Here is a 72,089-nt window from a genome sequence, read left to right as displayed (position 1 = left end):
GCAAGGGACCTGGGTCAAATTTAGTAGGATCTCCTTCAATACCCAAAGGTATTGGATGGCGAGGATCCAAACTCTTTGACCCCCTCATAAGTTAACTACGATTAATACTATAACCCGGCAATTTAGGACTGTATCCCTGCTGACTCAGACTACTTAGTCGAGGGTAACGTCACCCCCAAAAGAGGGGCCTACCATAATTTGCATTAATAACTTAATTCATTATCTTTCAATAATCCGACCCTTTAGGATTGTATCCTTGCTGACTCAAACTACTGGGTTGAGGGTAACGTCGCCTTTAAAAGAGGGGCCTACTACAATAACTAAGATAATCTCTTAAACAAGTGCAAAAGTGCGAAAATAATCAAAGGTTATACTAATACACGAGTCGGATCCAAGTGATTCATCTAGTCTATCTGTTTTTATTTTTATTTTTCAGCATTTAGTTAGTTTTATTTTCTTAGTTTAAAAATATTTTCTAACATTTTGATTTGATTAGACGTTGAGGATAAACCGGTACTAAAAGCTCTTGTGTCCTTGGACGACCTCGGTATCTTACCAACACTATACTACGTCCATGATGGGTGCACTTGCCCATATGTGTGTTTAGTGTTAGTAAATATCGTGTTTTATAAATTTAAAACTTCGCTAAAAAGTGTAAAAAGGGCTTAAAATATATACCAAAAATATATAACACCTCGCACACATCAAGTTTTTGGCGCCGCTGCCGGGGACACAAGGATTTTGAGAAAGTTAGGAATCAACGGCCTAATCATTTTTTTATTTTCTTTTTAAATTTTTTAGGATTTTCTTAGTTTTTCAGCTTCTGCAGAGCTCAGCACGGGTCGTGCCTGCTGAACACGCCCCCGTGCTCAATGATTGGAACTGGCAATCTTGTTTTAAGTCAGATAGTAAGCTGAACACGGGGCCGTGCTCACTCAACACGCCCCCGTGCCCAAGATTCAGTTACTGAAAACAGAACCGTTAGACCCCGGCGGTTGGTAATTTCTGACACAAACATGAGTGATGGTAATTCTTTTTACTTTCGGCACTCTTATGGTACGTGGTGTCAATTATGTGGAGGCAAACATAAAGAATTAGAGTGTTACTTTCTAAATTATAAGCCCCACTATATAGACCCACTTCAAAAGACAGAGATTCCTGGGATCTTCACTCATACTATCCTAGGTAAGTTCTAAAAGAAGGTTCCAAAGAACCCTCTTGTCTTTTCCACTTCCATTCATTGCCTTCTCTTTCAATTTTTCATAACATCTCCTCCACTAAAGCTTGGAAACTCCATGATTCCAGCGTTTGGTGTGAAGTTTGTAAGGTTATTATCCAAGGGATCTTACTCAAAGTAAGTTATATAACTTTGTTTTAAATTATCTGTGCTTAAAACTCGAATAAAAACCATAAAAATAATTTAAAACCCCAAGATTCCTTGATCTCAAAACCTGCAGACAACTGGACACGGGGCCGTGCTCAGCGAGCACGGGGCCGTGTCCGAGGTTCTGTTTCATAAAAATTGAACTCTCTTCGGTCTATTTCCCAGAAATGGCAAGCAGAACTAGCGGAGCATCTTCATCAAGAAATAACCGACAGAGGAGGAGATTATCAACGGCAGAAGACTCTCTTGTAAACTATGTTTACGCCCTAAGAGAGGCTATTATGAAATAACGGGGGTGGAAGAAGCATTGGTCGACCGTATCAACCATCTAACGGTGGGACTGGAGGGATGTCTCCGAGAGGTAAACCTCTTGCACAAGAGGTTAAACCTCCTCGCCTCTCCTCCCTTGGTTCCTATAATAACCCAAAGGGCGTGGAACGTGGTCCCCGAAGTCATCATACCCGCCGAGTGGTACGCCATACACCCGGAACCTCCGCAAGGGATAGTGCAAGGAGTCCCGGTGGTTGTTCCCCCTCCTCCACAAGATGTTGAGGAAAATGAAGCCGCCTTCTGTCACACCCCCAAAATCCCACACGCGGAGTACCACCGCTTGGAGGCGTGACACGACCAGGATCAAGCCACCAATCATATTGAACAAGCACATAATAGTTAAAGTAGTTCAAAAACCCAAATCAATACGATTGATGTTCAAACCAAACTTTGTTTAAGTAGCGGAAGCATATTAATGAAAACCCAAAATAAGTTATAAGTTCAAATATTGTTCATGATCCGTATCCCACAACGACCTGCTCCTCCCTGTGCAAGCTCCATAATGTACCTAAGGTCCTGCAAGGCATGCAGCAGATAATCAACAACTAGTTGAGCGAGTTCACAGAAAGTAAGTTCATAACAGTAATGCGTAAGTTCATCTAGTGGGGGCTTCCCATGCATGTATGTACTAATGGTGGGGGTTTCCCGTGCCTTGTATATATATTACTAGTGGGGGATTCCCACGTTTATCTTTACTAATGGGGGCTTCCCAATATTGGTACTTACTAGACTATTTGCAACCATGTGTTCTTCTTAATCCGAGAACAGGAATACGTACAAGGTCACGCAGGATTTACGTGAGTGCCCTTCCCCGAGGACAGTGGTACGCGTGGGGTTTACGTAGGATTTACGTAAGTGTCCTTCCGACCCGGAAGACAGTAGTGGGTGTTAGGTTACGTAGGATTTACGTAAGTGTCCTCCCGACCCGGGAGACAATGGTAGATACTAGTTTACGTAGGTTTTACGTAAGTGTCCTGACTATCCTGAGGACGATGGTCTATAGTCTAGTGATTGCGTAAGTACGAGTAATCATTCCATTTCAAACATTCCAACCCAATTCCCAACCCGGGAATCCCATGCCTTGGCTGTGTGAACTCACCTTGGGTTGCTCGGCAGATACACAAAGGAGAGGGTTCTTGAACTAATAGTGGTCAACCACGTCCTAACAGGGTTACCACACAAGTCAGGTTTTGACTTCAAGTTATGCACGTATAAGTCATGGCAAACACATATTTATCATGGCAACACGTAATCAGTCAAATACACTTTAACAGTTAATAACGTACGCAAGATTTGGACTCGCACAAGCCCAACATCCTTGTGCGGTCCACCCGATGAAATTCACTAGTTCCCGGCCCAGATAACATGACAATTCAATAACATATCGGCCCAATAAGGTTAAACAGTCCAGTAATAAGGTGCCCGTGCTCACAGTCTCGAGTCGCAACAAGAATGATCTCGAGTTGTCATGGTCCGGTCTCGAGTCGCAACAGGACTCGCAACCATGGTCTCGGCTCGTGCTGCTGTGTGTCGGTGTGAGGTCTCGAGTCGCAACGGGACTCGCAACCATGGTCTCGGCTCGTGCTGCTGTGTGTCGGTGTGAGGTCTCGAGTCGCAACGGGACTCGCAACCATGGTCTCGGCTCGTGCTGCTGTGTGTCGGTGTGAGGTCTCGAGTCGCAACGGGACTCGCAACGCCGGTCTCGGGTTATCATGCTCAGGTCGAGATCACACGGTCTCGACTCGCAACCGTGTTAAGTCTATCAATTTGTAACAGATTTCCATAATCATTAACAACAATCATTCCGTAATTTCAGCAAACAGATTTAGCAGTTTCACAATTTAGATCAATCAACAACTTATTCAGGAAATCAAATATGTTCATCTACATTCATATCATCTCAAGAACATCTATTTGCCAACATGCAGAACATATAATCGGATTCATGTGATTAATCGAATTATGAACGATCATGCAACCTAAGTCATAACCCCTTATCATAATATCACAACCGGTTAACAACATGCATTCGAATAAGAGCAATGACCATAGCAGTAGCCTTCAATCCGGTTATCATGCATTCATAAAATCGTACAACCTATGAACCAAGTTACTAGCATGCATAACACTAATATAATCATATACAATCAAAACAATCTCAACATCATCTAATAAAAATTAACCGATTTAAATCATCAACATCACCAAGCATGAAATCGGTAAACATATACTAACCGGGTTAGAGGATCGAAACAAGTGAGGTCTCGAGTGAACAAGGGTGATCCGAACAAGGAATAATCTTCGATCCTAAGGGTTGTTGCCGTCGAGTTCCAAAGCACACGAGAGAGGGAGAGAAGTAGCGACTAGGGTTTTTTTGGGTGTGAAGTGTTTTGCCAAAATAATTGAGGAGTCTACCCCCCCTTCCCTAATGTTATTCGTGCAAAGAGAGTGGGCCGGCCCTTCACGGGCTGCCCTTGGTCCGTGAAAACCATTAGGCCCAATGGCCTTGTGCGATCGGGTTGTGCGTTGTGCGTTTGGTTCACGTATCATGCACACATAGCATTCATATAACATATCATGTATTCATTCAAATAATATAGTTCACGTAAGCATATAACGTTACACAAGATAAGTCTAAAGTACGAGTTGTCACATTATCCCCAACTAAAAAGAAATTTCGTCCCGAAATTTGGCAAGCACTTACTGAGGAAGCTAGGTAAGTTATATTGTTCACTGATTTTCCTGGGGTGTCACATCCTCCCCCCGTTGATTTGGAATTTCGTCCCGAAATTCCGCAGTAGTAGCTTCAGCCTCAGTAGTGGTTGCATTGGTTCCGAATAACTGGGGGTACTTTTCTGTCATCCTGTCTTCGCGTTCCCAGGTGTACTCTAGGCCACGTTTGGAGTTCCAACGAACTCGAACAAGAGGGATTCTCTTGTTTTTGAGGACCTTCACATCCCGGTCCGTGATTTCTACAGGTTCCTCGACGAACTGCAACCGCTCGTCGATAGTGAGCTCTTTCAATGGAATTATTAGGGTCTCATCTGACAAGCATTTCTTCAGATTCGACACGTGGAAAACATTGTGAACTGCCCCGAGTTCAGCTGGTAGGTTTAGCTTGTAGGCCACTTTGCCAATCTTCTCTATGATTTCGAATGGTCCGACGTATCGCGGATTTAGTTTGCCCCGTTTGCCAAAACGAACCACACCCTTCCAGGGTGAGACTTTAAGTAAAACCCGGTCCCCGACCTGAAATTCCAATGGCTTTCTACGCTTGTCGGCGTAGGCTTTCTGACGGTCGCGTGCTGCCGCCATGCGTTGTCGTATCTGTGCAATCTTTTCTGTGGCGTCCACTACAATTTCTGGACCCGTAATCTGACTATCCCCCACCTCTGCCCAACAGAGAGGTGACCGGCATTTACGCCTGTACAATGCCTCGAATGGAGCGGCTTGTATGCTGGTGTGATAACTGTTATTGTATGAGAACTCCACCAAAGGGAGGTGCTTTTCCCAGCCGTTGCCGAAATCAATAACGCATGCCCGAAGCATGTCTTCAAGAGTTTGAATCGTTCGCTCAGACTGCCCATCTGTCTGAGGATGATATGCTGTGCTCATGTCTAACCGTGCGCCAAAGGATTTGTGCATCGCTTGCCATAGTTCTGATGTGAATCGTGCATCCCGATCCGAAATGATTGAAGTGGGCACCCCGTGCCTCGAGACAACTTCCTTGAGATAGACGTCTGCAAGAGTGGAAAACTTATCCGTTTCCTTTATAGCCAGGAAGTGTGCAGACTTGGTGAGTCGATCCACGATCCCCCATATGGTATCATTCCCACGCTGGGATCTAGGTAGGCCTGTAACGAAATCCATGGAAATTTCTTCCCATTTCCATTGCGGTATCTTAGGCTGCTGAAGTAGGCCCGCTTGTTTCTGGTATTCAACCTTGACTCTCGCACAGGTCAAGCACTTGCCGACATAAGTAGCGATGTGGGCCTTCATGCTAGGCCACCAATAAGTAGTTCTGATGTCGTGGTACATTTTGTCCGACCCTGGATGTACCGAATAGCGAGACTTGTGAGCTTCATCCATTACAAGTTCGCGTAGACCGCCATAAAGTGGGACCCAAATACGCCCCGTTACATAGTAGGCGCCGTCTGCCTTCTGTTCTAATCGTTGTCGTGAGCCGCGTAAGGCTTCCGCCTTGACGTTTTCGGGTTTCAATGCTTCTACCTGAGCATCTCGTATCTGTGCAGGAAGGCTAGACTGAATCGTAAGCTGTAGCGCTCGCACGCGCCAAGGTAAAGTGTCTTTCCGACTGAGAGCGTCAGCCACAACATTGGCCTTGCCTGGATGGTACTTGATAGCGCATTCGTAATCGTTCAGTAGTTCGACCCATCTTCGTTGACGCATGTTCAAATCCTTTTGCTTAAGAATATGCTCGAGACTCCTGTGATCGGTGTAAATCGTGCACCTGGTACCGTACAGGTAGTGTCGCCATATCTTAAGCGCGAAAACAACAGCTCCCAGCTCTAAATCGTGCGTCGTGTAATTCCGTTCATGAACCTTGAGTTGACGTGAAGCGTAAGCAATAACCTTATCCCGTTGCATCAATACACATCCAAGACCCTGGATGGATGCATCACAATATACTACGAAATCGTCCGTGCCCTCTGGCAATGAGAGGATAGGTGCACTGCAAAGTCTATCCTTTAAGTGCTGGAAAGCAGTCTCCTGGGGCTCTCCCCAGCGAGAGGTGACACCCTTCTGTGTCAGTAATGTAAGCGGCTGAGCAATCTTTGAAAAGTCTTTAATAAACCGTCTGTAGTAACCCGCCAAACCCAAGAATTGGCGTATTTCCGTTGGCGTACGTGGTGCAGGCCAGTTTCTGATTGAGTCTACCTTGGATGGATCAACATGGATCCCATCCTTGTTCACTACGTGGCCTAGAAAGTGGACTTCACGAAGCCAGAAGTCGCATTTCGAGAACTTAGCGTACAACTGTTCCTTCCGTAGGAGTTCCAAAATAAGGCGTAAGTGCTGCTCGTGCTCCTCCTGACTCTTGGAGTAGATCAGGATGTCGTCGATGAAAACAATGACGAACTTGTCAAGATAGGGTTTGCACACCCTGTTCATAAGGTCCATAAATACGGCAGGCGCGTTCGTTAACCCAAATGGCATGACAAGAAACTCGTAGTGACCGTAACGAGTTCTGAAGGCTGTCTTGGAGACGTCCTCCTCCCGGACTCTCAGCTGATGGTAACCAGACCTCAAGTCTATCTTGGAGTAATAACACGACCCTTGCAACTGGTCGAATAAGTCGTCTATGCGTGGAAGAGGATAACGGTTCTTCACCATTACCTTGTTCAGTTCCCGGTAGTCGATGCACATTCTGAACGTACCGTCTTTCTTTCTCATGAATAACACTGGAGCTCCCCAAGGCGAAGAGCTTGGACGAATGAAGCCCTTTTCCAAGAGCTCTTGTAGCTGCTTTGACAGTTCCTCCAATTCTGATGGAGCCAGACGATATGGTGCGCGAGCTATGGGTGCTGCTCCTGGAGCGAGCTCGATTTGAAATTCGACCTGACGGTGAGGCGGTAATCCAGGTAAATCTTCAGGAAACACCTGAGGGTAATCGCGTACAACTGGAATATCCTCCAATTTCTTTTCCTTTGCTGATGCGTCTGTAACGAGTGCCAGAATGGCAGTGTGCCCCTTTCGTAAACATTTCTGCGCCTTTAGGAAAGAGATGATGCCAACCACAGCACCACTCTTGTCGCCTTGAACTTCGAGAGGTTCTTGACCAGAACGTGGAATACGAATGATCTTCTCACTGCATAAGATCTCTGCCTGATGTTGGGATAACCAATCCATCCCTATGACGATATCGAAACTTCCCAAGACTATGGGAATAAGGTCGATGGGGAAAACTTGACCGGCTAAGACAATACTACAACCCCTGACTATCTGCGTAGCTTCTAAACTCTTACCATTAGCTAGTTCTACGACGTGTTTGGTGTTTAGGGGTGTTGACGTACGTTTTAACAATTTACTGGCTTTCACAGAGATATAACTTGTATCCGCACCCGAATCAAATAAAACAGTAACATAAATGTCGTCAAGGAGAAACTTACCCATAACCACATTGGGATCGTTCATTGCGTCTCCTCGCCCCAGCACGAAAGCTCGACCCCTTGCCTCGTTGCCATTGTTGTTGTTGTTTCCCCCGTTGTTGTTCCCGTTGCCCTGGTTATGGTTGTTGCGATTCTGGTTCAACTGAGGACAATCGCGTTTGAAATGACCTTCAGCCCCACACTGGAAACATCCCCGGTTTCCACGCTGTGGCTGCTGCTGCTGCGGGTTCTGTGGGGCTGGTTGTTGCGGTTGCTGGTTCTGATTTGCAGGCCGTGGGCTCCTACAGTCTTTGGCCTCGTGACCCATCTTGAGACATCTTTGACAACGACCCTTGTTGCACTGGCCGCTGTGATGTCTGTTGCAGTTGTGACACTTGGGGTGAAACCCTTGATACCTTCTCTGTCTATGACCACCAGAGGATTGCTGACCAGGACTCTGGTAGTGGTCAGTCTTTTGTTGCTGAGCTTGAGATTGAACTGTTGCTGAACCCTTGCTAGAATCCCCGTCCCACTTTCTTTTGTTGTCACTGGGTGTAGTGGGAGTAGCGGCTGAAGTGGTAGCACTGATGCGTTTGGGCAACTTGTTTTGTTCCACCGCCTGATCCGTGAGGCGATGAGCAAGACGCTGAATATCTTGAATGTTGTCGAGGTTAGCCGATGTAACATGGCTCTGAATTTCTGAGGCTAGACCCTTGAGGTACAACTCGATGCGTTTGATCGGAGGGTCTACCATGGTTGGGCACAAGATAGCCAGTTCGTTCGATCGCTTCGTGTAAGCTTCTATCTCTGACCCCGTCATCTTCAAGTGATAAAACTCATTCTCCAACTTGTGGATATCATCCCTTGTGCAGTACTCACGCTTGATAAGTTCCTTGAATTCGTTCCAGGGTGTGGCGTTAGCAGCTGCCAACCCTAAGATCTGAACTTGGGCGTTCCACCAAGTTAGTGCTATTCCTTCTAGCGTGCCAGTGGCGTATTTCACCATGCGAGCCTCAGGGCATTCGCACATCTCGAACACTGACTCCAGCTTCTCAAACCAGTGGAGGAGTCCCACTGCCCCCTCTGTGCCGCTGAAAGTACTTGGACGACAGTCCATGAAGTTCTTAAAGGTGCAAACTTGCTGCTGCGCTGGTTGACCTATTGTGTACGAATAGGGCAAAGTTTAAATACAAGGGCTAGTTTAGGAGTGTAGGATCTAAAGATCCTAGCGTAAGTTATGACTACAGGATATACTACCTGCTTGAGCAGCTGCAAGTGCCGCAGCAACTTGAGCTTGAACGAGAGCCTCTAGCTGGGCTTGAGTCATGTTAATTCGTCCAGACATGATCTTCATAGTAAAAGTAACGTAAGTGAGAGTGGTTCGCGAGTAGGGCGATGACAGAAAAGCGTAAGCACGTAGGTATCCTCATGTAATAAAGTCATGTGTATCTAAACGTAATGCGAGCAAAGTTCTATATAGTTCTAGCAAGCAGGCAATAATCATAAACCTTATTACCTAGGATGTCGAGTCTTGCACGTGGAGCGAAGCGTCGTTGTGGATCGTTGAGAGCACTGTTCTGGTTATAGTCTGGTTTTAATAAAAACGTTTTCCCATATTAAAACCAAGTTCTCTATAACCAATGGCTCTGATACCAATCTGTCACACCCCCAAAATCCCACACGCGGAGTACCACCGCTTGGAGGCGTGACACGACCAGGATCAAGCCACCAATCATATTGAACAAGCACATAATAGTTAAAGTAGTTCAAAAACCCAAATCAATACGATTGATGTTCAAACCAAACTTTGTTTAAGTAGCGGAAGCATATTAATGAAAACCCAAAATAAGTTATAAGTTCAAATATTGTTCACGATCCGTATCCCACAACGACCTGCTCCTCCCTGTGCAAGCTCCATAATGTACCTAAGGTCCTGCAAGGCATGCAACAGATAATCAACAACTAGTTGAGCGAGTTCACAGAAAGAAAGTTCATAACAGTAATGCGTAAGTTCATCTAGTGGGGGCTTCCCATGTATGTATGTACTAATGGTGGGGGTTTCCCGTGCCTTGTATATATATTACTAGTGGGGGATTCCCACGTTTATCTTTACTAATGGGGGCTTCCCAATATTGGTACTTACTAGACTATTTGCAACCATGTGTTCTTCTTAATCCGAGAACAGGAATACGTACAAGGTCACGCAGGATTTACATGAGTGCCCTTCCCCGAGGACAGTGGTACGCGTGGGGTTTACGTAGGATTTACGTAAGTGTCCTTCCGACCCGGAAGACAGTAGTGGGTGTTAGGTTACGTAGGATTTACGTAAGTGTCCTCCCGACCCGGGAGACAATGGTAGATACTAGTTTACGTAGGTTTTACGTAAGTGTCCTGACTATCCTGAGGACGATGGTCTATAGTCTAGTGATTGCGTAAGTACGAGTAATCATTCCATTTTAAACATTCCAACCCAATTCCCAACCCGGGAATCCCATGCCTTGGCTGTGTGAACTCACCTTGGGTTGCTCGGCAGATACACAAAGGAGAGGGTTCTTGAACTAACAGTGGTCAACCACGTCCTAACAGGGTTACCACACAAGTCAGGTTTTGACTTCAAGTTATGCACGTATAAGTCATGGCAAACACATATTTATCATGGCAACACGTAATCAGTCAAATACACTTTAACAGTTAATAACGTACGCAAGATTTGGACTCGCACAAGCCCAACATCCTTGTGCGGTCCACCCGATGAAATTCACTAGTTCCCGGCCCAGATAACATGACAATTCAATAACATATCGGCCCAATAAGGTTAAACAGTCCAGTAATAAGGTGCCCATGCTCACAGTCTCGAGTCGCAACAAGAATGATCTCGAGTTGTCATGGTCCGGTCTCGAGTCGCAACAGGACTCGCAACCATGGTCTCGGCTCGTGCTGCTGTGTGTCGGTGTGAGGTCTCGAGTCGCAACGGGACTCGCAACCATGGTCTCGGCTCGTGCTGCTGTGTGTCGGTGTGAGGTCTCGAGTCGCAACGGGACTCGCAACCATGGTCTCGGCTCGTGCTGCTGTGTGTCGGTGTGAGGTCTCGAGTCGCAACGGGACTCGCAACGCCGGTCTCGGGTTATCATGCTCAGGTCGAGATCACACGGTCTCGACTCGCAACCGTGTTAAGTCTATCAATTTGTAACAGATTTCCATAATCATTAACAACAATCATTCCGTAATTTCAGCAAACAGATTTAGCAGTTTCACAATTTAGATCAATCAACAACTTATTCAGGAAATCAAACATGTTCATCTACATTCATATCATCTCAAGAACATCTATTTGCCAACATGCAGAACATATAATCGGATTCATGTGATTAATCGAATTATGAACGATCATGCAACCTAAGTCATAACCCCTTATCATAATATCACAACCGGTTAACAACATGCATTCGAATAAGAGCAATGACCATAGCAGTAGCCTTCAATCCGGTATGCATTCATAAAATCGTACAACCTATGAACCAAGTTACTAGCATGCATAACACTAATATAATCATATACAATCAAAACAATCTCAACATCATCTAATAAAAATTAACCGATTTAAATCATCAACATCACCAAGCATGAAATCGGTAAACATATACTAACCGGGTTAGAGGATCGAAACAAGTGAGGTCTCGAGTGAACAAGGGTGATCCGAACAAGGAATAATCTTCGATCCTAAGGGTTGTTGCCGTCGAGTTCCAATGCACACGAGAGAGGGAGAGAAGTAGCGACTAGGGTTTTTTTGGGTGTGAAGTGTTTTGCCAAAACAATTGAGGAGTCTACCCCCCCCCCCCTTCCCTAATGTTATTCGTGCAAAGAGAGTGGGCCGGCCCTTCACGGGCTGCCCTTGGTCCGTGCAAACCATACGGCCCAATGGCCTTGTGCGATCGGGTTGTGCGTTGTGCGTTTGGTTCACGTATCATGCACACATAGCATTCATATAACATATCATGTATTCATTCAAATAATATAGTTCACGTAAGCATATAACATTACACAAGATAAGTCTAAAGTACGAGTTGTCACACCTTCTTCCTCCCAAGGGAAATAGAGGAATGGCTTTAGCAACATTTAGGAAGAAAAACCATCGGCCGAGAGTCCTACTACATCGGGAAACTATTCCCGAAATTTTCCTAACAAACAGTAGAACTCTTTATGATAACTTTGTGTACCTCCTGACCTAATTAGTTAAGATTTTTCTTTTGTTTCTTTTTATTTTTCTTTTTTTTAGGAACGTTATGTAAGATCTCTCTATGATTTTAATGGAACGATGGTTTTAAGGTTTGAATGATGTTGTAAGGAATAAAACACACTCATGGTGGTCAAGGATGAAAAGGGAAACGAGAAACATGGCCCATGCACAAAAACAAGGCCACCCGACAACAATTTCTCCATTACAGTAAGTTCAGCACGGGCCGTGCCCAGCCAACACGGCCCCGTGCTGAACACCCTGCAGACAAATGCCCAGTTCAGGTAACTGGACACGGGCCGTGTTCACTGAACACGCCCCCGTGTCCAGGCTTCTGTTTCTTTTCTTTAATTATTGTTACTGGCACCTGAACACGGGGCCGTGCCCGGTCCCCACGGGGCCGTGTCCAGACTGCCAGTAACATAAATTTTGGCTTTTAACACAATGTTACACATTCAATCAACCTAAAAAATCTATTTTTGGGACACATTGAGGACAATGTGTAATTTAAGTGTGGGGGGATTCTAAAACCTTGAATTTTGCAAGTCCTAATAACAAGCCTTACACAAAACTCTATTGGAACTGCTAATCACCCCAAATTTTTTCAAAAATTTTCATTTTTTTTACTTGTCTAAAGTTTAAGTTGGGAATTCTAAGACTAACAAGGTTATATTTTTACAAGTTTACAACCGATAGCGTCGTGATAAAAAGAACCAACATAAGAAAATTATGAAACGGCATGACAAGCCTAGTTAAAATTCGATTATATATACTTGATCACATAAAAACTCATTCCCACAAAAGTGAGTTTTGAGCCTTTATTGAGCATACAAATATACATCTTTACGCTAAATACTCATTTTTCGTTTCTTGTGTGAATAGCCGCTTGGTTCTTACGACTCTAGAACTTGCCACGACAATTCATTCCCGGTCCTTACCAACTTAAACCCAAGTAAGTAAATGATGGAGGTATTAGGACTAACCCTTTTTCTTTCAACACCATTATTTTTATTTTTCTTTTCACCTACCCAAAAACTCCCCCTAGTTAGCCCCTTTGAGCCTAAACCTTTTCATTTCTTAACCCAAAAACCCTTTGTATATATACTCCTTATTTTAGTAACAAGCTCGGTTTTCGTGTGACTAAAAAAAAATTACAATGAAGTTAGAAATAAACAAACAAAGCTCCTCAAACAAAAGCTTGTTTGAAGAAATACTTCATTAAAAATAAAAAAGTTACAAAAACAAAATGTTTTACGAAAATCGACGCTTTTTACGACTTTCGCCCTTTTCTACTAACCACTAACCCAACTACCCACCTTTAGCCCAAGCCTAACCCTTCACCCAAAAAGTCCTCTTGATATTTACAAAGGTATAAAGTTAAAAAGGAGGAGGAATGATTGTTTGGCAAGCTTATGGTAGGAATAAGTTCCATGCCGCTCTCGAGTGATTCACTAAAAATACACCTTCGGCCGAGTGTGAGTGATTTCTCCCGTGAGGTATGTGAACTTGTATATAAATGAAATTTTAGAAAGGTATGTTATGCCTTAATAAATAATTTACCTTATGAAAAGTTTTTAATAAATCATGACGAATAGGATTGTAAATAAATAAAAATAAAACCCAATAAAGATCTTGGATTCCCGACACTCTATGACAAAGCCAAAACCTTCTCTTCTACCCATTCCATTTGGGAGTGTAAGCCACATATTAAAGAGTTTTTTTTTTTAGGACAAGCAAAAGTTCAAGTGTGGGGATATTTGATGTGTGTAAAATGCAACATATAAATTACATCAAATGTGGCATAAAACTAACCCTTTTTAAGTACTAATGTTGGAAAAAGTGTGTTTTTGTCTTCCTTTTGTATTTTCAGGATTAAATGAACTCAAATTAACAAAAAAAAGCAAAAAAGCAGCTAAATCTAACATAAATACAAGAAAAGGAACAAAAGTGGATTGCCCGACCCCTCGACAGCATCCTCCCAAGCAAAACAGAGAAGGCAGAAGATTGAACACGCCCCGTGCTCAGCGAGCACGGGGCCGTGCCCAAGAAGCAGCAGAAAAGACAAACCTGTAGAAGCTTCTATTGCCCACCACGGGGGCGTGCCCAGTGAACACGGGGGCGTGCCCAAAGTACTGCAGGCGCATTAATTGTAATTGCGAATTACAATTCATGAGGAGAGATAGTGTCAGACAGGCACGGGGCCGTGCCCAGCGGACACGGGGCCGTGCCCAGGCCTCTGTTCAGCCTATAAATAGGAGTGCTTGGCTTCATTGCAACTCATCCCTTGGCACACCACCTCTCTCACACTTCATCCACCACCCACCACCATCACAACACCATCATCCACCACCGTCATCCATTGTCCATCATAGAGTGTGTGAGTCATCTCGGGATCCAAGATTGATTGTGAGAGTTCTTGACAATCAAGGCCATGTTTGCCTAAGTCTCTTACATCACTTAGTGAAGACAAGTGTTTAGTATAATACTTTTTATTTTTAATCTTTTGCACTTTTTATTTGGTTTTGTATTAATGACTTTAATAACTAGTTGCTTATGTTGAAGGTGACTTTTCCTTATCGTTTGTCCGTGGTGTCTTGGCATTATTTTACTGTCTATATAAAATAAAGAGTTAATTACACAAATGGGTCCTGTGGTTTATACATAATTTCGCCTTTGGGTACTAACTTATTTTTTTAACAGGTTTAGGTTCTATGGTTTCAATTTTGTAACACCTTTGGGTACTAACACCAAAATTAGTTAATTAATGACTAAAATACCCTTGCATTTTTTTAAATTTATTAATGTAACAAATTTAGGTACTAACATCTAATTTTATTTTCTTTAAATCAATTTTACAAAATCTATTTATTTATTTTATTTTCATATTTTTATTATATCTCTTAATTAACATAAAGTCTATTTTTTTATTTTCATATTTTTATTAAATTTCTTATTTAACATAAAATCTACTTGTTACACCAGTATTTTTAAATATATTTTTTTAAATAAAATCTACTAGCTATATAGTTTTATGTAAATTAAATTTTTTACTAGTTTTTTAAAAATGTAAACCTTACTCGTTTTGAATTTTGGATATATATGATTGATAATAATAATAATAAGAATAATAATAAATATCTTTCATGTAAAAAAATTAAGCCATTTTTAACTCGTTTTTTATTCATTTACATTTTACTATTTTAGAAAGATATTTAATTTATATAAAATCTACTAGCTGCACCAGTAAAATCTACTAGCTATATTGTTTTATGTAAATTAAAAATCTATTTTACAAAAAAAAAACGAGTTAAAAAAAGGTTTAAATTTTTTTAGTTTTATCTAAAATACCTAGCTATATAGTTTTATGTAAATTAAATATCTTTCTAAAATAGTAGAATGTAAATGAACAAAAAAACGAGTTTAAAAAAGGCTTAAATTTTTTTACATGAAAGATATTTATTATTATCAATCATTTCAATCCCAAAATTGAAAACGAAAATTTAATTTACATAAAACTATATAGCTAGTAGATTTTATTTAAAAAATCTATTTAAAAAAATACTGGTGTAACAAGTAGATTTTATGTTAAATAAGAAATTTAATAAAAATATGAAAATAAAAAAACAAATAGAGTTTATGTTAATTAAGAGATATAATAAAATAATGAAAATAAAAAAATAAATAGATTTTATAAAATTGATTTAAACTTAAATAAAATTAGGTGTTAGTACCCCAAATGTGTTACATTGATAAACTTAAAAAAATGCAAGGGTATTTTAGTCATTAATTAACTAATTTTGGTGTTAGTACCCAAAGGTGTTACAAAATTGAAACCATAGAAGCTAAACCTGTTAAAAAAATAAGTTAGTACCCAAAGGCAAAATTACGTATAAACCACAGGACCCATTTGTGTAATTAACTCTAAAATAAAAGATTTTCACCATTCATATCTCCACGGTCTATATGGAGGTATGTTGGCTACCAGGTCGGGGGTTAAGGGAACGGTTTGGTAAGGGTCTTGCACTTGTTCAGCGTTTGAGGTCCTGCAAGGGACCTGGGTCAAATTTAGTAGGATCTCCTTCAATACCCAAAGGTATTGGATGGCGAGGATCCAAACTCTTTGACCCCCTCATAAGTTAACTACTATTAATACTATAACCCGGCAATTTAGGATTGTATCCCTGCTGACTCAGACTACTTAGTCGAGGGTAACGTCACCTCCAAAAGAGGGGCCTACCATAATTTGCATTAATAACTTAATTCATTATCTTTCAATAATCCGACCCTTTAGGATTGTATCCTTGCTGACTCAAACTACTGGGTTGAGGGTAACGTCGCCTTCAAAAGAGGGGCCTACTACAATAACTAAGATAATCTCTTAAACAAGTGCAAAAGTGCGAAAATAATCAAAGGTTATACTAATACACGAGTCGGATCCAAGTGATTCATCTTGTCTATCTGTTTTTATTTTTATTTTTCAGCATTTAGTTAGTTTTATTTTCTTAGTTGAAAAATCTTTTCTAACATTTTGATTTGATTAGATGTTGAGGATAAACCGGTACTAAAAGCTCTTGTGTCCTTGGACGACCTCGGTATCTTACCAACACTATACTACGTCCACGATGGGTGCACTTGCCCATATGTGTGTTTAGTGTTAGTAAATATCGTGTTTTATAAATTTAAAACTTGGCTAAAAAGTGTAAAAAGGGATTAAAATATATACCAAAAATATATAACACCTCGCATACATCAGTAACCCGTGGTAGAAAGTAGTGAATGAGGGCACCCCCACCCCCAATCAACATCAGAATATGCAATGAGTTATGTTGCGTTTGAGGGAGCTACAGTAAGGCCAAGTCGTAATGTCCCATTAAGATACCGTAAAACTCGTTTGAGGAACTTAAGCGAGGTTCCCATGGGCATGCATATAAAGTCATATTTGTTGAACTGCACATGTAAGATCTGGTCACGTAATAGTCATGTGTTGTAACACACTTACTAGTTGGTGATATAGAGTGCCATCCGAGAGAAGTTCACCACTTGTTGCACAGAGTTTTGGTGAAGTATCAACAGTAGTAGCAGTGGGTTTACAATCAGCCACGTGGGCTTGAGAAAGAATAACAACGACATATGTATATTGAGACAAAAGGAAGTCACCTTGTTGGTGTTTAACATGAATCTCGAGAAAGTGGTGAAGAGCCCCTAAATTTTTCATAGCAAACTCGCTAGATAATTTGGCGATAATACTTGTGAGAAGTTTGTCAGAAAATGCCGTGAGTATAATGTCGTCAACATATAATAACAAATAGGGCATTTTGGTTCCCTCTTTATAAACAAACAACGAGGTGTATTTGATGGTACTCCAAAAACTATACTTAGTATTATAGGTTGTAAATCTATCATACCACGCCCGAAGGGTCTACTTGAGGCCATAAAGGGATTTGTGTTACCAACAAAGATAGTTAGGATGATCGGAATTGGTGAAACCTGGATGCTTATACTGTCTCGTGCGAGTCCGCGTGAAGAAATACATTTTTACATCGAGTTGGTGGATTGGCCAACTCCGGGAAACCACAAGATCGAGAACCATTCCGATGGCAGGCAATTTAACAACAGGGTTGAAGGTTTCTTCGCAGTCAATACCAACTGGTTGACAACTACCAATGATGACTAGCCCATCTTTGTAGTGTTTTAAAGACCCATTCGCATTAAACTTGTGGTGAAAAGCCAAAGACACCTAGCGATATTAGCATTTTGAGGAATAGGAACCAAATCCTATGTTTTATTATCCATTAAAGCTCAGTATTCATCATTCATGGTGTTCCTCCAGTATGGATCACGTTGTCATCAAGTGACTTCTTTACAGATGAGGATGTGGTAGGGCGGTAGAGGAAGGTGAAAGGTTGTTGTGAGCAGGGTGGGTGGGTTAATAGTAGGGTTGTAGTGGTTAGTTTACATCTTTGGTGGTAGGTGGAGTTATAGGTGAAGGCGGAGGTGAGGTAAGGGGTGGCCGGGTTGGAGCTGGGAGTGAAAGGGTGAGTGGTAGGTGAAGTGGTATAAGAGTTTATGTTAGGAATGGGTGTATGAAATATCACAACAAAGAAAGCGAACTTAAGGAAGGGGTGGTTCTTGGAGAGGGTGTGGAAATCAATAGAGTATGGAAGCGATGTCTCGTCAAATGTGACATAATGAGAAAGGAAAAGAAAATTGGAAGATAGTTTTACTAATAACCGCGAAACTTTGTTGGGTATCTGAGGAATACACAATGTTAAGCACCACGAACCAATTTATGAGGACGAGCAGCAGTGGTGTTTGGGTAACACACACAATCAAAAACCTGTAGGTGGTCGTAATCTGGATGACAAAGATCAAGGGTTGGCATAGAAGTGCTAAACTCAAGAAGTTTAGTTGATAGGATATCGTGAAGATAGTATGTTATATGTAATGCCTCGACCTATAATGTTGTTGGAACAAATGCATGTAAGAAGAAAGAGCATCATTTTATTTAGTCTTCTAATCACGCGCTCAGATTTCCCATTCGGTTGGGATGTTTATGGGCATGAAAAAATAAAGTGAAGACCATTTGTGGTAGCAAAAGATTTGAAATTATGGTTATTGAATTGACCCCTGAGTCGAATCGGAAGTGAGAGAACTTTTTGAATGTTTCTAACTTGAATTTTAACGGAAACCCCAAGTATATTGTGTAAAATTATCAATTAAAACCACGTAATATTTATATATGATTTTACTTGGTACAGGTGACATCCACAAATCATAATGAACAATATCATACGGTAAATGTAGATGAAAGCCCACCTACGGACCTCGAACACCCATACAGGATCACTAACTCGAACAACCGACTCAACCGGTGTGTGGAATCCATCAAGCGATGCGTACCGCTGCGTAGGTCATGAAACAGAAGGTGTAGAAGAACAGAGACGAGTGACAATATGTGAATCCACAAAGTATTCACAGATTATCAACATACACAAGAACACACATTAGCTAGGGTTTTGCGTCACCCACTAGAGAGAAACATGCATAGGAAGATAAATCTCCAAAAGTCATGCCATTGCATTCATTCACACAGTATATATACAATGACACAAATCCGGAACACTAAGTTCTGGATACACCATAAACAAATTCAGACAACAAGTCTTGACATAGCCTGGTCCGAATATACATCATTACATATTCGGACAACACATAAACCCTATTACAAATTTGGATAACATAATAAACCAGGAGGTCTGAATTTATCACATATTCGGACTCCCTTACAACTTTACAAATTCGGACAGAACATAATAGACTTAGAACTTTTCTTCAATTACAAATTGGACCCTGAAGAAACTTCATAATGCAGAATCCAGCATTTATCATCAACAGTTGCACTTATAGGCTCCCCCTTGAGACATGCGGGATCTGTAAGTCTTGTGAAGGTCTTCATCAAATCTTTGAGAAGTCACTTCCTGCTCCAACCTTGTTCTTCACACAGATCAAAATTATCCTATAAGAACGTTTTACAAAATTAACTTATAAGATCAAAATTATCCTCCAAGATCATTTTAGAGTAATTTTGATAATTATCCTACGAGTAAAACAATTACGCAAATGTCACCGTGTTTTTTTACTTTTCCACTCGATTCATACGTTTTGCACGATAAAATATTTTTTATTTGATCTTTTGTCTTATTATGTAATGTTTCTAATTTTTATAAATTTCGAAGCACAAAATATTATTTGTATTAAAAAAAATGACGCGAAAGTGGAAATTGGAGTAGAGTGTGGAACCACGCCCTAAAATGGGAAATAAAAATGAAAACAGTACCTATAGAATCTAATGTAACGTTGATGTGACGGTTTATACACAAGTGGAGTGTGCAACCATAACCCATAGTATACCGGTAATATGAAACAAAGGGTTAGAAGAATTGGGAATTCATAAGAGAAAAGGAATGTAATACCTTAAACCGTCGAAGAAACGATGAATTTCTTTTACGATGATGTGTTGAAAAGAGCTCATACAATAATTGTTTCTAAATAATATTTTGGAGAGCGCAAAGTATTGTATGGATCAAAAGTCGGTGGACCATTATCATTTATTTCGCAATAGTTTTAGTCATGTTTGAATTTTTTCTGTTTAAAATAAAGAAAATCTACGTAAACTGGGCCAACGATCTAGATGTCTTGACTCAACCCTTAGAGTATACGGGTACCATGCGGGGAGTGGGGCGGTGACCCAAGTCCCCGAGCGGGAACACCGCCGCCATCCCTGCGGTGAGGCAAATCGGGGAGGTGGATCGGGGAGGGTTCACCGCATAGAAAGAGAGGAGAGAGAGAGAAGATTGGGTGAGAGATAGAGGGGAGTTGATGAGAGAGAGAGAGAAGATGATGAGAGAGATTAAGAGAGGAGTGCCACCATCAAATTAAGGGTGTGAGGAGAGTTTAAGAGGGAAGTTGACGTGGCATAACCTGATTGGGTGTGTACCCCTCTCACCCTTATGAAAGGTTATCTTGCTAGCTATTTTGACTTGCCTGATCATCCACCACTACCATTCGTTGAATTTTATTAAGTTCTATATAAAAAAAACGAGTTAATTACTGTTTTCGTCCCTGTGGTTTGTCAAAAATCACGATTTCAGTCCATTAGTTTAAAAATTGCGATTTCAGTCCCTGTGGTTTCACTTTCGTAACCATTTCAGTCCCTGTGGTTTCACTTTTGTAACCATTTCAATCCATTATTATGTTAAGTACAGGGACTGAAATGGTTATGAGGTGGACTGAAATGGTTACGAAAGTGAAACCACAGGGACTGAAATCACAAATTTTAAACTAATGGACTGAAATAGTGATTTTTGACAAACCACAGGGACGAAAACAGTAATTAACTCTAAAAAAAACATATAATAAGACGCGTTGGAGTCTATATAAACTCAACATACAAGATCGATCAATTCAACATCTCATTAATTAGTCAAGTTTGAACTCCACTATCTTCTAGACTGATTTGACATTTTTTTATGGAAGGGAATGATTATATTTATACGAAATCCCAAGAAAGTCTTTTGAAAATAATTCGATTAGACCGCCCGTAGTGGGGCGTTTTTTTTAAAAAAAATTGCCCGAAAACGCCCAACCCCCCATTACAGGGGGCGTTTTACGGCGCTTATAATGAAAACGCCCAGTTTATGTTGGAACAAATGCTATCCACCAATCAGGTATATCCACATGGTCTGACACAATGCTGAATGCCCCCCATGTGTGCTTTTTTTTTTTTTTTTTTTCATTAAAAATAATATGGGGGTTATTGGCATAATGCCCCACTACACCACTTTTGCTATAATGCCCCCTTGCTGACTAGGACGCCACGTGTCGGATAATGCCCCATGGTGGGGGCATTATAACCTTCTACCACTACACATGGTCTTAGACAAAATTATAAATATAAAAAAAGAATACAGACTTTTCTACACTTTCTGTTATGCTCCAGTGCATTGCATGCTACAACTTTTACACGGCATATCACTATCTTTCGGTTATGCTCCAGTGCATGCTACAGCTATTAGTCAACAAGTTATATGTCATGGTAAACGTTTTCATATTAGGCAACATAAAGAAAGTTTGCTAATGTCACTTATATATATATATATAGGTACACTTGTTATAAGATACAAGCCAAGTTAAGCTAAGATATCAACCACTATGCTGAGCTTCAGTTTAGAACTCTTTTCTCTGCTTCTCTTCATCACAAGCACAACAGCCCAACCCCACAGAGCCAACGAATACTTCCTTAACTGCGGCTCATCCTCCACAATCACTTCGGGCCGGAAATGGGATGGGGATTACCAATCCGAATTTCTACCCTCACATCACCACCACTTCATTTTCATCCACTCCATACTACCTAGATCCTTCGGTTCCCCTAGTTCCTTTTTCCACAGCTCGGATCTTTAACACATCTTCGTTCACTTATACCTTTCCAGTCTCTACTGGGCCCAAATTCCTCCGCCTCTATTTCTATCCAGCCACCTACTCCAACCTCAACGTGAACCAATCTTTCTTCTCTGTATCATCTAATGGCTTCTCTCTTTTAACAAACTTCAGGGCTTTGCAGGCTGCCTCCTATCTAGCAAAGACCCGATCAGATGCTGGATTCAGCGGTCCACAAATTCCTCACTTTGTCAAAGAATTTCTAATCTATGTAAACGATAGCAAAACCCTATATGTTATGTTCAGTCCCTCGCCTAACTCCTATGCCTTCATCAATGGTATTGAAATTGTTTCAGTGCCTGAAAATCTGTATTTTAATGCCAAGACACCAAAATATGTTAATCAATATTCAGGACCGATTATTGATAACAGCACAGCCCTTGAAAATATATACAGGCTAAACATGGGTGGGGGGCAAGTATCCGATAACTACGATACTGCCATGTACCGCTCATGGTATCCAGATAATAACTACATATTTGGAGCAGCATCTGGGGTAACTTGGGTTTATGATGATCCCATCATGTATACCACGGATACACCGAATTATACCGCACGTGAGCTAGTTTATCAAACCCAGAGGAGTATGGGCAGCGTGGCTGACAAGTACAATCTTACTTGGATACTTACGGTTGATTCTGGGTTTTATTACATGCTCCGCCTCCATTTTTGAAACATTATACCACAATACACAAACAAATATTATGTGAATTTTTGTATTTTCATTAATAACCAAACAGCTGAGCAAGAAGTTGATCTATTTTATTGGACGCGAGGTAGTGGGTATCCTGTATTCAAGGATTACATTGTATTTGTCAATGATCCTGATATCGATGGCCGCCGAAGCAAGCATGATTTATGGCTTTCATTGCATCCTACTGGTAAATCTAAGTATCCTGATGCTTATTTGAATGGTTTGGAGGTCTTCAAGCTGAGCATGGACCGTGATCTTTCAAGCCCAAACCCGGAACTTAGGCCTGGGCACCCAATGCCAAGACCTGCCACAAAAGGGATCAAGAAGACTCCGCCATATGCCACAATAATTGGAGGTGTAGGTGGATGTTTAGTCTTGCTGTCTGCTTTACTTCTTATAGTATTACTGCGAAAAAGGCTAGCCAAACTCTACAGTACTACCTACAATCAGCCATCACGGAGTCAAATTTCTAGTGATGCAACATTGCCATCATATCGCTGCCAACGTTTTACAGTAAAAGAAATAAGAACGGCTACAGATGAATTTAATGACAATTGTATCATTGGTAGCGGAGGGTTCGGTAAGGTGTATAAAGGGTACATAGACAACAATACAACAGCTGTAGCCATAAAACGCCTCAACTCATTATCCAGCCAGGGTTTTCATGAATTCTGGACAGAAATAGCGTTCCTGTCGAAACTACGTCATGTCCATCTAGTTTCCATGATTGGATACTGTGAAGACAAAGGAGAGATGATACTTGTATATGATTACTTGGCACATGGGACACTACGAGAACATCTCTACAACACAAACGCACGTCATCTGTCATGGAAAAGACATCTTGATATTTGCATTGGCGCAGCCAAAGGGTTGCATTATCTCCACTCTTGTGGAAAGCGAGCAATAATTCATCGAGATGTCAAGTCCACAAATATCTTACTTGATGAGAATTGGGTTGCTAAGGTGTCTGATTTCGGTTTATCGAAACTAGGCTCCAAGGATCCAACAAAAACACATGTTAGCACGACGGTGAAGGGTAGTTTCGGGTATATTGATCCTGAATATTGCCGGACCAAACAACTGACTGAGAAGTCTGATGTGTACTCATTTGGAGTTGTTCTTTTCGAGGTGTTATGTGCAAGACCTGCTATCGTTCAATGGGTGAGAGATGAGCAAGTGAATTTGGCAGAATGGGGCAAGAGTTGCTACCGAAAAGGAACCTTACATGAAATTATTGATCCGAAACTATGTGGTGAGATTGCACCCGGGTGTTTAAGGAAGTTCGGTGAGGTAGCAAGTAGTTGCTTGCATGAGAAAGGGAGTGAACGGCCTGCAATGGAGGATGTAGTATGGGGACTAGAGTTTGCTTTCGAACTACAAGAAGCAGCTGAGAAAATGGATGGACATGACACAATGTCATAAAACCAAGAAGTTTCGTTTCTCATGTAAACAAAACCTACCAAAACGGCAAAAAAGGATTTGCTGCTGTAAAATGTATACCTCCATCCAGTGAACATATTACCTTCATCGTTAATGAGACTAGTACATAAATCTTTACCTGTGCTAATTGTTACCGTTAGATATAGTAATATTTGGTTTCTAATCACAGACGACAGGTCTACTAATAAGGTTCTGTTTCATACCAGACCATTCATACCTATCATTATAAGAGTAAAATAAAACTGTCTTACTATCATTTTGTTTAAGATAATTTAAGAAATGTCTTTTTTCACATATAACAATAAACTAGATCACATTATCTCTTACTACCGTTCATACTTATCATTATAACAGTAAAATAGATCACATTGTTGTTTCTTAGTTTATGCAATTATTAAACATGTCATGTCACACCCAAGTTGCACAATTTTGACTGTATTTACACAATTCTCAATTAGAACAAATACTATAACACACAATGGAAAGACTATACAGTACATTAAAAGCATCTCTTCCAAAACTTTGCTAAACATCTGAGAGTTAAACTACAACTAATGCTATAAACTTTTACTTCATAATAGTAGGTCAATGCCCTTCACGCCCTTTCGTATTTCCTTTTCCTTAGCTACTGGGCTTATATAATCTCCTGAAAGAAATGCTAAAATGTGGCTTATGCTTGTAAGATGGTTGATTTCCTTGCCTTTCTTGTTACAATACAAAGGAATATATAATACAATACATGAGAGCTCACTTAGGAGCCAAGTATGGGAACATATCACAATAGTATCAAATTTGTTGGTGCATGCATCTGTCGACTTCGTTGTGACAAATTGAGTTTTCAAGACTTTCATCCTTACATTTATTGCACATAATTGATTAGATTGATTGTTTACGCGACTTGTTGGTTTTACAATTGGACACGTTAGTAATACATTAAATCGTATTGTGACTATATATTATATCCGGTGTATTATCAATCGTGTTTATTTAATTGAAGTGCAATATAAGTTGTGAAGTGCAATATGGGGTTGTGTTATATGATTATTGTAGTATACTTATTAGAATATGGAACTTGGATTGTTTACCCTACCCCCCACATAAAATACTTAGCCAAACCCCCCTATCCTACGAAATCACCATCAAGAAAACACAATAGTGTTTTCATCAATTGGTGGGCCGGACAAATTAACACAAGGGCTTCGGCCCAGAATTAGTGTTTTAATATGTCTGTTCCTCATTTACGTAAGAAGGTTAATCTATAAAACCAAAACCCTAGAGTTCTTTGTTTGCGACGGCAGGGGATCATCATCACCGAAGCCTTTCCCCTCTTGTATTCGGGTATGTTAGTATTGTGTTTTTAGAGTATTATTTTGAATTATTGCTCATCATTAGCGGATTAAATGAGATGATAATTTATGTTATTTATTCGATTGTTTGAATATCATTCTCACATGTTTTCTGCGATAATAATTATTTGATATGTTAGTTGTTGATTGACATTGTTGCATCACTGAATGAATTAAGACTGCATATATTCGCCGGCTATTACATCGATGTTCACATGTGTTTTTTTTTTTTTTTTTGTCAGTTATTATGTTATTATAATTGTGCTCAATTGTTGTTGAATTGTGATGTGCCATTGGCTAAATTGTCGGCTGGATCTAGGGTGGTCCAATCATCAAATCAAATGGAGGCACACTACACCAATATTAGTAACACCATAAATCTTCAAACAGTAGTGCACGTGAGTTTAAGCAAGTGTCAGCCAAACATGTTTTCCTTGAACTGCGTGTGATTTTATTTGATTGGTAGTGGTGGCCGGTCAAGCATGTGATGGGGGGGGGGGGGGGGGTTGTTTTCAAACTTGATCTTTGCTTATTGTATTAATCGATGAGGGAATTGACAACAAATCATTCAAACGTTGACTCATTAGTAGGTGTGATATGTAGGTGTGATATGGGAGGTCTAATGGGAATTTACTTATGTATTTACGGTCCAATCAAAACAAATCACCTCACATATTACATAAAAATTTAGTACACATGATTGTTTACCAATTAAAATAAGGAAGGGTCCAATCAGTGGGATGATTTTTCGGTCCAATGATGTTCGGCGATGGTAGCTAGGTGTCGGCCACTAGGGCTTTTAGGTGGTTGTGATATTGTTTGTTAACATGAAGGATATTAGACTTTTATAAATAAAAGGGAGAGTCCGAACTTTTTGTTATGCTGATAAGGTAGTCCGAGTTTTGGGGGTAGCCACCCCTTGTCCGACCTTGTGAAGCCCCCTCCCTCTAGTCCGAGCTTTGATTGAAACAGGGGTCCGAGTTTTTGCAAGGCAACCCTTGTCCGAACTTTAAGTGGTTTGCATAGGTCCAACTTTTGCTGTAAATAAGCATTGTCCGACTTTTAAGGAGGTGGTTATGGTCCGAATTTCTCTCAATACTTAAGTGTCCGAAGTTGTTAACTTAATGTTCTAGTCCGAGCTTTAATTACTTGGTGATCTAGCCTGAGTTTATTATTTGATATGGATCAACTTTATACATGTTAAGTCTAATATCTCAGTTAAACATGTCGACTTGTTAAGTATGTAAAGTGTATATATATCTCTTTCAAGCTTGTAACTTTGTCGAGTTATCAACACTGTTAAAACATGAATTGTATGCATACGAATACCTGTTGTGTAATGTATGACGTTAACTACCAAACGCACCTTGTGGTATTAATTTCATGTGAAACTTTGCCAACATATACTGATTGAGAATACGTGCATAACTATAGGATTTGACTGATTTCTTGTGAGCGCATAATCTAGCATACCGAGCAAACCAAGGTGAGTTCACACAGCCAAGGCATGGGGTTCCCAGGGTGGGAATGGGATTGGATTACTTTATTGTACGTACTCAGTTGATAGAACCTAACGATAAGAATACGACTAGACTACTAACACTTATTGAACTGATCTTCGCACACCTGCCAAGGGTTGGCCGCGATATTATGACTGACTTCGCACACCTGCCTTTGGAAGGCCGCGAACTGTAATTTACTAATCTTCGCACACCTGCCTGGTAGGCCGCGATACAGGTAAACCTAGTCTAGAATACTCGGGATGAACATCCCCCTAATATCTTCGCATACCTGCCTGGGAGGCCGCGATGGAAACTAATACGATGCATGACATAACGAACGAACATACTACTACTCACACTATACTATTACTGAACTGTTAACTGTGAACTCGCTCAACTAGTTGTTGACTCGTTGCTGCATGCCTTGCAGGACCTTAGGTACTTATGGAGCTTGCACTGGAGGCGCGATCGTTGTGGACAAGGATCGTGATTACTACGTTGAACTGTTATGACATTTAAAACTATTAACTATGTTGGATTACTTACTATGCTTCCGCTATACTTTGAAACTATGATTATGTTTTGAACACCTATCGTATTGGATGTTTGGTTTACATTTATTTTACTTGATATTAATTACATGTTCAATATGATTGGTGGCTTGATCCTGGTCAGTCACGCTCCCAAGCGGTGATACTCCGCAGGTGGATTTTGGGGGTGTGACATTCGTCTTGTATCGAGCCTTGTACTTAGATTGTTAGAACAGGGCACGTAGTTCGAGATAATTGTAATTTCGCTTGTAATGGTTAATTCCCCTTGAAAGATGCATGAAGGTAATTCCGCGCGGAATTAGATTCCGCTTGGAATTCTAATTCCGCTTGGAACATCTTCAAGCGGAATCAGGAGCCTATAAATACCATTCAAGTGAAATCATTTGTAAGAATTCCGGTTTCAGTGCCGAACTGCTGCCGAAGTGTCGTCTCGTTGTAATCTGTTGTCAAATCAATCATACGACAGTTTAAAGTGTATATCTTGCTGAATTGACCTAAGTACGACTGTTTCCGCCTTTCGTACTAAGCATAAACTCTTCTAAACGACTCATTCGGGTCCGTATACGATCCTACAAGTGGTATCAGAGCTCAGGAGGAAGAGTTCATACCAATTCAGCTGCGAATTCTGATTTCTACACCTTCTTTTTCAAATTAAACTTGATTTTATGGTCAAAATGTCTTGAACTTCACATATCATGTGCGCTTTACTGTTTTAACAAACCCTAGAAAGTTTCAGAACTAAAATCGGCCTATAACTTGATCAATTTGACAAATTTCGCTTCGAGATGATGACATCAGCATAATTCCGCACGAAATTAGGGGTTAATCTCGCTTGAAAAGTTAATTCCGTTTGAAAATTCAAACGAAATTAGCTAATTCCGCTTCTGTTGGTTATTTCGTTTGGGTAATTTCGCTCGAGATTAGGTAATTCCGTTCCAGATTGTTATTCCGTTTGAGTGGTTCACGCGGAATTAGTAATCCCGTTTGAAAGTTTTGATTCCGTTTGATAATCCCGCACGGAATTATAATTCCGTTTGAGAGAAGTGTAACTTCAAACGAAATTAGGGTAATTTCTTCGTTTCAAAGATAATTTCTCTTGAAAGGGAATTCCATTTGAAAGTAATCTCGTTTGAACTGCGTAATCTCATTTGAAGGGATTTCCGTTTGGAGAGTAATTTTGTTTGAACAAACTGTTTTGTGAACTTTGAAAAACCAAAACATGGAAGAGGAATTTTATAACGCCTTTGCTACCCCAATTACTGTTACTCAGCAGACAATGTTGGAAAATGAGACAGGGACTATGCAAAAACCGCCTAAGCTCATGAACATTGAGGAGTATAAAGGTTGGGAAGGACGTTTTGAAAACTAGGTTCAAGCAAATTATTTGGATGCTTGGGAATGTGTTGAGACAAAATATGTTAGACCGACGAATGACGACGAAGAGGAGATTGCAATTAAAGATATGAGTGCTGATGATAAAAAGAAATATAAAAATGAAAAAATGATGTTTAGTCTACTTGAACAAGCTGTGAAAGAAGACATCTTGGTCTTATTGCAACATAATGGAAGTGCTTATTCGATTTGGAAAACTTTAAGATCAATGTTTGTTGGAAGCCAAGAAATGATAAAGAACAAAAAATCGCTTCTGAAGAAAGAGTTTGATTTATTTCAAGGTTTGAAAACTGAAAGCACAAAACAGATAATTGAAAGATACTGCAATTTGTTGGTAAACATGAGGAGGGTGAGCATCAATAAGGACAATGAGGAGTTGATTGAGAAATTAGCAGATGCGTTGCCACATGAAACTTGGGGCACATATCTTATGATGATACGGAACAAGAAAGGGTTTAGCAGTCTGACACTGAGTAAGTTCATTGAAAAAATTGAAGCTCAGGAAATGGAACAGAGAAAGATTTTAAGAATGAAAGATTTCGATGGTGAACAAGACATTGGGCTTTATCACAAAGCAGGGTTGAATGACAAAACGACCAACATGTCACCAAAGGTTGAGACAGCATTTAATGCAAAGAATTCATCAGGAAGTTCATCCAAAGAATCTAACAGCAACACAAGTTTCTCATCATATCCATCATTTGATCCAAATATTTTAGCAACCAAGAATGGCAAGAAGTTACAATGCAACATTGTTTTGAATCTCGAAAATGATCAGGAATATTCTGAAGAACTTGCCAAAACTCATATGTCTTTGTTGGGGACTGTGTTAGAGTCTTACGGAAGTTTTGTGGCAGGTCGGATCGGAAATCCAACGTTGATAAAAGAGGATTACGATCAAATAGATGCTGAAGAAATGGAATTGATGGACATAAAATGGTGTTTGGCAAGTGTGTTGAGACGAGCTGAGAAATTTAAGTAAATCACAGGAAGAGATGATTTACGTGACGCAAATGTTTCTACTTTAGGCTTTGATAAATCTAAAGTCACTTGTTTTCGTTGCAGGGAAAAAGGACACTTTAAGAGGGTGTGTACTAATCGCGAAGCATGTGGAGCTCAAAATCCGTTCAACAACAATGATTACTACCGGAAGGCTATCTATCATCAAGTTGCTCAACAACAACAAGAACCACAAGTGGCACATGGTAGAAAAGTAACAGAGGAATCTTCAAAGAGAGCTTGTCTGGTGAATCAAGATGATCAAAAAGCTTCAACAGGTTTCAGTTGGGATAAATATGTTTCAGCTGATGGTAAAGCTTGTTTGATAGATCAAGATGATGAAAAGTTACCAGAAAGGTTTAGCTGGGAGAATTTCACTTGGGATGACTATGATCCTAACAAAACTTCAAGTCAAAAAGCTTTTGTTGCTCGAATTGAAGAAGACAGTGATGATGATACTGAGTATTATGCAAGAAGGATGGCAAAACATTTGAAAATGATGGCAGAAAGTGATAGTGAAGATGAAAAAGCTAAAAAGAAAAAGAAGAAGGTCAAAACACCGGTTAGCAGTGATGATGAAGATGTTCCGGTGATCAGAAGAAAAGTGAAAGAAGTTCCAGCTTTCAAAATAGATGAAGAAGCCGATGCAAGGAAGAGTCCGGTGATTTGTGAAAACTGTGAAGCTATAAAGAAACAAAACAGTACTTTGATTCACAACATGAACAGATTGAAAGAATCTTCTGATGTGCTGAACAAAGCCATGAATCAATACAATGAATCTAGTGAAGAACAGGCTACAGCAATGAAGACACTTCAAGGAGCGTTCATGATAAAACAGAAAGTTGTGAACAGTTACATCGAGAAGTGTGTTGTTCTAGAACAAAAATTGGAAACTCAAAGAATTGAAACTGAAAGAGTTAATCGTTTGTTAAAAAGTTACTCATGTACTTCTTATGTCATTGACAGGATTTATCCAACTGTTGAAGGCATGAAGGCGTTTGAGGATGATGAAGTAACTGAAGAACATAAGGTTTCTGAAGAAAAGACTCCTGAAAAGAAGAAAGAAAAGAAGAAGGAAACTAAAGTAAAGACATCTGGTAAGAAACAAGGTGTCAGTTACAACAAGTGTCCACCCCCGCTTGAAAATGGATATTCTCCGAGAAATCCAAATTCAGAAAGAGTCGAAAAGGCCACAAACTTACAGTGGGAGTCGGAGTCTTCAGTCAATTTGCCAGAAAATATTGATTTCATGTTTACATCTTCTGGCACTGATCAACAATCTCAATTGATGAAGAAAGTGGTGGATCATGTGTTAGATAACGATGAAACCGAGGAGTCAAAGTCGGAGTCGATGTCAGAGTCAAAGTCAAAGTCTAAGTCCAACACTCCGAGTCAAACCGAAAAACAGGGCAAAAGAGTATATAATAAAGAATTCCTGTTATCAAAATCTAATTTGAATGATGAAAATTTCAAAGTGGCATATACTTTGAATGATTCTGACAAATTATATTCTGATGAGGAATTTCAAATAAGAGGTGTCAAAACCGAACTGATCAAAAAGGTTTTCAATCTAACAAAAATTAACATTTCTGAAATAAAAGATGTAAATCTTACTGATAAACCTAAAAAATACACGTCAAGAGTTCAACAAAGAGAAAACAAGAAAAAGGGTTACAGTTCTGGTTTTGGTTATCGAAAGAAACCAAACCATAACGGTAATTTCAATAAGAAAGGTCTTGGTTTTATTCCACCAGAAAATCATAAAAATGAAAAATATGTTCGGGATTTTAAATCAAAGATGATATTTGTTTCAGGCACATCTTCTGAAGAAGAAAAAGAAAAGTTGTTAAGAAAGCAGTCGAATAGAGATTTCCTTGCAAAGAAGCAAGAAGAGATGCAGACTGTTGATCAGAAGAAGGAAACTCGAACCTGTTTCAAATGGGGAAAAAGTGGTCATATTGCCATGAACTGTTCACAGGCAAAACAAATCAAACAGGGAGTTTCTAAACTGAAAGAGAAAGTGATTGAGTTTGAACCACCAATTGAGAGAACTAAACTTTTCAAAATATCAAAATTTGAAATTGGTGAATGTTCAAAGAGTTTTATAAGTGAAGAGCAAACCTTGACAACCAGAAATGGGTTGTTAAGAAATCTGATGATAGTTCTAGCAATGATTCTGATTCATCAAAATCAGAGGAGCTAACTTCTGGCGATGAATCTGATTCCACAAAGTCAGAGGAGCCACTAGTTGAGGAAAAAGATGAAAAATCAGTGCCGATTGTGGATGATGTGAATTTTCCACCAGTTCGGGCTGAAAATTTTAAGAAGAAAATTGGTAAAGTTGAAATTTCAAACCAATTTTATTCTGCTAAAAAGGTTTTTGATGTTGAAAAGGCCTTTAACCCCAAAGTGAAACACATCTTTTGAAAAATGGTTGACAGAAAAGTCAAAGGGGTTAAAGAGTTCTATAAGAAGAAGATGGTAGGTAGGAAACCGAGTATTGGTAACTCGGTATCACCCATGGCTGGTCAGGCTTGGGTGGATATTTTCTTTGATTAAAAAACCTGACTTGCTGGAGCTCCCAAGTGGGTAATCGTGGAGCATGAATCGGCATCATTCTTAAAAAGAGTTTGTTTTATGAAAATTTTAACATTGTTAAATTGTGTGGCAAGTCATACTGCCGGAGTTCCCAGGTTGGGAAGAGTGGAACAGGATTCGGCATCATTCTTTGTACCAGGTTTGATTGTGCATACCTACAATTGGTAATGGTTTGGACCTACAAGTGGTAAATCAGGGACATTAAATTGTACTTGATTTTCTACAAGTGGTATGTTTGGTATGTGAACTTTCAAGTGGTTGAAAAAGGGGATCAATTCATAAACTGATTGGTAAAACAATGTGATGATCATACCCCATCCTACAAGTGGTAAAATCAACTAAACTTATTTTCCGGAAAAACCATTTTGATTAAAACAAACTTAAGTGTTTTGAAATCATAATGGGAAAACAGTTTGTTGAGAGGGGGAGTTCTGATTGTTTATGCCAAGTGGATAGAGAATTGAAGCAATTCACATCAAGTTGTCACGTTACTTGTACAGTTTGTTTTCAAGTTTCTTTAATTGTTTTTGAATTTTAGGGGGAGTAAGAAATTTCTAAAAATCCAAAAACATTAGAAAATTTAAAAAATCCAAAAACATGATAAAATGGAAAATGAGTTTTGTTGTGAAAAGAGGAAATGATAGTACATCAGTGGACTATCACAACATATTAAAGATATGTAAAGTCAAAATGTGATAAACAATCTCAATGCGGATGTGTCAGTAGGTTTTTACACATTCAGTAGATTGTTTTCGAGATATAAACATAAATTTCAAACTTGCTTATCTCGTGGGTAACATTTCTTGGATATATAGGTAACCCCCGAAATCTTGTTTGAAAGGTCCCTCTTTCTGAGATACTAGGTCTTTATACTCAGTAATATCTGGGGTATTATCCCGGGACTTCTGATATTGCGGAAGCAATGGCCTAGTCCCCATATAATACTTTGCACGTGCTTGAAATATAGCGCTGCCCTCAGTACAAAAAATGATGAAACATTGCAAAACGCTAATCATGTACTGCTGAAGAAAAGATTCTCTAAAGGGAACACACCAAAAGACAAGCCGTCATCTCTCTGCTGAACGGAAGTTCTGACCTGAGCTCTCACGGTTTCGCATTTAACCCCTTTTACAGATATCATCTAGGTATACTCATCTGTAAGACTGAATATTGGGATCTGGATACGGGAGTATATTCAAGTGGTGGGACACGCGAATAAGTTTAAGTGCTTAAAACATTAATCTCGTATCTCGAAACAGTTGAACTTTGTTTGAAAATTTAAGTGGATCAGTATACTGACAATCTAAGTGAATTGTTTAGAACTTAAAATGTAAAAAGCTTAACGGTGTTGGTGATTTGTCTCAAAAACTGATATGATCCTCTTACGCAAGCTCACAAAAAGATTGTTCTGTAAATATTTCTTTACTACATTTCTTTGATCTCAAAAATCCAAAAAGATTTTCAGTGTGTTTTAGCATAAATTTTTGAAAAATCCAAAAAGACTTTCGACAACTGATGTTGAAGAACTGATTTTCAAAAATCCTAGTGCTAAACATGATGATCATTTTGAGGGGGAGTTTGTGATAGATGTGAGAAAAGATTTTGGATTGTTGTTCTACAAGTGGTCATCAGATTTTAATATTGTAACATCATTCTTGATTATTTGTCAATTTACAAGTGGTAAACAGACAACATAAATTTTTCAAATTATAAATTTGTGAAATTTATTGTGAGGTAGAGAATGTGCAGGTTCGCCAGGTTTCGATTCTTGAAAAGTCTGTGTTTAAAGAGCCAGGTTTCGATCCTGAGTAAAGTGTGAACCAGGTCACGATCCAGACTGCGATCCCAGCTTATCGAAAGAGGGAGTCTGTAGATGTTAAAGAGCCAGGTTATGATTCTGGAAGCCTGTATTCACGCAGGGTGCTGATGAACTTAAGGAATCAAGAGATCTGATCAAGAGAATTAGAGAGAAGCTAGAGTTAAGTACAGATCCTGGAAAAGGAGTTCGAGGGGATTCTGTTGATACTGATAGAGAAGAGAAAAGAGAGAGATTTGAGGATGCTTTACAATATAAGATACTTTGAAGAGAAGCCCGAAGACTAATAAAGACTGAAGCTGTTGAAAACTCGACACTTAAGACTCGTCAACATTCGAGGGGGAGTCTGTTGGTGCATGCGTCTGTCGACTTCGTCTTGTATCGAGTCTTGTACTTAGATTGTTAGAACAGGGCACGTAGTTCGAGATAATTGTAATTTCGCTTGTAATGGTTAATTCCGCTTGAAAGATGCATGAAGGTAATTCCGCGCGGAATTAGATTCCGCTTGGAATTCTAATTCCGCTTGGAACATCTTCAAGCGGAATCAAGAGCCTATAAATACCATTCATGCGAAATCATTTGTAAGAATTCCGGTTTCAGTGCCAAACTGCTGCCGAAGTGTCGTCTCATTGTAATCTGTTGTCAAATCAATCATACGATAGTTTAAAGTGTATATCTTGCTGAATTGATCTCAGTACGACTGTTTCCGCCTTTCGTACTAAGCATAAACTCTTCTAAACGACTCGTTCGGGTCAATATACGATCCTACAAAATTAGTAATAACAAAATATTCACATTAATCATGCCAATAATATCGGAATTGTATTATCGGCTAACAGTCCCCCGCAGTTTAAGCCGTAGAAGAGCAAAGGCATAAACTGGAACGGAACCACTGAAACAGGTGCTTAGGAAGGCCTTTGGTGAAGATGTCCGCATACTTGTAATCAGCTAGAACGTGGAGGACTTTAACAGCGCCAAGGCGCACCTTGTCCCGGACGAAATGAATATCTAGTTCAACATGTTTAGTCCTTTGATGTTGCATTGGGTTTTCTGCTAGATATACTGCTGAGATGTTATCACAGTAAACGATTGTAGCACGACTAACCGGAACGTGAAATTCAAGCAAGAGGTTACGAATCCAACTGATCTCGGCTACGGTGTTAGCCACTCCTCTGTATTCAGCTTCAACACTAGATCGAGAGACGGTGGTTGTCGTTTAGAGGAACACGAGATTAAATTTCCACCCATGTAGACATAATAGCCAGACGTCGACCGTCGAGAACAGGGCACCCACCCCCATCCGCATCGGAGTATGTTTTCAAGCCGGTGGACTTGGAGGGTGTGAGTTGTAAGCCTTATGAGTGAGTACCTTTGATGTATCGAAGTATCCGTCTGAGCAATTGAAAATGTGGTTCTCTGGGGGCATGCATGAAGAGACAAACCTGCTGGACCGCTTAGGATATGTCAGGGCGAGTAATGGTGAGGTACTGCAAGGCACCCGCCAAGCTGCGATACAAGGAACTGTCAGAAAATGGGACACCATGGGTGGCGCTGAGTTTTAATCCAACCTCAACTGGTGTGCTAACAGAGTTGCAATTGGTCATGTTTGCACGAGATAAAATGTCAGCCGCATATATCGATTGTGATAAAAAGAAACTGTGCTTTTGTTGTTGAACTGCTATACCCAAGAAGTGATGCAATTTTCCTAGGTCGGTCATGTTGAACTTAGCAGATAGTGACTTAATGATGTTGCGAAGCAAGGAGTCACTAGAAGCAGTGAGAATGATATCATCCACATATAAAAGAAGGTACGCCATTTGGTCTTGACGTGATCGTGTCGTCCCGATCAGTCAAAACCTAATTAAACCTAGGTAGCTAGGGTAAGTCGGGTATCGTATCCACAAAGTGCATGTGGTCAGTATCACACGACCTGTTCGATTAGTTAGACTATTTACAAAAATGTACAATGTAATTATGATCAAGCTTGCTAATTTTTAGTTGTTTGTTTGGTTTGAGAAGAAATCGGAATGAACTGACAAATTGCTATTATCGAAAACAATGATTTATTAACTAAGATTGCAAAACTAGCTACCTAATTGAAAACAAGAATTGGGACTACGGATCTCACCCGGTTCGATAATTGTAAGACCTAGGGTTCCTACATATTTTAACTTGATTCAATTTCATATAGCGATTAACGGATTTCTATCACGAAGCTTAGGTGCCAATTGCTATCAACGTCATAGACAACGGACCATAATGCACTTCGTTACCTCGAACATGTAAATCCTAATCTAAGATAAGGCATGATTGCACATAACCATTTCGCAAAGTCAAATTTTATCATCACTCAACAATTTACGAGTTCGAAACAAATGCAAGACAATTATCAAACGTTTCAAATGCTAAACAATTTGTCACAAAATCAAATCGAATACAAATACATAAACCCTAGAAATCTTATAACAATCTACACCGGGGTGAAACCGAGTAGACTAGCTGCTCATGGTTGAAGGGACACGATCACCGGATGACGAGCACGAACTCTAAGCCATGACCTTGAGTCTTGGAGGAATGATGGAAGTTAGGGTTTAGGGTGTGGATGATGAATGGATGAATATGATAGTGGTGAATGGGATGAAGATGATGGTGATGATGAACTAGGGTTTTGAAGTGTGGATGGTGATGGGTTAGAGGTTAGAGGTGATTAGGATGGTGTTAGGGACGATTAGAGGTGAAGAGATATGAAAAAGATGATAGGGAATGGTCCACGATGTGTGTTTTTATCGTCCCCAACTTGTAACCCCCCGAAAATTAGTCAAAACCTCACCTAAAAACCATCCTCAACTCATTAAACAACAAAATTCGCAACACACATATAACGCGATGGAAATGGAGAGGAGAAGAAAAGGTGAAGCAATCCCAAACACCCTCAATATAGATTATGTTTGTTTGTTACGTTGTTTGTGTAACCCGTTCACCGGACGGGTATTAAACTAGTTATTTTGGATATTGTTGTATTTGATATATTTGACCTTATATGAAAAGTGTGACATTTAATCTTGGCATGTTTAATTTATGAAATTTTAATAAGTGCCCTAAGCTTTGGACAATCATTATGTCTCATACCATTCCGATGTGGGTCGAGGTATGACACACTTCCATTTTACAGTTGACGATTTCATAGTTGTCAATTGATTGTTGGTTTATCCGGTTTAAATCTATTGGTATCTCATTTTAGAATGTGTAGTTGAATAGGCGTGTTTGATTTCGAGATGGGTTAATCGATCGTTAAATCCATAGTTAGTTGACCGCCAAGAGATAATACGGTTAATATTTAATCTTATAGAAAACTTTCGTTGTTGATGAAATTACATGATGATATAAGATCTATCCAAAGGAGATGAGGTCCTTTTGATCAACCAGGGGCGGACCCAAGTTATGGGGTGGGTGGGCGGCCGCACCCTTTGAAAAAAAAAATTTAGTGGTATTTTTCGTGAAAAATCCAGACCGCACCCCTTGGAAATTTCCGTCCGCACCCCTTGAAAAATTCCGACCGCACCCCTTGAAAAATTCCGACCGCACCCCTTGGAAATTTTCGTCCGCACCCCTTAAAAAATGTTAGGAATTTATGTAAAAGAAATTGTGAACACGGATTGAAACCTGATCAAATTATGTAAACAAGTTAGCCTACACCCCCTTTAATAAAACTTAAATTCAATCCATCAAGCCCAATAACTTAATACTCATTCAAGCTCAACCCAACTACTAGTTTTGTTAAACAAACCAGTCCACATAATAAAAAAAAAAAAAAAAAAAAAAAAAAAAAAAAACCCAAATCGCTGCCACTTGCCAGCGACTCCCGCCCTCCCTCTGCCTCACTTTAGCGCCCAGCGACAGCATAATTCCGGCCGGCAATTGCAAAATTTCGGCTGCAAACTGGTTAATTCAGGCCGCCCCTAATAGGTACATGTTTTTTACTAGGGCTTATAATAATTACTAGGGCTTGAAATTCAAAATTTTGATTGGCAAACATGTTTGTTGATTATATGATTGTTGATTGCAAATAATAATTACTAGGACTTGAAATTCAAAATTTTAAATTGAAAATTAAGGAAAATGGGCTATGGTTGAACACTTGAAGATCCTTGTTTATTTTGTATGTGATAGGATTAGGAATGAACAATGAGTAGGGAAGTTATGCCGCGATTTCTCAAGAGGAAAGGGGTTAAACCACTTTTTTTCACTGAATTATTCTAATTAAAGACCAATGTATGTTATAGATAAGTTTTTTTTTTGTTCTTTTATTGAATGATTAAGAGAAATAAAAGTAGGGATGGTTTGAACTTTGATGTTTTTTTGTTTGATAATGTGATAGGAAGTTACGAACTAGGGTTTGATTGTTTGAGAATTGAAATGGACCCGACCCGATCCGGCCTGCTATGAACCAATTTTTTCTATAGCTAGGGGTCTAAAATCTTTAAAAAATTTCCGCACCCCCAGAAAAAAAATCCTGGGTCCGCCAGTGTGATCAACCATAAACATTCCAAACAGAATGTTATAAATTCCATCGGTGGGAGGAAAGAATTGCAAAATCCCATTAGCATTTGAAAGCATTCCTATTCAAATTCCATCCCATATCAACTAAACACTAATTTTGGTGGAAAAAATCCCATTAGTATTGGAAAGTATACCAATTCCAATTCCGGTTCCTATGAATTCCACGAAACAAACTAAAAGTATTCGGTTTTATGAGCTTTCGTTTTGTGAGATCTAGCACCTGGATTTGTTGACCTAATGGCATTCCAACAAGGTTAGATGTTTACTCGCAACAGTGTGCTTGATCAAAACCACTATGATTATATTCATTGTTTTCAATTTGGTTTGCATCCAGATTCCAAGTGAGATTTGGACTGGGTTGTACACATGTTTCGCTAACACAAAAAATTTAAATTACGTATATGAAATCGAACAAAGTTAATGGAATTTAGTATTAAGCCTTAAATATGTTACAAAAGAACTAAAAGTATTCGGTTTTATGAGCTTTCGTTTTGTGAAATCTAGCACCTGGATTCGTTGATCTGATGGCATTCCAACAAGGTTAGATGTTTACTCGCAGCAGTATGCTTGATCAAAACCACTATGAGCTTTCCTTTTGTGAGATCTAGCACCTGGATTCGTTGATTTGGACTCGAAAGGTGTCACTTGAGCCAAACCACATAAATCATATCTACTTAATTTTTGGAACGACAATCTATCCCAAGCTTACTCCTAAACTACACCCTAATCGTTTAAGTAATTAACACTATATATGATATCCCAAATATAATAAATGATTTCAAAGAATGTCACGTGTCACTATGGGAATCACTCTCCCACATCTATCTTTTACGCTAATTATAATTTAAATAATATTTTTTATTTCTACAATATAGAAATATAAATATTTATATGATCTCTATCTCTTCTTTATCTCTATCTTTTCTCTATACCTAACAAATTAAAACCTTAGCTAGGGGAATCGTGACACAATTTTAGACAACCTTAATTTTTATTTTTCCAACTAAACCGTATACTCACTTAACATACACATGGATCATTACTTATTTCAAATTTACCCGATTTCCTCTACAGTATTACCTTTAGTACATTTCTTATTTCGTTTTTCTGAAACTCACACGTTTTCATTAATTACACTTTACCTTTTTTAATAAAAATTTTATTGACCGTTATTTATTTCTATCTTTCTAAATTTAAGAGTTGTGATTTTATCTATCTTTTGCATTTTATAAATACACATATTTAAAATTAAAAAAATAAAACCAAGTTTTTATAAATTCAAATCGTGTAATGTAATACAAGAGATTCTAATTCCTAATAATTAAATAAAAACCAGCTAATAACTAAACAAAAAGCTATAAATATAATATAAGCCTTTTTTTCTTATCTTTGCAATTTATTTATTCTATAATCTACTGCACCTCTGTGAGCAGTCTCTGTCCATCACCAATCCCACTTAATTAAACGTCCTTAAATTCATCATAAGCGACCTTATTTTTTGAAAGGTGGAAAGGACATTATTCAAGCACTAATTTATCCTAAGAAAACCATGATGTTCAATGAACGAACAAGCACCACTGCCATCTTATGGCTATCAATCATCATGCTTGTCATGATGATGCTGATCAAAGACTGTGACGGATGGATGGCGGCCTGCAACGGCAGCACTGCGGCTGAGTGTCGGGTTGTGGTGGACGAAGTGCAAGAATTTATGATGGATACAGAAGATCATAGGCGGATTCTGGAAGGATATAATGATCATCTTGTTTATGGCACCGCTCTTGAAAAAGGTAAGGGGGCTTGCGGCAATACGTGTACAGGTAGAGTTACTGGTGGTGGTAAACGCCAGAAGTGCACGCTTTACGACAGATCTTGCAGATGATGAGCAGGGGTGTTGGTTTTTGTGGATTAGTATTATTGTCGTGGCCCGTGGGTGATGTTGTGATCAAGCTGTAATTTGTTTTACCGTTTGATATTTGGTCTGAATAAGTATCGATGATATATGGAATGTAAATCCTTTGTGGTGATTATTGTCTAATATATTTGTTATGAAATTGTGCTTTACGACTCTAACTTAATGCATTTAGGCACTTGGACAAAGTGTTATTACAAATTTACAATATTCTTTTTTGGCTAAATTTATCGTCAGACCAGGTGATCATTGTTTTTAAAGCCTGTCACGTAATCAACAATGATGAGGTGAATTATGAGGGCCGGAAGGGCTTGCTAAGGAGAAGGTGAGATGAGAGAGAGATAGTGTGTGTATGCAACGGCGGAACCACGGGATGGTTTGTGGGTCACCGTGGATTATGCCTATAGTTCTTAAGGGGAGTGGGGGTAGTCACAAGTGATGAAATTCCATCACTCACAAACATCCAATCATATTCCGCCATGTCAGCAACCACTATTCTATCACTCACAAGCATTCTTTAGTGGCGGTGGTCATCACTACTGATGGGATTCCAACGTACAAGTATTAATACACAACATACAAGTCATACACATACAATCAACAATTTTACAACGCCTGATCCTTTCCACACGTGTATAATTCCACGCGTTATTTTTGTGGGTGGCGGCGGTATGCAAGTCTTCATCACTTGTGATGGGAGCTCCATTAACAGACCACCCCCACTCCCCTAACATATGTATATACTTCTTTGGAGCAGTTTTGTCTGGGTTGCGGCGTGCAAGGACTGTTACCGTTCCATGTGTTCATGTGTACGTTAGAAGTATCGAACAAGGGTACTTTCCACGAAATAAATGATTTTAAAATAAGTTGTGGTTTGGTTTATAAATTTTGATAGATCTAGATTGGAAATTCTACTTCTAACATATTTAGTTTACATAATTCGTTATTTTTTTTCTTTGTGAAGAAATATGCAATTTTATTTTAGCAAATCCTCAACCCAAACAATCTGTTCAAACTACTCCGCTGTGAGAACTTACACTGTGTTCCAGAGTTTACTAACCGAAGGAAAGGAAAGGAAACAAAAAGAAAGTAAAAATATTTTGTGTTCCAGAGTTTCATTTAAGGAAGGAAAAGAAAGGAAAATAAAACATGTCGTGTTCCCGAGTTTCATTTAAGGAAGGAAAAGAAAAGAAAGGAAGTGACAGGAAAACTAGGCTAAATTCTTTAATTTTTCTTTCCTTCCGATTTGGGAGGAAACGGTGGGAAAGACATTTTTTTTTTCCTTTCTCGTCCTTTCCTTTCTCACTTTTGCTTTCTTTTCTTATCCCTCATTAAGTTAACTCGGGAACAGAGCGTTAGGGTGAGCAGGGTGGAAGCGGGGTAGGGACAGTTTACCGTGTGGGAACACCGCCACCGATCCCCAAGTCACCGCAATGTTCGAACGAATTCAGGGATTAATCACCGCACCTTTTTTTTCGAATGTTGATTTATTATAACGGCATCATAGCCGTTAGTTTTAATCAATGTTGTATAAGGCGCTAGGCGCTAGTCGGGCGGCGGGGTACCTCCTAGGGATTAATCGGATTGGGTTTTTTATGTATAATTTTATAAATTTGTATATAAAAAACATTAATTTTATACTTTTTATCTATAAAATTGAAAATTTAGGGACCAAGTGTAAACTAGTGAAAATAGAGAGTGGTTAAATGTTAAAAACACTAAAACATTATTAAACCTAATCCCACCATCATTCTTATATGCCTTTTCTCCCCTGACCATTGTTCATCAGACCCCCAAAATTCTCCTTCATTAATCATGGCGACATCAGGAAACTCTTTGCTGATGTTGATTTCTCACAGTGGAAACTCGTCTTGACTCGAAATTGGTCCGAGTTTGGTTCGAATTCTGGTAAGAACATCTTTCCCTTGAGCGATTAGGTCTAATCTTGACCCATTCTGATCCAATGGCTACCGATTGTGACCTAATTTTGACCGACCAGGTCCGATTTTCAGCAGGATTTCCACCAATTTTTCCCGACTTTGACTGAAGACTTTTATCGCCTAATTTGAACGATTTCGGAAAATCTAGGCGGCAGACCTCCGACGAGCGACTAATCGCCGCCTAATCGCCGCCTAGAACCGGTTTCTACAACATTGGTTTTAATAAAAAAATTAAATTGTTATCTATTTAAACTCCACTTATATATCTCATTTTTCTCACAGCTCAAATCTATAAACTACAAACCTCTCATACACCATGGATCATAAACAAATCAAGGGTGATGCCAAGAAAAAAGGTTCGGGATCCGGTTCGAAGCCGAGGGGACGTGGCTCGCAAAGTAGGCGAGACTGTTCGAGCGGTCAAAGTGCACCATTTCAACTCTCACTCGATTATTCACCACACTCACAACCTCCACTTTTTTACTCCCAAACCTCACAACCGAGACGCAAAACAATGGTTCCAAACAATCAAATAAATGCAAGTCCAAACACACATTTAAGATGAGAGACTTGTACATGGTCGAACATAGACCTAAGTGTCTAACGAGTTTAGGACACATGTAGGTTGTGAGACATACACGGGACCCCGATATTTCTAGCACATACACTCGGACGCAAACAGTGAATCCATGTCCTCTCTTTTAAACATTTTTCAGTTTTTAAACTTTGGGGGGAGATACATGTTACAAGTGGTATGATAACCAAGGGAATGAAACAACATAGATCATGCGCGAATAGGGTCGAAACATAAGTAGTCATTAATAACATAAGTAGTCTATTGGGTTTTGGCGAGCCCCACTCTTGGTCCGTGAGACCGTGGGGGTTCTTTTGTGACCCAGTCGAGGGTAATCGACACAAAAATCGTCAATGGTTGGTTGTTTCCTATGTCGGCACACATATTATTATCCTTCCAAAACATTAATGATCACCGATTTTATAGACGATTTACATACCGGATTTCATACTAACATACTTCAAAAGTTTTAAAGATTCATTTGATACAAAACAAACACATAAATTTACCAACTTTATGTTGACTTTTCAAACTTACATGTATTTCAGAAAATTAGTGGATTTCGCGTAGAAACAAGTCAAGAAACAAGAGTCGGAAACTGGATGCCATCTTTTTGGAGGGTTTAATTCACATGTTCTGCCTTCGTGTGATATATGGAAATACAAAGCCTTGATTTGTATAAACTATATTTTTGTGAACAAGTCTTTGTAAAACTTTATTCTTTTGGATTGTCTTACATGAACAAAACTTATGACTTGTATTTTTATTTAAATTAATCTTATAGATGGACATCGTACTTATTTTATTCATATAGCATATTTATTTTATCGTATGCGATGATTACTCAACAATATCACACCTCGCGCTTCTGCCTACGAGCGGGTGTGACATCGAACATGGATGATTTTCCTCTCGTGTTGCAGCGGAGAAGTGTATCACGATATCAGCACATGTTATAGCAAACGAAATAAAAAAAAAGTGATAACAAACCAAAAAAATATCTACATGTGTTCGATTTAGCTGGGAAGAAAAAAGTAACTACAAGCCAATCTCGATATTTATAGTACCTCCGTCCTATTAAAAGTGTCCTATTTTGAATCTTCAAAATCTTTATTTATAAACTTTGACTTTAAATAATTTTGTTTGTGTTAGATAATACTTGATGAAAGTTATATGATTTAAGTGTGTTTTACAAGTGTTTTTATCGGGTTAATTTTCATCAAGTTTTATATAACACAAAAAATTAACTATATCTTAAAATGAAATGTCGGTGCTACAGTGGCATCGACCAAATTACACTATTGCCCTTTCTTACGAAATTACAATGATGTCCTTCATTGGGATTCAGTTGGTGACGACAAGTACAAGAGATTTTCCCAGCCGTTGACCAACACAGTTAGAAGAATAATTTATCTTGACGGTCCTGCCAGAATCCATTGCAACTGCCAGAACATAATTGAAACCACCATGTTAATAATACAATGGCTCCGTCACCGCTGCTAGCATAAGCCTTAAGACAACTAGAATGTCAAACGCCAGAAACAACAAAAATATTGGTTGAAAATAAAAAAGAGGTTAGGAACCTTACCTTGAAACCCTAGCCGCCACAGATCAGACTGAGAAAACCACATGCAACGGTACAGCGAGACTATGGTGACCTTGAAGAATCGAAAATGGCTGGGGTGTCTTAAACGCCAGTTACCGGATAAACAGAAATCAGAGCTAAGGGAACATGGAGCGTTTGGTCTCCGGCGGTGTACTATATCGTGTTGCCTGAGAGAGTATAGAGAGATATCGGAAAAAGGTGAGATCGAGGAGAGTGTTAGTGATATTGAGGGAGGCGTGTGGCGACAATACGGCGGAAGAAGGCGGTGATTTGAGGAAGTAGACGATGGGTCTCAGAAAACTGTGCCACTTCTCACAGTCAAATTTCTTTTTGCTTTTGCTTATACTTCGTACTACTCTGTCTCCCATTACCCATTTCCCCAAACGACATTTTCAATTTTTACATTTATTAGTTTAACGGTTTTATTAACTTAAGTAAAATTATTTCTTAAAGAAACAAGTTTTTGCTAAAAAAGATTGTCGTTTATATATTTTTTTCCATGAAAAACAACTAATATATGTTGGAACAGACATTGGGCGTAATACATACGACGTGTTTGGGATTCCTTCTCAAAAAGGACTTTTTAACTTTTTTAAAAAATTAATAAGTCAGAAATTGTGACCTATTAACTTCTACACTCACATCACATGCAATCCTAAACACACTACAAGTTCCTTTTAATATTTCAAGAAGTTAATAAGGGTGTTAGGATTGGCAGCGGTAAACCACATCGGCAACCGCTGCCAACTCTTTTGCCGCTCAATGTTGCCGAAAATGGGGGAGATTTCGGTGAACACCGATGCGGGGAGAGGGAGGGGAGGAGAGAGAGGGGGTGTGTGGGGTGGGGTGGGGTGAGGTCCATGCTATCTCAACCAATCACACATTTTTCCTTTTTTTTAATAGTTTACCACTTCACCAAGTGCCTAACCATTCCCAACACTTTTAAGCATAGTTTACCACTTTGACATGATACACTCTCATTAGTTGATTTTTTAGTTTGCTAAGTGTTTAACCACTTCTTACACCCTAAGTTAATAAGTTGTGAAAATAAGGAATCCCAAACACCCCCATATTATTGCTATTATAATTTTTTATGTTTAATGTAAAAAGTACTTGAAGTATTTCCTATTTAAGTATTTATAACCCACTTTTGATATCCGGTCCAACCAATCAAATCAGAAGTAATCGAAGCACAAACAAAATGTCATCAAACCTAGAACAATTCGGGTTTAAATCCTAATTGTATATAACCTTAAAAACCATGCCCCATGACCATCGTTTCAAGTTCTCCTTTGTCCCCTCAAGTTAATAGACTTTTAACCTTTAACCCTAATCTTTTGATAAGTGACAAGTTGACACTTAACTTTTAGTATTAAACAACTTTGATCCGCCCATTTATTTTTACTTCATGACTTCACACCTCATCATCTCCAACACTTTAACCTTTTGTTTAAATTACTTTACGACTTTATACTGCAACATGGAGACGTTATACTCTTTTTATCTATGCCTAACCACGTTAATGCCATTACCATAACATATGTAACAAAGTAAAAAAACGCAACACGTCACACGTGGGAATCACACATCAATGTCATCACCGTAACACGTGTAACGAAGTCACAAATGTGACGTTGCCGCCGCAACGCGCGGCACGAGTAAAAATCTAGTATATAATTAAAGTCAAAGTTTATAATAAAGACTTTGAAAATTCAAAATATGACACTTTTAGCGGGACAGAGAGAGTATATTGTTTATTGATCTCACGTTATACTATTAATTTTCAGTATTTATATATAAATTATAGGACATAATACCTAAGGGGAAGGTTCATTTGAGAAGAAAATTTAATTGAGAAGAAAAAAAACAAAGGGTAATTTTATAAAACATTAAATAGTTTTTTCATTTAACTCTTTTATTATCTTTTTTTACTAATTAATTAGTCATAAAGACTATTATCCTCCACATTAACTTCTTTTTGCCTACACACATCAAAAGTTATCCTACATATTTCGAAATTCATCATACACGTTGAAATTTATCCTACACAACTTGTAATTTATCCTACACAACTCGTAATTTATCCTACATTTTAAATTATTTTATTTTATTTTGTTGAAAAAATATATATTTTGAAGATAAGTTACAAAAAATTTAATGTAGTTAGCTATTAAAGAGGAAGACTACAAATTAATGACCTATGTAGATTTACCAATGTGTCCTTATAGTAACATTAAATACTTATCTATACTATATAATAAAAGAAACAAGTTTTGGGACACTTGTCATTCTCTCATTTATTTGATTAAAATTATTAATAATACTTAAAATGATAATATTTAATCTAAATTAATACAAATTCTTATTATTAATAATATTTAATCAAATCTAAAATCTAATCTAATACAAATTTTTATTATCAATAATATTCAATCAATAGATTAGATGATTTAATTAGTTATCAAACTACTATCCTTATTCTTAAATATGATTTCGTAGTATATGAGATGCAACAAAATTTGATAATATGTCATATGTAAGATCTTGGGCATTATTAAAGTGCATATCGTAACGAAATCTTGATTAATAGAAATTGGAATTGAGTACCCTAAAAGAATTTGTTATATATTATAAATCTATATCTATAGTCTATAATAAAAGAAAGCTGTTTTGAAACACTTGTAATTCTCTCATTTAATTGATTAAAATTATTAATAATACTAAAAATAATAATATTTAATCTAAATTAATACAAATTCTTATTATTAATACTATTTAATCAAATCAAAAATCTAATCTAATACAAGTTTTTATTATCAATAATATTCAATCAAATCTAAGAAGAATTCATACGAATTCCAAAGTTGATATTAACTTTCAAATAATTAAAAAAAAATCCGCCTAACATCACAAATGTTTCTGTTAAATTCGAATAATTAATTTGTTCAACTATCACTATTATCTTTATCATTCAGTACGGTTAACCGGTTAATCATAATACAACCTCCCACCTATTCAATCATATGATTTTCATTCTTATATTAACTAAATAAATAAAGATTAATATTCAATCTTAACCTGCTTTAAATATAAAAAAATCCGTTAGTTTTGATTAATATTCAATCTTATCCTACTTTAAATATAAAAAAATCCGTTAGTTTTTTAAATATATTTTTTAATTTGGTATATAAAATCATATTTATTCAACCCATATAATACACGGGGGTTTTTAAAAAATATAACTTTTTTTTATTATTTGGTAAACAATGTTACATTTATTCAACCCGTGTAATACAATGGTTTTAAAGATATAAGTTTTTTAATTATTTGGTATATAATATTGCATTTATTCAACCCATGCAATAAAGGAGACTTTTAAAAAGATAATGTTTTATTATTTGATATATAAAATTCATTTATTCAACCCGTGTAATACACGGGGTTATAACCTAGTATTAAATAAAGTAAAATAAACCATTCTTATTGGTTGAAATTTCTTCTTTTTTCTTCTTAAAAAAAACTCTTCTCATTTGAACTCTCCACTAATACCTAATAAGTGCATTTTTTTAATATTTACATAAATATTAGCAATATTCAATAAAATTATGTTTTCACGGTAATTCATTCTATAAGTTAAAATATAAATTATCCCAAACGGATGATTTATAGTCGTTCATGAACACGCATTCAAATCATTAATTTTTTTAGAGACTTAGAGCATATTAACAGGGGCGTAGCTTTCAAGGGGGCGGGGGCGACCGAACCCACCGAACTTTTCGTTCAGTAGTGTTATGTATGTACGTTTCGTATAGAATTTTTTAGATATATATATTTTCGCCCCCCCCCCCCCGATTTTATAAAAATAAAATCTACTTATATAAAATTTTTAGGTCCGGTGACTTCCGACCTCCCGATGGAAATTTTCAAGCTTCGCCGGTGCATATTAAAATAATGTTTTGTTAAGAGGCAAATGGGAAACACATTTATTTACAACCCAATCTAAAAAAAACTATTAATATGACCTAACCTCACTATATCATTATTTTAAATCAACAAACATAGATTTTTTAAGCAAAAATATAATATATCTTTGTGTAACATGTAAAGATAATATCAAACTTTGTTGGCATTTATTGATAAAAGCATGAAAAAAAATCATGATAAAATATGGTGCATATTAGCACTTAACACTAATCACAGCGGATTTTGTTATAGTATAGAATAATTTGTTATAGTATAGAATAATAACTGTTCACTTTTTTTAATATTATTTTTCTAAACTTTATTAGTTATTACTCGGCACCGCACAACCTTGCTGCAAAACATACTTGGGCCAACGTAGGCTGCAAATTCAGTTCGACTTGGTCCGACGATTGATTTGTATATTATAAAAAACCTTCTAGCTCAACCAATGGTGGTGGCCAATGGGACGATAAGAACGGCATTGGAAAGACATCTTTCAATATGCGTTTAAAAACAGTGTTTTAAAAGAGAGATAAGTCCTAAAGAGGTTATAACAATATTTATTTATTTAATTTTGGCGAGAGTCTAGTGTTGTATTATGTATATATTTATAATATAATTATAATTATAATTATAATTATAATGTAATATAATAGGTAGACTATGTCATGGAGTAACTTTTGAAATGTTATCAAAGATAAATTTTCTTAGGTTAATATAGCTAGATCTGACTTCTTAACATTTTTTTTTGACACCATTTGATGTGTAACTGTTTTGTGGGCTATGTTTTTAAAATGATTTTTGGGAAAGAGAGGTAGGAAGAACAGAGAAAGTGAGGTCCCTGCAAAGAGTGATAGACGAGGAATTTTCATTTAGACAAGCTAAGAGCACCGATAACGCGAGTGGTGTGATTTCGGGCAAAATTTCCAAAACCCCCTATCCAAATCGTCCGTGTTGTGGAGCTTGTTTGCACCACTCGTCCTTAAGCTTCGTTCGGAATTCCAAACCCGTTTCAAACGTGAGAGTGAACTTGACTTACATACAAACAATTTTATTTTAATATTTTTATATGAAAAATGAGTGTTTAAAAAAGGATGTAGCGTTATAGAAATAATATATGTTTTTGAGAATTTTTGAAATATGATGTGACAGTGAGATATTGGTGGGTTAATGAGGAGGGACACGGGGCAGGGGGTGTAGTTGGAAGCTTTAAATCATAGAAATTCCATGGATCGTCACGTGTGAAATTGTAAATGGTGTAAGTAATGGTAGGTCTCTTCATGTTTGTTAGTGGTCATGATACATTTGAAATTTAATATTCAAGCTGAAAAGTCACAAGTTCGGTGCTATATATCATCTCTAAAGGACTAGCAATAGTACTCTTAAGAAAACACAAGCTAAGCTAAGCTAAGTATCAACCACATCATGTCCCCCTTCAGTTTACCACTATTTTCTTTGCTAATCCTCTTCATCACCATGATCACTGGAACCACGCAACCATACAAAGCTACCGATTACTTCTTCCTCGACTGTGGCTCATCCTCCACCAACACTTACAGCCAGAAATGGGACCGAGATAACAAAGACAACTTTTTCCCTTATTCCACCACGCGAATCCTTAAAACCACTTCGTTCACCTACACTTTTCTTGTCACTAAAGGTCCAAAATTCCTTCGACTCTATTTCAATCCAGACACATACTCCAGCCGCAATCCAAACCCGCCTTTCTTCTCTGTATCATCCAACGGCTACTCTCTTTTAACCAACTTCAGTGCTTCGTTAACTACTTCATTTCTGGCTAAGACCCACTCTTCCCAGGTAATTCCCTACTTTGTCAAAGAATTCCTTATCCATGTAAACAATACACAAATCCTAAATGTTACGTTTACTCCCTCGCCTAACTCGTATGCCTTCATCAACGCTATTGAAGTTGCTTCAATGCCTGAAAATCTGTATTTTAATGCTAAGACTCCTAAATACATTAATCAGCTTAAAGGACCAGTTATTGGTAACAACACCGCCCTTGAAAACATTTACAGGCTAAACATGGGTGGGGGACAAATATCTGGTTGCAATGATACCGGTATGTTCCGATCATGGGATCCAGATAATAACTACATCTACGGACCAGGGACAACGCAGGTTTATGATACTCCCATCAGGTATACCATGGATACACCGAATTATACCGCACCTGAGCTGGTTTATCAAACCCAAAGGAGTATGGGCAAGCGGGCCAACAAATACAATCTAACTTGGATACTTCCTGTTGATTCTGGATTTTATTACATGCTCCGGCTCCATTTTTGCAACATTATACCAAGATACACCGAAATCGGTCAGGTTGTTTTTACAATCTTCATTAATAACCAAACTGCTGAGCAGGATGCTGATCTATTCTATTGGACGCAAGGTAGCGGGTATCCTGTGTACAAGGATTATATTGTGTTTGTCAATGATCTCGATGGCCACCAAAGCAGGCAAGATTTGTGGCTTGCAATGCATCCTAGTCCTTATAAACATCAATATGCCGATGCTTATTTAAATGGTTTAGAAGTTTTCAAGTTAAGCAAGGACCATAATCTTTCAAGCCCAAACCCGAAACTTAGTCTAGGCAACCTACAACAAAGTTCCATTATAGAAGGGAACAACAAGACTCCATTATATGCCATAATAATTGGTGTTTGTGGAATTTTAGTCTTGTTGTCTATTGTACTTATAGTTTTACTGCAAAAAAGGGGAGTCAAACACCACAATACCACCTGCGATCAGCAATCACAGGCTCAAATTTCTAGCGATGCAACACTGCCATCAAATCGTTGCCGTCGATTTACACTTCAAGAAGTCAAAACTGCTACCAATGAATTTAATGACAATTGTTGCATTGGCGGCGGAGGGTTCGGTAAGGTGTATAAAGGGTACATGGACAACGCTACAACCACCGTAGCAGTTAAACGCCTCAACCTGTCATCCAGCCAGGGTTTACGAGAATTCATAACAGAAATATTGTTATTATCTATACTACGCCACGTCCATCTAGTGTCTATGATCGGATACTGTGAAGATGATGGAGAAATGGTACTTGTGTATGAATACATGGCCCATGGGACTCTACAGGAACATCTCTACAACACGAACAAACCTCCTCTCTCATGGAAAAGACGTCTCGATATTTGCATTGGTGCAGCCAAAGGGTTGCATTATCTCCACTCGTGTGAAAAGCGTGCAATAATTCATCGGGATGTCAAGTCCACAAATATTTTACTGGATGAAAACTGGGTTGCTAAGGTGTCTGATTTTGGTTTATCAAAGCTAGGCTCCAAAGATCCATTAAAAGCACATGTTAGCACCGCGGTTAAGGGTAGTTTTGGGTATATAGATCCTGAATATTGCCGAACCAAACAATTGACAGAGAAGTCTGATGTGTACTCATTTGGAGTGGTTCTTTTCGAAGTGTTATGTGCAAGACCGGCTGTCATTCAATGTGCGAGAGACGAACAAGTGAGCTTAGCAGAATGGGCCAAGAGTTGTAATCGAAAGGGAACACTACAAGAAATCATTGATCCAAAACTTAGAGGTGAGATTGCTCCTGGGTGTTTAAGGAAGTTTGGAAAGGTAGCAAGTAGTTGCTTGCATGAGGAAGGGAGAGAAAGACCTGCAATGGAGGAGGTGGTTTGGGGACTACAGTTTGCACTGGAACTACAAGAATGGTCATGAGACAATATCACAAAATCAATAAGATTCAGTGACTAGTAGGTACTCCTATTATACAGGTGAAATTTTCTTTTCACTTAAATATCCTAGTAATTAATAGGATTTCAGGTTAAAAAAAACTTGTACCATTGCATACTTGGTTGTAAATAATTACTCAATATGTCATATACGATATAAAAAGAAGTCTTACTTCATATTTTAGATGCAATCACAAATTGAATACCAAATGCACTTTCTTATATACATAAGGGCAGGGGTGGTCATCACTCACCACTCACTCATCACTCACAACATCCAATCAAGTTTCGTCATGTCATTAACTATTATTCCATCACTCACAACCTTTTTTAATGGAAATGGTCATCACTCACAACCCCCAACAATAAACCCTCATGTTCCTTCACAATTTCCATTTTTCACGGCGTGATAATTTCCACGCGTTATAACTATCACTCATGGTAGAGTATGGTGGCGGCGATGTACGTGATAGTTTCACGAGTGATGAGTGATCCATCACTCACCACCCCTCCTGCCCTAATACTATAATATATACATTGCATAGACCTTGGGAGTACAAGTAAATTTACTTAGAGCAACCATGTACAACATTTACTAGTTAAACTTTTACAAACCTTCACAAACTACCATCTCATCCGCAAATAAGATTTCTAAACTTTTCTTAAAAGCCCCCACTTTTCTACATGGGCAAACTTCCACTAACCCCATTAAAAATATTAAATATATATCATATGTCTATGAGAGTGGGGGACCACTTTTCTCGTCTAGAATAAGTCCGGGAATCTGGTCTTCACCCACCACAAACTAGAGCCACATTGTTGGCAAACTTCACCCCTCGTCCGTTCCCTTGCCACATAGATCTGACATCCATAAACCTTGAGGAGAGTGGCGAACTTTACCCTGGCCTCTAGGACTCCACCCACCTACGCGACCTATGTTTACAACATTGGGACAGAATTTCCTAAAACCAGCATTAGGATTTCCGTCAGATCCCTCAATCGGTTGTGGGATCTGTAGACCAAATATTTGAACATCTATAGGCCATTGTGTGAAGCAATACAACCTTTATTGATTTAGAGTTGATACTAAAACAATAGTTTTGCTCATGCACAAGACACTACTCGGGTGTTTGAAAGTGTGTTTTAAGAGCAAGTATATGATATTAAATACTCATAGTTATATATACAACCGTAAGAAAGCAGGTTTTAGGTAATAATGTGCTTCTTTAATTTGAAAATGTAATAATGTCCATGGGCAAAATGAGATAATTTAAGAAACTAATAGACCAAATGGCCGAAAATGATGAAAATGATAAATAGGAGAATCTTTTTTTTAGGTTAGTTGTCCTCCAAGTTTAGGAGTATTATAAATAGGAGTTATAGGTTAGGATTTATATACCTTCAATTTTAATCAATGTTCTTTCCTGTTAAATCTATTGTTGATTATATTGAAGAATGCTTAATTTCCAACAATTGGTATTAGAACGATTTATCAATTTGGGAGCTTAGCACGTCAAGAGGGTTTGTTGATCAAACAACACCAACATGTTGTAGTGATGAGGTTGTGATCAACAACAGGAAGAGCGTAGCAATCAAGGAGAAGTGATTGCAGACTTGATCAAAGGAGAAAACCCAGGTGTAGTGCAGTGTTAGATTGGATCAACAGCAAACTTCAAAGGTGGTAAAGTAGCAAGTTTTATCAGGGTGAAAGAGAAAGGATGTTTCTCTGTTTTTGGTTAATGGTTCAAGTGTTTCGACAAGTCTTCGGTTTGAATATTCCAAAAGAGTTAGAAAACAGGGGGTATGGTTTTATGTTGGTTGCAGCAAAGGCGTTGATGCAAAGTGAACATATAAGACTGTGGATTAAGGTGGAAGAACATCGGGTCTTACTCAGTATTCAAGACCTAAGAGGAACATTACAAGATTAAGGGGGTGATTGTTAGGTTAATCTTGTAAAGTTAAATAGTCTAGGGATTAAATTGTTAGTTAGGTAATTATATATTTGGTAAAGAGTTTTAATTAGGAAATAATTTCTTTTTTCCGTTTTAGGTTACGTGTCCTCCAAGTTTAGGAATAATATATATAGCAGTTATAGGTTAGGATTTATGTAGCTTCAATTTTAATCAAAGTATTTTTTTCTTGTTAAATCTATTGTTGATTATATTGAAGAATGCTTGATTTCCAACATCTATCACATGACTTATGTAAGCAAACATCAGTCCAACATATTGGTTAGTGGAGGACTATTGGAGGAAAGGGACTAATTGAACATCATCAATGTTTACACACCAAATGATGTTGAAAGAAGGAAGTTCTTATGGCGTGAACTACTAGGTTTCAAACAATCAAAACAAGGCTTGTGGATGTTTACAGAGGAGTTTCATGAAGTTCGAATCATTAACAATAGGTTGAATTTGGATTTTGATGCAAGTAATTCTATGACATTTAATTTTTTTATTAGGGCGGCACGGTTAGTCGAACACAACATGGGAGGGAGCAGATTTACTTTTATGTCAAGTGACTGAGAAAGGTTAAGCAAGGATTGGTATCTAGTATTCGAGAACTTTAGGAATCGGCGGCCCACGGTTGTTCTTATAGCCTTAAACATGGAAAGATAGGGCCATAGGCCATTACTCTTATGTACGTCTCTTAATGACCTTGGCCTTGCCCGTTCCGATTCTTCAGTAGCTAGATTGGAAAAAAAAGGATTGTCAGAAGCATTCTATTTGGGTTGAAAATATAAACGTTGGTTGATCGAGAGGAACTAGCCTTGGCGATAAAACACAAACTTATAAAGATCAGATAAAAAAAGCAGAGAAATGGCGAAAAAAGAAAGAAAAGGAAAAATATGAAAGAGATGTTGTAAAAGTTAACTTGTAAGAGTTTATAGCCGAGAACGAAGATGGACATATGAGGAAAAAGAGCAATGGAGAGAGGAAAAACAAGTTATGAGGAAGTGGGAATCTTATGTGGTGGGGGAGGGGGGAATTCATCTTTTTTTTTTCATGGTGTGATAAACTCTCACAACATGCAATATAATATTGGGGTTTAGTCTTCGAGGGATAATGGGTGTCAGACCCAAGAAAGTTAAAGGAAAGGGCAAGGCGGTACTTCCAACAGAAATTATGGGAGCCAAAACAGCAAAGACCCGAGATAGATGGTGACGGTTTTAAAAAGCTATCGACAAAGAAAGATGAGTTGTTGATTAGGCCTTTTTCAGCTAAAGAGATTAGAGAGGCACCAATTGTTGGTTTAGGCCCACAATATTCATGTATATATGTCAGAGTGTATTGTAGAAATAAATTGAGAAGACTACTTAATTATCTAATGGAAAAAGGTACATAACAAATGAGCAAATACTATGGTGGTGTTTGTTTTTCTAAAACAAAAAAAAAATTCTGTGCAGGCTCTTCTGTCTGCACCGCGCAGACATTTTATCTGCAGACTATTTGTTTTTCCAAAAACGTTTCATTAAAAAACGTCTGCACGAGCTCCTCTTGGTCCAGACTTATCATAACCACTTCTAAGAACTCCTAAAGTCTGAAGAGGGTTAAACACCACCATCCACCACCGTCCATCACCACCACCACCACCACCACAGTCCATCACCATCCCCACCACCACCGTCCACCACCTCCACCCACCACCTCTATCCATATCACACCCCAACTGATGGCGGAAGCATCGGAGTGAGACGAAATAGATTGCAAGAGACTTCATAACACTGTTTGTGACAAGTATTTAAATGATAAATTTTCATTTCATTTCTAAAGAGTCAATTACAAGGATTTGAAACAAATACACATGAATAATGAAATACAATACAAATAAAATACAAAATTTAAAGTGTGTATCTAAGCATCCTACTAGATTCCATGCATCATCAACATCATCACTAAACCTGCAACATGTTTTAAAAGCATAGTTCAACACAAAGATATTGGCGAGTACACATGTTTTAGACTCGTGGCATATGTATAAAAAGGTATTTTCAATCCAACATTGCAATTGGTATACAAGGACAATCTATCATGCATAACAATATGTCAACTCTAGTGTCCACTAGTATTTAGCATCCCTCAACATAAAAGTGACGATACCATTATAGAATAATGACTCAACAAAACCCCGTCGGGTGGTGTGCTACTCCTATAGCGCTATAATTGTTAAGCTGAGTTAACAAGTAGTATGTATTCTAGCATGAACCTAAGCATAGCAAAGCATGTATAAGGATTGAACGAATAAAAGCATGTTTGTGAATGGTGCATTTCAACAAGTAAAACATGTTGCACCCAAAGTGTATTAAAAGGAAAATGGGTCAAGTGTACTCACAAAGTTGCATATGCTTCCCGATTATCCCATGTGATGAAGTAGTTGAGACTAGGAAGTTAAATGTGTTCGATTTGGAGTTTAAGAGGTGTTTACATATGATAGGGATTTGGAGTTTAAATAACATGAAAAATAAATATATCAAAATAATCATCTAACACCTATGACACTTTTTCTTGACACTATGAAACTCTAAAAGAGTTTAAATGTTTTTATGGAACAAAGTTCCATTAGAATCGTGACAAGTTGTCAAGGTCTAAGATGATACAATCTACTAGCTTGACGAATGTCCATTAGTTCATCACCAAGAGTTTGATTATTTTGTTGTTACATAAGTATTACATAGTGTATATTACATCATATAAGTCAAGCATGAGGTAGAAGACTAAAGTCTTCATTTAGGCACCTCTATGTATCATGCAATTCATACATGAGGTAGGAAGAACAAAGCTTCCATTTAGGTACCTATATTCTTCACCACTACACTTGTTGTTATGAACAACAAGGAGGGCCATGAACTTACAAGAAACAATAGAATATGAACAAATAATCTATGAGAAAACATCAAGCAATGTGTGGATTTTCAAGTAGGTTAGCCCAAGCTAATCCTAAATCATACAATCACCAAGTCTTGAATTGAGCATCACTTGTGGGTTAAAACCCTTGAACAAAACAGAAAGTTTGTGAGGTTTATACCTCTGAATTTGAATGTCTAAACCTTGTTTTTAAGCCTAACTAACCATAGAAGTGGTTATAAGCATAAGGACATAGGTTTGAGATGAGTTTCCTCAAGTTTAAACAAGTTTATCAAAGTTTGAAAACAGAACAGCAAAATTAGTCCACTTTGGACCCCTTTTGGCAACATTTCAGGCTCTGGTTTTCCAGGGAAAACCCATGGAAACGTAGCTAAGGTCAATACAAAGTAGTAGGAAAAAGAATAGAGTGAATCAGATAAGAATTGAGTGAGTTATGCTCACTTTAGTGAAGCGGTATAAATCTGCTCGAACTTCTGCAATTAGCTACGGTTTGGAGTGTTTGAGAGTGAATGGAGAGAGTTTAGAAAGTGAAAAATGCTTGGAGGAGGCTTGGGTTATATAGGAGATGGATTAGGGTTTCATTGGGTTGGGCTTTGGAAGTGTTTAGTGGGCTAAATAACTCAAAACAAGGAAATGAAGTGGGCTGATGCAAGGCTGTTAACAACCCTATAATATTTTATTTTATTCTTTTGACATTAGAAGTTATATATTTGATGTTTAATAAAGTGTTACATGGTGTCTGGTATGTATGTAACTTGTAACAAGGTCCAAAATGCATAAATGACATGTTTTAATTTAGCAAAATGTGTGATAACATAGGTGTGTATAACAAATGAAAAGTAACAAGTATATATGTATGGTTTATAGTTTGGTATGATCAAGGGAAAAAAATATACAACTTAATCTTATAATCGAATAACTAAGTGTTTAAATGTATGAAGATTTAAGGATTACAAATATACGATCATTGTTTACGAGTTAAGCTTACGTTTATACGAATTATGAACCATGTATCAAACGAGTGCACGTATTAATGTATACATATGTATAAACGATATATAAAAGATTCGTTTCATTACGATCATAGTCTCGGATTTTACAACGATACAATGAAACACGATTACAAGGAATACAAGATTTCCAAAAAATAGAAATTCAAGCAGTGGTTTCTAAATTTGGAAAGTATGAAAACGCAGGGCGTTACAGTCTCCCCTCATTTAGGAAATTTCGTCCCGAAATTTATTAAAGAGGAAGACTTGAAAAAGTTTTGGCAAAAATTGAGACTTGGAAATTTTGAAACGGTTTGAAAAGTACGAAACTTTGGAGAACGACAAGGTAAATTTGCAAGGGAGTTCGTTGTCTAAAATAATTTGAGGTACCAAACATAGTTGAAAACGTGTAGGTGCATATATAGGTAAAGTGAGTCTAAATAAGTTTGGATAACTTAAATTTGAGATGTATTAAAAATGGGACGTATTAAGAAGGAATATTTTGACAAACAGTTTGTATTTTGTTGGAAAGTGGGGCAGTTTACATGGGAAGTTTTAAGGATAGTATAAAAATCACACTTTCGTAAAAATTGTTTAATGAGAGGAACGGAAAGGTTTGGTACTTTGAATAAAGCGTTAAAGGTATACTAAGTATATTTACACAAGAATAAAGAATAGGAAGACAGTTTTAAAGGTAATGAGATAAGTTAGAATTTGAATGTTTAAACAAGCTTGATTGTGAACGGGGTTCGTATGAAAGAAAGGATAATGGAGAATAATAGGATTATGGGGCGAACGATTGACTCTAAATGAATGCAAGTATATGAATGATATAAGTATTAGATAGAAGAAAGTAGCGTGTTAAAGATGAAGTCTCGTCATGGATAATTGGATATAATGCGTTTGTGAGTTGTTTAAAGTTTGTATTAGGTCAAAAGGTTTGCAAAACACTGAATTTCTCATGGCACGTTTTTCAAAAGTTTGGTTACATGGTGAAAACACTTATATATAGGAAGTACCAGCGGCGTATCCATCATGTTTTGACCATGTTATGCCCGTCTCGTTATTCGGTGTCATGTTACGTTCCATGTCTTACCATATACAGTAGTACGCTCTATGGTTTTCATACGCCTATCACTATAATCCCGTGTGCACCTGCGATTATTTTGATCGTCGCATGATCCGCATAGCTTGTACCAGTTGTGTATGAATCCGGGTATACATAATTTAAAAATAAGAATGTGTACGTATAAGAATATAGTATATAAGCAAGTCATGCTTAAGTATGTATGGGACCCACGTAAGCGGATCACTCGGATTACACTCGCGTACGGGTACGGATGTATGAATCATGAGTATGAATGAAAGTATGAGCATATGTATAAGTTTAAGTATAAATATGCACGTAAGTATGAGTATAAACATAAAATGTACGAGTAGTATGAGTATAAGTATAAGCGTAAAACGTATGCGTATAAGTGTAGGTACGAATAATAAAATTTATGTATATAGTGTACATTGGGACATAGCGGATCTAAGCGTATAAAAGTATTCAAAAGGTTGAGTATGTAAATACGAACGATATGAATGATGTTATCTCGAGATATCGACTAAATTGTGTATGATGATATGCATGTATAGTTGTTTAAATGAAACATTGAGTTTATCGAATCAAAATTAGATTGAGCTTGATTTGAAGGGTAGAATATAGTTTTATATGTAAGAGGATATAAAGTACTCATTGGTTAAGCATAATGTATTTCGTAATGAATGGAAATGCTACTTTTGTTTTAAAAGAGTTTACGTAATCCGAAGATGGTCGGTCCCCATGAAGTCTTCTTGCCCATATGTTTTGTAAATTGGTGTAGGAAAAAGGTTTTCGTTAAAAAGTAAGTTCATTTCATCAAGCAAGAAATTATGAATTTAGGAAGTTCTTGTGAAAACGAGGATCCTTAGAAAAGAAATTTAGCAAAAGGACTTCGTGATTGTTAAAAGTTTTAACAAATGATTTGTTGATGTTGAAAAGAGTATTTCGTAAAACGATCATATAACATCTATAAAATCTTATAAGTAATTGAGAAAGGTTGGTTTGATTTCGATTAAGAATGGAAGTCTCTAGTATGATGATATAATGTGTGCGTGTTTTAGTGATTAAGTTGAATATGAAGTTCATGGACCAGAGATTCATTGGACCGATTAAATTGATAGGTAGCATTTCGTAAGATTTTGAAATTCGGGAAATAAAACGTTTTAAGGTATGATTAGGAATTTTGTGTATGTCAGTTATGTGAAAATAGATTGTAGGATAAGAAGTACGTTTGATAAAACAATGTATTTTGGAATTGATATAAGTGGGTATTTCGATAGATGATAAATGATTTAGGTATGAAACATGATTGTGTTTGCTTGATAAAGTATTTTGAAGGAAAGTTTTGGTAACGATCACCTAGGTAAGGGAATCACCCCTAACTCGTTGGTGAGGTCATTTTAAGAAAAGAAGGAGTGGAGTTAATCATCAAGGTAAGGAAATCACTCCTAACTCAATGATATGTCTTCGTTTAGCGTTATAAAGAATGTAAACAAAATTTAGTGACGTTTTGAAATCATGCATAGGTATAAATGTATGAAAAAGATTTAGTATGATGTGTGTGTGAGAAGAAAATATCAAAAGTAAATTCGAATTTGAAAGATTGCATCGTATAAAATGAATAATAGAAACACATGTTTGATTAAAATTTGGGATGGTTCCAAAACGGAACTTTGACTAACCAAAGTGGTCGAAAAGTCTTTCGAATTTGAGGAGCATGATTGTAACACTCGTCTTAATTTCTATTATTTTAATCATAAAGTACGAGACTTTTAAAACAAAATGCATATTTAGCAAAAACTAAGCTAAATAAAATTAGGTGTACATTGTGTTGCAAGTCAACATAATCAACCATCTAAGATTTAACACATTCACAACTACTGAGTTTACAAAAACGAAATTTTGTTTTTAAACAAGTTTAGAAAAGTGCGGAAGCTTCAAAAATAGTGTCCGGTTCTTGATTTCACGCTTGATCGGCATCCGTAGCTAACGAGCATCACCCCACATAAATAATTAGTTTTGACAATAATAACCAAGCCTTGACAAGCCCTAATGACAAAAACATAACAAAAATAACAAAATTCTGTTTTCAATTCTGTCGCGCCACGCGCCAGAAGCAGTCAACATCTTCGCGTGTCGCGCCGGATCCTTGTGCCCCCGTCGCGTGGCGCGGGGGAGTGCATTTTCCAGCAGGTCCAGTTTCTGGACCTGCATTTTGCCCAGCTCCAAAAATTTACTAAATTCTAACTTTGAACCATCATAACTTTTTGTTCGGTTGTCTGTTTTAGTCCATTCTTTTTCCTATGAGTCCGTAATAAAATTACGGAACCAACCATGTAAGTTTCACATCACGGAAACCGATTTACATATAAACATTTCATAAAATCCATGTTTTGATTATCCAACCCATTAACAATGAGTGCAAAATACCATTTTAAGTTTTAAAACCTTTTGAACAATATTACCCATTTCCCCGGGCTTACAAACCTTGGCGTATCAGCGCCATTCCATGCTTTACGCTCACATTAAAATTTAATGCTTGTTCCTCAAAACTCAAGCATTCCGTTTTAAGCAACACTTACAAATTATATCTATTGTTTGACCCGATACCTCGGATTCGCAATGTCACACCCGCTCATAGCGGAAGCGCGAGGTGTGATCTGTATGGTTTTCATTGCATAGATATCGATGTACATGAACAAACTATATGAATAAAACATACTCCATTGCCATTACATAATTGTTTTCAAAAGATCACAACATAAGTTTAGTGTGTCGGTTACAAACCATTAACATGAAAGTAAAGTGTTATTGTTTCATACATCAAAATGAAAATAAACTACTAAGGTTTAAACCATAATATTGTCGCAAAGAGGTGGAATATAATAGTTAAACCCTCCAAAAGATGGCATGGAGTTCTGGTACTTGTTATCTTGACTGAGAACCCCGACATGGTCCATTAATTCCCTGAAATACATGTTAAGTTTGGAAAACATCAACAAAAGTTGGCGAATTGATGCATTTTAGTTGTAAAAGATGTATTTAAAATGTAAGTTGTAGTATGTAAAGTGTCAATGAAATCGTTGATCATTAATGTTTTGCAAGGACATTAATATGTGTGACGAAAAAGGAAGCAATACAAACCTAGACGATTTTGTGTCGACTACTATCGATTGGGACACAAAAGCACTCTTCTGTATGGGTCCACGACCAAGAGTGGGGCTCGCCAAAACCCATTAGATCTAAACACTTGTACCTAGGTCCAAACTGGATTAATGGTGCTTAGATGTATAACCCTAATCCGCACATGATCTAAGGTGTTTCATTCCCTAACTTTAACATACGATTGAACATGTATCTTCCCCGATAGTTGTAAAGTTGTAAAACATTTAAATGAATAGGGGACATGAACTCACAGTATTGTGTCTGTGAATGGTACGTGTTCGTGATCTTACGCGTGGTCGTCTTGAACAATGTTGCGACCTACAAATGTTCTTATATTTGTTAGACACTTCGGTCTTTGTAAACGACTTGAGTACAAGTCTTGTGTTTTAATTATGTGTAAGACTTGTATGTCTTTATTGTTTGTTGAACTGTGTATTAGATGTATGATCTGTTAAACTGTTATATATATTTCACCAAATATATATATGTATATGTAATCTTGTATCTTGTGAGTTGTATCATCGAGTCTTGTATGAATAAATTGTATAATTGTATTTTCTTCAATCATATGACATTGGGCTGAGCCCATGTATTTATCTTATTGGGCCTTAGCCCATATGTTTTGACATTGGGCCTTAGCCCATATGTTTTGACATTGGGGCCTAGCCCAAGAATTTATGTTATCGGGCCCAAATGTTATTGGGCCTAAATAGTATTGGGCTTAATGTTATTAGGCCTTGGCCCATATGTTTGGTATTGGGCTTAGCCCATGAGTTTTCGATATTGGGCTTAGCCCATGTATTTATGTTAAGCCCATTTAGGATGATAAGCCCATTTGTATAAAATAAGTCCATGTGTTAAAAATAAGCCCATTTGTATTAAAAATAAGCCCATTTGTATAAAATAGGCCAATATGTAAAATAATCCTATTTGTATTAAAAATAAGCCCATTTGTTAAAATATATTCTTTCATTTTTTTATAAAAGTTACAAAATATTAGGCTATTTAATTAAAAGAATACATAATAGTTTTATAAGTTTCAAAACATCCGGATATTGTTGTCGGTGATTTATATGTATTTGCGTTGAAAGATCGCCTAAGCGTCGTAGTAACTCCTCGGATTGGCGATAAGTTTATGGTTTCGTCCGTCGTCCGTTTTGACCATAAGTTGTGTCCGAAAGCTCGGAATGTCCGTAAGTTGTTTTTAAGGCGTGTTTACATGTAGTCTTGTAAGACTTTAGTCGAAATGTACATTGTGTTTATTTGTACCATTGTATTCAAGTTCCTAGTTATAATACATATAACTAATACAAACATATAACACATAGCACTTAAGTTGTTAAGTTAACTAAATATATATTTTCTTAAAAATATATATTTATACCAAACTTTGCTTTTATAAAAACTATTCTTTAAAATCTTTTTAATCCAATAAAGATTTTTTCAAAAATAATAGTTTTTATAACTTATGATTTTTAAGAAAAATTGGCCACATTTCATTAGAAATATGGACTTTGCCATGTTTAATAAAACGTATCTTTTTCTTTCCAAAATTACCAACAAATTACTCATAATATTCTTAACAAAAACATATGAGGTTTATATCATAAACTTAACAAGATGAAATCATAATCATGTAGGGTTTACTAGTTCAAAAATCATACTTTACTTCTAGTTTTATCAAACTTTTATACAAAACTCATCTTGTATATTTCTTTTTACAAACATTGTAAAAGCATTATTTTTAGTTAAAAACTTTATATAATTTAACAATACTAAATATCATGATCATCCATTAAACCTTATGTTTAACAAAAACCTTTTTTAACACTTTCATGTACACTTGTTAGATTTTGTTTTTAAACATCATCTAACAAGTTATTTGTAGGATATTCATCAATACTAGATCAAATATGCAAGAAATAAGCTTTAAATCACAACATAAACAATCTTATATATCATGATTGTTATTATGCTTCTTTGTATTTTCATCTTATTTTGTATGGTTGTTTTAGTTATAACTTGTTCCTTAAACAATAAATACATAAATAAGTATGAAAAAAAGGGATTTAGAAGGCTCACTTCTAGCTCTTGGCTAGGGATGATGTAGGTGAAAATGAAAAGCAAAGAAGATGAAGATTATATGATTGAAAGCTCTTAGATGGATGAGAAAGCTTGCTTCAACTTGTGTATGCCTTAGATCTTCTCAAGTTCCATGAAAATGCATCTTGATCATCAAGAAAGTGGCTTGAAAATGAAGATGGGGGAGGGGTGTTCTTGACCGAAAATGGGGGTGAAAGATGAGAGAGTTTGTGTGTGAAATGGAAGGTGAAAAAGTGTGATGAAATGGTTAGTAATGAAGGTAAACTAGTTGTTATCTATGTTCTTACTTTCACCACTTGTAGTTACCACTTGCCCACTTGCAAGACCTTAGTAAATATCTAGGATATTTATGGTAACTAGTTGAAAAAGTGGGTCCCACAAGGGGGGGGGGGGTTGTAACCGTGAATGGGGGGGGTTCCCTTGTTTTTGCTTCTTGATTTCCTTTGTAAAATGTGTTAGAACTTTTAGGGAGTTGTTTGGGAAACTTATAAGTATAAATGTTTAAGTGTTTAAAGGGTGTTAAATGATCATTACTAGACCATAATGATCCAATTAACACTAGATGACCATTAAAAAAAGATTTGATATTGTTCGGATATTCATTTCGAATTGTTTCGGTTAGATGTTAGTTGAACGCTAAGTTGTGTAACTTGTGTGAATTGATGTAGTTATTGGTTCGGATGATACCCGAATGTATCGTCACATGAATTCTATGTTAAATAGCATTTTTACATGTTGTAAAAATATTAGAAAGCTGATTTCTGCAGAATTTCTGCGGAAAAGTGTTGAAATCGTCGCTTTTAGTGCTTTTCGGGAAATTTTTAGTGTTATCGGACTTCGGAAAGGTTTAAATCAAACCCTTGCATTCCTAGTTAGGGTTTAATATATATTAGATGTTGGACTTTCGTCTGAGTCCTAAAGATGTCGTCTAGATGATTTCTACGGATCCTGCGTTTTCGTCAGAATACTAGTTTACTAGGTGCTTTTCTAGTAGTTTCGATGCATTGTTTAAACTGTTTCAAATGTACTTAATAAAAATGAATCATATGCGTCCTAAGTAAGTATTCCATGAGTATTCTAAGTGTATGCCCTGATATACGCAGTTCAGGTGTTCAAAATATATAAAAATGTAGCTAAAAATGAGTATTTTAAGTGTAAGAAAGTTACCGTAAAGTGGCAGTTGTCACATTCTCCCCCTGTTATTAAGAATTTCGTACCGAAATTCTAGCTGAGTCATCCTTTGCAGGAGTCTTCGCGAACAGTTGAGGATATTTTGCCTTTATTCGATCTTTTCTTTCCCAAGTATACTCGGGTCCGTGTCGAGAGTTCCAACGAACATTTACCAATTTGATACGACTTCTCCGTGTTTTCTGGATCTTCCAATCCATGACCTCAACAGGTTCTTCAGTGTATTGGAGTTTGTCGTCTATGTGAACTTCATCCGCCGGGATGATAACTGTTTCTTGTGTTGGACTCTTTTTAAGGTTCCACACATGAAACGTGTCGTGTACACTACTTAGTTCTTCTGGTAACTTCAGCTTGTAGGCAACGGTGCCAATCTTATTCAAGATTTCAAATGGTCCTACATATCGGGGGTTAAGCTTTCCACGCTTACCGAATCTTGCTACGCCCTTCTAAGGCGAGACTTTCAATAAGACCTTGTCTCCAACCTTGAAGGATAATGGCTTCCGTCTCTTGTCTGCGTAGCTCTTTTGTCGATCGCGGGCCGCCTTGATACGGTCTCTGATCTGAAAGATTTTATCTGTAGTCTCTTGGACTAACTCTGGACCAATTAGTTGTTTATCGCCTGCTTCCGCCCAACATAGCTGAGAGCGACACTTTCGACCGTAGAGAGCTTCAAACGGTGCAGCTTGTATATTTGTATGGTAGTTGTTGTTGTAGGAAAACTTAACCAATGGTAGATGAGTATCCCAGTTGCCGCCCAAATCCATAACACACGCACGAAGCATGTCTTCGAGTGTTTGGATTGTCCGTTCACTCTGGCCGCCAGTTTGTGGATGAAAGGCCGTGCTTAGATTCAAACGTGATCCAAAGGCCTCCTAAAAAGACTTCCAAATTCTTGAAATGAAGCGACCATCTCGGTCTGAAAGGATTGAAATAGGCACTCCATGACGAGCCACTATTTCCTTGAGATAGAGTTCCGCCAGTTTCTCTGTACTATCCTTCTCCCGAATCGGTAAGAAGTGTGCGGACTTTGTCAACCTATCGATGATTACCCATACCATGTCATGGCCTCTTGAGGTCCTGGGTAACTTCGTAATGAAGTCCATCGATATCTGTTCCCATTTCCAAACGGGAATCTCGGGTTGTTGTAGCAAACCCGACGGTTTCCGGTATTCTGCCTTGACCTTCGCGCAGGTCAAGCATTTTCCGACATAGATAGCGATATCCCTTTTAAGGTTAGGCCACCAATAGTACTCCTTTAAGTCTTGGTACATCTTATCTGATCCAGGATGGATCGAGTACTTTGACCTATGAGCTTCCTCAAAAATAAGATCTCGAAGGCCTCCAAAGAGTGGAACCCAAATTCTTCCTGCAACGTACAAAGTTCCATCCTCCTTTGGCACTAACCATGCTTCCATGCCTCGAAGTGATTCTGCTTTAAGATGTTCTTCTTTAAGTGCCTCTTGTTGTGCATCACGGATTCGTGTGTTAAGATCCGTGTGAATTGTCATTTCTAAGGCTCGAACTCTCAAAGTTCTAACCCGTTCCTTGCGGCTCAAGGCGTCTGCTACAACGTTCGCCTTGCCCGGATGGTACTTAATTTCACAATCATAGTCGTTCAGCAATTCAATCCAGCGTCACTGACGTATATTCAGTTCCTTTTGATTGAATATGTGCTGAACACTCTTATGATCCGTGAAAATTGTACACTGAGTACCGTATAAGTAATGTCGCCAAATATTCAAAGCGAATACCACTGTGCCTAACTCGAGGTCGTGAGTGGTATATTTCTTCTCATGAACTTTTAGCTGTCGTGATGCGTACGCGACAACTTTATCCCGTTGCATAAGTACGCATCCCAAACCTTGATGCGATGCATCACAGTATACTACAAAGTCGTCGATACCCTCGGGTAGTGATAAGATTGGTGCCTCGCACAACTTATCCTTGAGTAGTTGAAACGACTCTTCTTGTTTCTCACCCCAATCGAACTTCTTGTCTTTTTGGGTAAGGGAGGTTAGTGGTTGAGCAATTTTTGAAAAATTCTCGATAAACCTCCGATAATACCCCGCTAATCCTAAGAACTGTCGAACTTCAGTTGGAGTCTTGGGTGCTTCCCAGTTCTTAATTGCTTCGATCTTCGAGGGGTCTACTTGAATGCCTTTCTCGTTTACTATATGCCCGAGAAATTGCACTTCACGAATCCAAAACTCACATTTGGAAAACTTCGTGTATAGTTTCTCCTTCTTGAGTAGTTCTAAGATGGTTCTCAAATGTTGTTCATTTGTCAAGATACGACTTGCACACGTGGTTCATTAAATCCATGAAGACCGCCGGTGCGTTCGTTAAACCAAAAGGCATAATGAGAAACTCGTAATGACCATAACGAGTTCGAAAGGCCATTTTCGGTATGCTTTCTTCTTGTATCCGTAGATGGTGATACCCCGATTGTAAGTCTATCTTGGAGTAGAAGCTGGAACCTTGCAGTTGGTCGAATAAGTCATCAATCCTCTGTAGTGGATACCGATTCTTGATGGTGAGTTTATTCAACTCTCTGTAGTCGATACACATTCTGAATGTCCCGTCCTTCTTCTTCACAAAAAGAACTGGAGCTCCCCAAGGCGAGAAGCTTGGTCTAATGAATCCCTTATCCAACAACTCTTGAAGTTGTGTGGACAATTCCTGCATCTCAGAAGGTGCTAATCGATATGGAGATCTGGCTACAGGTGCTGCTCCCGGTACTAAGTCGATGTGAAACTCGACTTGTCGAATTGGTGGTAGTCCCGGCAAGTCGTCAGGAAAGACTTCAGGAAAGTCTCTTATCACAGGAATGTCTTTCAGCTGCGGCCCCTCGGCCTTCTTGTTGACAACATGCGCAAGGAATGCAATACCACCCTTCCGTAAGCACTTATGTGCCTTCATACAATTGATAATCCGCATTGGCGTGTCGCGCTTCTCTCCATGTATAACAAGTGTCTCTTCGTTCGCTAGTGGTAGGCGTATGATCTTCTCATGGCACACGACTTCGGCTCGGTTATCGGATAGCCAATCCATGCCAACCACTATGTCGAAATTACCCAACTCCACGGGTAAGAGATCGATATTGAATGTTCGTTCGCCAAGTTCTAAGGAACATCCCTTAGCAACTTCCCCGGACTCGACTAGTTTACCGTTTGCCAATTCTATTGAGTAAGGCACATCTAACTTACTTGTTTCTATGCCCAGAATATTTTTAAAGTCCATAGAAATAAAACTAAAATCGGCACCAGTATCAAATAATATGGATGCGAAATGATTGTTGATGAGGAACGTACCAGTGACCACATTAGGGTCTTGGCGCGCATCCTTTGCTCCGATCACAAATGCCCTACCCAGAGCTGGGTTTTCTTTAGGACAGTCTTTCTTGAAGTGATCTTTGCTTTCGCATCCAAAGCATCCTTGACCACGCCCATTTCCGTTCCCATTCTTGTTACCATTTCCACTTCCCGATCCAGTATTATTTCCCGTTCCCCAACATGTTTCAGCACGGTGGCCATTCTTGCCACACTTGACAACCCGACAATCGCCCAAGTGATGATATTTGCATCGCTCACACTTGGGTAAAGTACCAACGTACTTCTTAGGACCAGTGTCGTTTGTGGCTACAAACGCCCTTGCATCCTTTTACGAGTTATTCTGTCGCCTGTTGTTGTTGTTGTTGTTGTTGTTGGGGTTATTGTTGTTGTGGTTGTTGTTACTGTTGTTGTTGTTGTTGTTGTTATTATTACCATGGGTTCCCTTCTTGTAATTCGAGTACTTCCTCTTCCCACTGTTGGAAGACTCGACATGTGTTTCCTTCTTCTCATCACCTTTCTCTGAGAATATATTCATCCTGACCCCATCTTCAGTGAGGCTCGGCTATAGTCACAGCCTGAGTAATAGTCGTGGGCTTAGCTGCAGTAACCAGACTCCGAATCTTCGGAGAAAGTCCCCAGATGTAGCGTTCGATACGCTTGTATTCTGGTGATACAAGATAAGGAATCACGCGGGACAGATCGTGAAACCTTTGCGTATATCTAGTGATATCAGCTCCGATCATGGTAAGGTGCCAAAACTCGTTCTCCAACTTCTGGAGTTCAGCACGAGAACAGTACTTATCCCTCATACGTTCCTTCAGTTCATCCCATGTCAACGCATATGCAGCGTTATCACCCAAAGTTTGCACTTGTAAGTTCCACCATGTAAGGGCCTCGTTGAGAAACAGACTAGTAACGAAAGTGACATGCTGATTAGCGGAACATCTGCTCATTCTGATGGTGGAATCAGTTTTCTCAGTCCATCGCACGAAGGCCACCGCACCGCCTGTGCCATCGTAGTTAAGCGGCTTGCAGTCCAGAAACAGCTTGAATGTGCACCCTGAAATTGGACAAACGGATTATGAATGATCAAACACTGAATCGCCGAATAGATCAGAAAAGGAATTGAATGAGTTGTAACAAAAATGACTAAACATTACCATTAGCATTGTTTCCATTTGAAGTACCGCCTGTTCCGCCAGTACCGCCACTCGCTTCGACACGTGATGCTTCGTACAGTGCTATGGCTTGTGTTATCCTTTCTTCAATTAGTGCATTCAGTTCTGCCTCAGTCATAGGCATTGGTGGGGTGGAGGTGGATTAACTGTCCGTGAACGTAAAGCTCTCCTTGGTGGCATGATTCTTCCAAAGGAGAAACAGGATAAAGATTAGACGTTGATTTGGTTTGTTAAATATTTTTACTATGTAAGAAGAAAGAAAAAAAATATATTCATAACATTAATAGCAATATCACCAAGAAACATATAATGCGAGTAAACAAGTTAACATAAGCAATAAGATATGTCCAACCAGACCATTCAGATGCATATAAAAGGTAACACCAAGTTTTTCATATATATCATTCAAACGGTTACATAATCGTTTGAAAGGAAACAAAATCGACTCGGGCTACATAACCCGATCATACAAGTCTAGTATAAACAAAAGAGATAACAAAATCTTCCTTCAAACTGTGTGATCCGCTGTCTGTCGGTTGTCTTCAAAACTTGGTGGAGCGTCACTATGTACACAAAAAAAACCCGGGTAACTACATCTCGTTACAAAAGATAACCTGCAAGTGAACGTCTATGGTGGAGGGGGGATAGGTGGTGGAGTCAGAAGTACCAAACCATGAAGGTGAGTAAGCTCCTCCTCGAGTTCATGGACTCGACGGATAAGGAAGTCCATCTGCTGCTCGAGTGTCAGCACACGAGCACGTAAGTCAGGTGGAAAAGTAGGTGGTGGTGGTGGAGCATGTGGGGGTGAATGAACTGGTGGTGGTGGTGGTCTGGCGTTATCACGCTGCTGAAGCTCATGAACTCTGCGAAAAAGTATGTCGACCTGAAGTTGTAGAGACAGTAGAAGATCGTCGGTAGTAACAGCTAGGAAATGCGATGGATAGTATGGATCTGACGTGGGCATAACATGAGGTGGCGAGTGTCGTGTAATAAGAGGCTCGCCAGGGACCTGTGGGACTGAGCGAAACTTCTGATAGTATAGGTCCATATCACTGGGTGGTATGTGGGCATGTCCAGATGGTCCGGCCTCATCGGTATGATCAGTAGGTGGTATGGTAGGTGCAAAGCGCATGAGGCGAATGTGCTCAGGAGATGCATCTGGTGCAGGGACCTGAATAGGTGCAGGGATGACTGGCTCTGCTGGCATGACGTTGTCCCCAAAGTCTGCGTTCCGCTGTAGGCCAATGGCCTGTAGTGCAGACGAAGTAACAGATGCATTAGAGGAAGCATCTGAGTCGGTATCTGCATCAAAAGAAATATCGATCACCGAGACCACTGGTGATGCAATGTCTAAAAGAACTACATCGTGAACTTCCCCGTCTCCCAAATCAGCATCCATGTGATCCACTAGAATCACTGGTACGACGTCGTCGTCATCGTCGAGGTCGACGATAAATGGCATAACATCAAGAGGAGCGACGTCTAAGGGTATAACCTC

The 72,089-nt window shown here is 38.3% G+C and overlaps 2 protein-coding genes and 1 pseudogene across 2 annotated transcripts; 2 read left to right on the top strand and 1 right to left on the bottom strand.

Annotated features, from left to right (window-relative positions):
• The first annotated feature begins 21,752 nt into the window (after nt 1–21,752).
• LOC110912402 lies at nt 21,753–24,321 on the top strand (annotated as a pseudogene).
• An 11,531-nt stretch (nt 24,322–35,852) lies between these two features.
• On the bottom strand, nt 35,853–36,215 carry LOC110914165 (uncharacterized mitochondrial protein AtMg00810-like). The gene has a single exon (XM_022158976.1). It carries the CDS (start codon nt 36,213–36,215, stop codon nt 35,853–35,855), a length of 363 nt encoding a protein of 120 aa, XP_022014668.1.
• A 14,150-nt stretch (nt 36,216–50,365) lies between these two features.
• Nucleotides 50,366–52,781, top strand: LOC110914166 (receptor-like protein kinase FERONIA). The gene has a single exon (XM_022158977.2). It carries the CDS (start codon nt 50,379–50,381, stop codon nt 52,668–52,670), a length of 2,292 nt encoding a protein of 763 aa, XP_022014669.2. The 5' UTR covers nt 50,366–50,378; the 3' UTR covers nt 52,671–52,781.
• Nucleotides 52,782–72,089: the final 19,308 nt, after the last annotated feature.

This window comes from Helianthus annuus, chromosome 15 (genome assembly GCF_002127325.2).
Source record: "Helianthus annuus cultivar XRQ/B chromosome 15, HanXRQr2.0-SUNRISE, whole genome shotgun sequence".
Lineage (NCBI taxonomy): Eukaryota > Viridiplantae > Streptophyta > Magnoliopsida > Asterales > Asteraceae > Helianthus > Helianthus annuus.
Note: the sequence above shows the minus strand (reverse complement) of the source record. Positions and strands in the feature narration are given on the sequence as shown.

Bases quoted from the DNA above. Each gene is read 5' to 3' on its own strand.
- LOC110914165 (XM_022158976.1), bottom strand. From the start codon at position 36,215: ATGGCGTACCTTCTTTTATATGTGGATGATATCATTCTCACTGCTTCT.
- LOC110914166 (XM_022158977.2), top strand. From the start codon at position 50,379: ATGTCCCCCTTCAGTTTACCACTATTTTCTTTGCTAATCCTCTTCATC.